Genomic DNA, 60,948 nt, shown 5'->3' with positions numbered 1-60,948 from the left:
TGTACACATTCGACATTCACCAGGTCTCACGGGTTTCACCTTTTAGAGCGGTAGCAGTAGATCTAGAATAGATAGGTTTTTTGTTTCGGAGAATCTCATCACTTCGGCCCCCAAGCTGTTGGCGGTGGAATTCTCTGATCACCTTATTCTATCGGTGTGTTTGAATGCTCTAGACGCTCCTCCCAGAGGTAGGGGTATCTGGAGAATGAATTCGGCCCTGCTGCTGGAAAGTGACGTGAGACGATCCTTTGAGGAGTTTTTTCAGGCACAGGTCACCATCCTGGACTGTTTCAACAATAGGTCTGAGTGGTGGGAGGAAGTCAAAAAACGTGCTGCCAGATTCTTCAAGGGTCTAGCTGTCCGTAAAAATATTGATAGAGATTTTGCTTACCAACAACTGAGGGAGAGATTAAACATTCTGGTCTCTGAGGGCGGAGATCCGGGGGAGATCTCTGAGGTCAAACTCCGCCTCAAGCAGTTGCAGTACGACCGGTTGGCTTCTTTGACTCTGGAGAGGGATCATGGTAAGTACCACTCGCCTGACCCTTACCAGAGTTTCAAACAAAGTTCAGCGCTTAGGACGGTCCATGGTCTCAGGGATGGTTCGGGATCTCTGGCAAAGTCCAGGTCGGAGATCTTGTCCATCGCTAGAGAGTTTTATGCTAAACTGCTTGGGGAGAAGCCCCTTGACCAGACAAGAATGGATGATTTCTTGGCTTCCATACCAGGTCTGAAAGAATTTGATGTTTCTGGTATTGATTTGACCACTGAGATCACCGTGGATGAAGTAGCGAGGGCCATTGATGGTCTCGCGCCTAAAAAGACCCCGGGTCCGGATGGACTGACGGCTGAGTTTTACAAGGCCTTCAAATCCATCCTGGCCCCTAAATTGGCCGGTGCTTTTAACGACTGCCTTGCCGAGGGTCAATTACCACCCTCCATGAGGCAATCTGCGGTTATCTTGTTGTCAAAAGGTCGTAATCCTGAGATGATTGAGAATTGGCGTCCCATCAGCCTTCTCAATGTCGACAGGAAGATCTTGGCAAAAATTTTATTCTGGCGCTTGTCCCAGGTAACGGATGTGCTTTCCCGCCACCAGCACTGCTCGGTTTCAGGTAGGAGTACTTTCTCAGCACTGTTAGCTGTCCGGGAAGTTCTGGAACGGTGCAGGGCTGAGGGCTGGGGAAAGTTTTTGCTAACATTGGACCAGTCGAAGGCCTTTGATCGAGTCAACCATAAGTACCTATGGCGGCTACTTAGTGTGTACGGCTTGCAGGGGAGGTTTATCAATTGGCTACAGACTTTGTATAAAGAGGCTGAGAGTTTCATGCTCATCAACGGATGGATCGGCCAGCCTTTTGAGGTGAGCTCGGGGGTCCGCCAGGGGTGTCCGCTGAGTTCTCTACTGTACGTATTTGCCATCGACCCCTTCGTGAGAAGGTTAGAGGGCAGTGCGCTCAGTGGGGTTCCTGTGGGCATCTCTGGTGTCTCGCCTCTGAAGGTGGTGGCTTATGCCGATGATGTAACAGTTGTGATCTCGAAGGCGGAAGAGGCGTTGGTGGTGGCCGAAGAGATCGCTCTGTACTCGTCGGCATCTGGTTCAAAAGTGAATCCGGATAAGTGCGAAACTTTCTGGTTGGGCAAAGAAGGAGAATCCTTTGCACTTCCTGGCTCCTTTACCGTGCCTCAGGACGAAATCAAGATCTTAGGCATCAAATTTGGCCCAGGCGATTACGGCCTGCGAAATTGGGAGAGCAAGCTGAAAGATGTCGACACTAAAGTGGCTCGTTGGAAGGGTTGGCGTTTAACCCTCAGGGAAAGGGTTGACTTGATTAAAACCTATCTGGTGCCGATAATGTTATACGTTAGCTACGTTGCAATTTTGCCAGCATCCCTGTACACCAGGATTAACGCTCTGTTTTTCCTGATGTTATGGGGAAACAGAACGAACCCTGTACGTAGGAACATCACTTACAGAACCAGGCGGGAGGGTGGCTTAGGAATGGTCAACCCGATCGTCTTTTTCTCCCTGATGTTCATTAAGTTCAATCTTGGTAGTTTGTTTGCAGGGAGCCCGCCTACTTGGGTAAGCTTCTTTCAGATCTGGTGTGAGCCTTTCCTCAGGGATTGGATGAGCGGTGGCTCAGTGAAGAAACTGAATGCACGTCATGGCTACCTTCCGGCCTATGTTTTGCCTTGCATGAAGAAACTGCGGCAGTGGGGATTGGGAGTGGAGGACATCAGGTCGGTCGACAGGAAAGTCCTGTTGGCTAGAGTGGTGGACTCTCATTTCCATGACCCATTGGCCTTGAAGGATTGCCCAGGCCCGATTTTGAAGGAGGGTTTGCGGTTACTTAATTCACCGCGCGTTCCGAACAAATTCTGGGACATCGCCTGGCTAACTTTCCAGGGCAAACTGTATGTTGGAGGGCACATGTGGGGTCGGAGACCAGAAGTTCGTGTCTGTCCTCGACAGGAGTGTTCCGTTGAGGAGGACATGGAACACTTTCTGATCACATGCCCCTTCAATGTAGAGGTGTATAAACAGGTGGGTGGGGTCCTAGGCATCCCATTTCTGGAGCATCTGAGTTATGCTGAGTGGGCATATGGAGCTTTTAACCAACGCCAGGGCTTTGATTTGTGCACTTTATACATAGTTAGCCTAGTGGTTAGGAGACACGTTTGGTTGGCACGGTGTGACGTAGCGATTAGGCAGAAAATCTCGCCGGTCCAGGTGGTGGTGAACGGTATTCTCGGTGAGGTTGGGAAGATCCGGTTCTTGGAGAAGAAGAAGCTGGGGAGAGGAGCTTGGATTCTGGCTTGGCAGAATATCAAGCCTCCTTGACCTGGTGGACTCTTCTCCAGGGTGTTGCTTTACTATTCTCCCTCTTGCACCCTAGATTTTTTGAGTTTTGTGATTCTTTTTTGAAGTCTGGCCGCAGACACAAAGGAGATATCCCTTTGTGCTTCTTCTATATATTGTTGGTAGCGGTGATGTTTTGTCTCGTTAATTAATTTTATTTCTTGTCTTGACTCAACGTTGTCTATAGTCTTCTGTTTTTCCTTTGGGCGTAAAAGACCCATTGTATGACTGTGTGGTATGAGTAGTGTATTGTAGGTGATGTCATCTTTTTTTTTTTTTTTTTTTTTTTTTTGGTGGTAGTGTATGTTATGTGTTTTTTCTTTTCTTTATTTATTTTTAGTACGTTGAATAAATGATGTAATGTAGGTGTTGTTTCCGTTTTTGTATGGAAGTGGCTGATTGATACTCCTTCAACAGTAATATCTCATATGAGAATGATTTATGAGTTATGTGTTTATATCTTGTTTTGGGTATTTCCCTTGCATTATATGTTTTTCTGATGTAAATACTGTAAATAGAGTTATTGCTTGATGAAATCAAGTATAAAACAGGATGTTTAATGTTGTATATAGGATCTTTTGGAGGAAAAATCTCTTGTATAATTTTGCTTTCAGATATGCATATTTTTTAATTTATTTATTGCCTATAATGTATGCTATATGATCCTGTCTTTTATAATAAAATATCTTGAGGAGCTTATCTTGGTCAGAAAAGGTTACATTTGAGAAGACTAATCCATTGATTCTGCTGTGGCATAGAGTGCTTTACCTGCACTTTCCTAGGTGCTGTCATCAGAGGCATAGAACCAAAGCCAGTACTGTCAAGTGTTTTCTCTTTCTGCGGTATTGAGAATAGGTGCATACATGCAGCATGTCCCCAGTTGATTACTTGTTGATGGCACAGTAATGAACCACTCAACATTCCACTCATACACACCTCATTTTAAAAGCACACATTGGCTATCATTCATAAAGCATTTCCGCATGCGGAAATGCTAAAAACAGCTGATTTTACCGACCACTCGGCAAAGTCAGCATTCATAAAGGCTCTTTCCGCATGAAAAAATGACACTAACGAGCAGAGTGATAAATCACCGCCTTGTGCGGTGATTATCGGAACAAATGTAGCAAAATGTTCATTCATGAAGAACACCGCAAGCGGTGTCAGGTCGGGAAGTCCCGCTCCCTCTGATGTGGCGATACCAATGCAAGTGAATGGAGACACACAGACCTCCCAGGCAGCTGCAGCAGAGCGGAACACGGAGAAATGTATCAACTCTGCAGCTTCCGTGTCTCCACCTGCCTACCGCCTGCCTATCGCCAGCCTAGTTCGGGGAATCTCCGCAGTGCTACCGCACATGGATACTTTTCTGTGAATGCCCACCCAGAAGTCTAAAATACCGCCAGCGGTGTTTTCCCGCACTGATTCCCCTTACCGACAGCCTCTTTATGAATGATAGCCAAAAGATCAATATCGGCAAGGTAGTGTGGCCGAGCGGTCTAAGGCGCTGGATTAAGGCTCCAGTCTCCTCGGAGGTGTGGGTTCAAATCCCACCACTGCCAGTCTACAACTTCTATCTTGCCTCGCAGGCCTCTTGTGGATCTACTACGTCCCTTCATCAACAACAAGAAAGCTCAAATACTTCTCTTTTCCTCCATCAGCTTGCACAACAACATGAATGAGGCTTTCCCAGCACCACACTTTCTTTCACCGCTACAAAGGAATACAGTTTAGAAAAAAAAGTGCTTACAATGGCTTAAGACCTTTACATGCACTTTTCCACTGGATTCTGACAATGTGCCACAGCTCATAACTCCTGGCTGTGGAGGACCTTTTGACAGCAACAGTGGCAACAGATAGGACTTTCTACAAAGTAAACAGGGCAAAGATCTCATTTAGATGACTGAGGTGAGATCTGCCCCTATTACCCAATAGTAGGCAAATGTTTCCTCTCAATTGTAGATGAATGGCATTTTAGGTATACGTGCAATAGCATCTATTCCAGTGCTACGGGCTACATTGTACATTGTACGTAAGTGGACAATTGTGATTTTTTTTAGACAGGTGACATTACTTTTGCATAAAAGCTGATACATTAACTACGTGGGCAGTTAGGGGTTCGAGAGGATGTCTTTTATTGTACGCTAGGCCAAAGCAGGTTTTCTCAACCAGGGTTCCCTGGAAGCCCAAGCTTCCTTCAGGACTTTTCAGGGGTTCCCTGGCATTTTCCCCACTTGCCCCAGTAAGGTCGGTTTCCTTGAGATGCAAAAATTATTTGAAGGCTTCCTCCAGGGTCTCATGATGGGAATACACCATGAGATTTTTTGGCAGATAGTTGGTTCGATAGATAATTTAATGCATATCCGATCTGATTTTCGATCGGAAAAGCGATCGGAAAAGCGATCGGACAGTAGGTGCTGCACTCAGTGGTATCAGAGCAATGGAACACAAGTCAGTACTGTTATGCGTTCTTCCTTATGGAACTGAGAATGGCTGCCAACATGCAGCATATCCCCAGATGATAACCTGTAGATGGCACAGTAATTAACCGCTTAACCTTTGACTCTTGAAAAACGTGTCTTAAAGCACGCAAGAGTAGACATCCGCAGGGTAGTGTGGCCGAGCGGTCTAAGGCGCTGGATTAAGGCTCCAGTCTCCTCGGGGGTGTGGGTTCAAATCCCACCACTGCCAGCCTTTAACTTCTCGCTTGCTTGACAAGGATATACTATGTAGGAAAGATAAGGCCTCAGCTCCTCTGGCTTTAACACTTGCTCAAATACTTGTCCAAGCTTATACATCAGGGCCACTTGAGGAGCTTATCTTGGTCAGAAAAGGTTACATTTGAGAAGACTAATCCATTGATTCTGCTGTGGCATAGAGTGCTTTACCTGCACTTTCCTAGGTGCTGTCATCAGAGGCATAGAACCAAAGCCAGTACTGTCAAGTGTTTTCTCTTTCTGCGGTATTGAGAATAGGTGCATACATGCAGCATGTCCCCAGTTGATTACTTGTTGATGGCACAATAATGAACCACTTAACATTCCACTCATACACACCTCATTTTAAAAGCACACAAAAGATCGATATCGGCAAGGTAGTGTGGCCGAGCGGTCTAAGGCGCTGGATTAAGGCTCCAGACTCCTCGGAGGCGTGGGTTCAAATCCCACCACTGCCAGTCTACAACTTCTATCTTGCCTCGCAGGCCTCTTGTGGATCTACTACGTCCCTTCATCAACAACAAGAAAGCTCAAATACTTCTCTTTTCCTCCATCAGCTTGCACAACAACATGAATGAGGCTTTCCCAGCACCACACTTTCTTTCACCGCTACAAAGGAATACAGTTTAGAAAAAAAAGTGCTTACAATGGCTTAAGACCTTTACATGCACTTTTCCACTGGATTCTGACAATGTGCCACAGCTCATAACTCCTGGCTGTGGAGGACCTTTTGACAGCAACAGTGGCAACAGATAGGACTTTCTACAAAGTAAACAGGGCAAAGATCTCATTTAGATGACTGAGGTGAGATCTGCCCCTATTACCCAATAGTAGGCAAATGTTTCCTCTCAATTGTAGATGAATGGCATTTTAGGTATACGTGCAATAGCATCTATTCCAGTGCTACGGGCTACATTGTACATTGTACGTAAGTGGACAATTGTGCTTTTTTTAGACATGTGACATTACTTTTGCATAAAAGCTGATACATTAACTACGTGGGCAGTTAGGGGTTCGAGAGGATGTATTTTATTGTACGCTAGGCCAAAGCAGGTTTTCTCAACCAGGGTTCCCTGGAAGCCCAAGCTTCCTTCAGGACTTTTCAGGGGTTCCCTGGCATTTTCCCCACTTGCCCCAGTAAGGTCGGTTTCCTTGAGATGCAAAAATTATTTGAAGGCTTCCTCCAGGGTCTCATGATGGGAATACACCATGAGATTTTTTGGCAGATAGTTGGTTCAATAGATAATTTAATGCATATCCGATCTGATTTTCGATCGGAAAATTGATCGGAAAAGCGATCGGACAGTAGGTGCTGCACTCAGTGGTATCAGAGAAATGGAACACAAGTCAGTACTGTTATGCGTTCTTCCTTATGGAACTGAGAATGGCTGCCAACATGCAGCATATCCCCAGATGATAAACATGTTGATGGCACAGTAATTAACCGTGTTAAAATGGTGAAAAAAACGAAAGAAGGTGAAAAAAGTGAAAAATGGTGAAAAAGTGAAAAATGGTGAAAAAGTGAAAAATGGTGAAAAAGTGGAAAAATGGTGAAAAACGTGAAAAATGGTGAAAAAGTGGAAAATGGTGAAAAAAGTGAAAAAGTGAAAAAAGGTGAAAAAAGGTGGAAAAGGTGAAAAAAGGTGAAAACGTGAAAAAAGTGAAAAACAGTGAAAAAAGTGAAAAATGGTGAAAAACGTGAAAAGGTGAAAAAGTGAAAAATGGTGAAAAAAGTGAAAAATGGTGAAAAAAGTGAAAAAAGGTGAAAACGTGAAAAAAGTGAAAAACAGTGAAAAAAGTGAAAAATGGTGAAAAACGTGAAAAGGTGAAAAAGTGAAAAATGGTGAAAAAAGTGAAAAATGGTGAAAAAAGTGAAAAAAGGTGAAAAAACGTGAAAAATGGTGAAAAAGTGAAAAATGGTTAAAAAAGTGAAAAATGGTGAAAACCGTGAAAAATGGTGAAAAAGTGAAAAACGGTTAAAAAGGTGAAAAAAGGTGAAAAACGTGAAAAAAGGTGAAAAACGTGAAAAATGGTGAAAAACTGAAAATGGTGAAAAAAGTGAAAAAAGGTGAAAAACGTGAAAAATGGTGAAAAAGTGAAAATGGTGAAAAAAGGTGAAAAAGGTGAAAAAAGTGAAAAAGGTGAAAAAAGGTGAAAAAGGTGAAAAAGGTGAAAAAAGTGAAAAACGGTGAAAAAAAATGAAAAATGGTGAAAAAGTGAAAAAAGGTGAAAAAGGTGAAAAAAGGTGAAAAACATGAATAAAGTGAAAAATGGTGAAAACCGTGAAAAATGGTGAAAAAAGTGAAAAATGGTGAAAAAAGTGAAAAAGGTGAAAAACGTGAAAAATGGTGATAAAGTGAAAAATGGTGAAAAAAGTGAAAAAAGGTGAAAAACGTGAAACATGGTGAAAAAGTGAAAAATGGTTTAAAAAGTGAAAAAAGGTGAAAACGTGATTAATGGTGAAAAAGTGAAAAAAGGTGAAAAAAGTGAAAAGTGAAAAAGTGGAAAAATGGTGAAAAACGTGAAAAATGGTGAAAAAGTAAAAAATGGTGAAAAAAGTGAAAAAAGGTGAAAAATGGTGAAAAAGTGAAAAATGGTGAAAAAAGTGAAAAACGGTGAAAAAAGTGAAAAAAGGTGAAAAACGGTGAAAAAAGTGAAAAATGGTGAAAAAGTGAAAAATGGTGAAAAATGGTGAAAACGTGAAAAATGGTGAAAAAAGTGAAAAAGGTGAAAAAAGTGAAAAAAGGTGAAAAACGTGAAAAATGGTGAAAAAGTGAAAAATGGTGAAAAAAGTGAAAAAAGGTGAAAAACGTGAAATATGGTGAAAAAGTGAAAAATGGTGAAAAAAGGTGAAAAAAGTGAAAAAGTGAAAAAAGGTGAAAAAAGGTGAAAAAAGGTGAAAAAAGGTGAAAAAGGTGAAAAAGTGAAAAACGGTGAAAAAAATGAAAAATGGTGAAAAAGTGAAAAAAGGTGAAAAAGGTGAAAAAAGGTGAATAACGTGAAAAAAGTGAAAAATGGTGAAAAAGGTGAAAAAAGTGAAAAAGTGGAATAATGGTGAAAAACGTGAAAAATGGTGAAAAAGTAAAAAATGGTGAAAAATGTGAAAAAAGGTGAAAACGTGAAAAATGGTGAAAAAGTGAAAAATGGTGAAAAAGTGGAAAAAAGGTGAAAAAAGTGAAAAACGGTGAAAAAAGTGAAAAATGGTGAAAAAAGTGAAAAAGGTGAAATAGTGGAAAAAAGGTGAAAAAATGTGAAAACGTTAAAAATTGGTGAAAAAGTGAAAAATGGTGAAAAAAGTGAAAAAAGGTGAAAAACGTGAAAAATGGTGAAAAAAGTGAAAAACAGTGAAAAAAGTGAAAAATGGTGAAAAAAGTGAAAAACGGTGAAAAAGTGGAAAAAAAGGTGAAAAAAAATTTGAAAAATGGTGAAAAACGTGAAAAATAATGAAAAAGTGAAAAACGGTGAAAAAAAGTGAAAAATGGTGAAAACCGTGAAAAATGGTGAAAAACTGAAAAATGGTAAAAAAAAGTGAAAAAAGTTGAAAAAAGTGAAAAATGGTGAAAACGTGAAAAAAAGGTGAAAAAAGTGAAGAAGGTGAACAAAGTGAAAAATGGTGAAAAAGTGGAAAGCCAGTACTGTCAAGTGTTTTCTCTTTCCGCGGTAATGAGAATAGGTGCATACATGCAGCATGTCCCCAGTTGATTACTTGTTGATGGCACAATAATCAACCACTCAACATTCCACTCATACACACCTCATTTTAAAAGCACACAAAAAATTGATATCAACAAGTTAGTGTGGCTGAGCGGTCTAAGGCGCTGGATTTAGGCTCCAGTCTCTTTGGAGGTGTGGGTTCAAATCCCACCACTGCCAGTCTACAACTTCTATCTTGCCTCGCAGGCCTCTTGTGGATCTCCTACGTCCCTTCATCAACAACAAGAAAGCTCAAATACTTCTCTTTTCCTCCATCAGCTTGCACAACAACATGAATGAGGCTTTCCCAGCACCACACTTTCTTTCACCGCTACAAAGGAATACAGTTTAGAAAAAAAGTGCTTACAATGGCTTAAGACCTTTACATGCACTTTTCCACTGGATTCTGACAATGTGCCACAGCTCATAACTCCTGGCTGTGGAGGACCTTTTGACAGCAACAGTGGCAACAGATAGGACTCTCTACAAAGTAAACAGGGCAAAGATCTCATTTAGATGACTGAGGTGAGATCTGCCCCTATTACCCAATAGTAGGCAAATGTTTCCTCTCAATTGTAGGTGAATGGGATTTTAGGTATACGTGCAATAGCATCTATTCCAGTGCTACGGGCTACATTGTACATTGTACGTAAGTGGACAATTGTGATTTTTTTTAGACAGGTGACATTACTTTTGCATAAAAGCTGATACATTAACTACGTGGGCAGTTAGGGGTTCGAGAGGATGTCTTTTATTGTACGCTAGGCCAAAGCAGGTTTTCTCAACCAGGGTTCCCTGGAAGCCCAAGCTTCCTTCAGGACTTTTCAGGGGTTCCCTGGCATTTTCCCCACTTGCCCCAGTAAGGTCGGTTTCCTTGAGATGCAAAAATTATTTGAAGGCTTCCTCCAGGGTCTCATGATGGGAATACACCATGAGATTTTTTGGCAGATAGTTGGTTCGATAGATAATTTAATGCATATCCGATCTGATTTTCGATCGGAAAAGCGATCGGAAAAGCGATCGGACAGTAGGTGCTGCACTCAGTGGTATCAGAGCAATGGAACACAAGTCAGTACTGTTATGCGTTCTTCCTTATGGAACTGAGAATGGCTGCCAACATGCAGCATATCCCCAGATGATAACCTGTAGATGGCACAGTAATTAACCGCTTAACCTTTGACTCTTGAAAAACGTGTCTTAAAGCACGCAAGAGTAGACATCCGCAGGGTAGTGTGGCCGAGCGGTCTAAGGTGCTGGATTAAGGCTCCAGTCTCCTTGGGGGTGTGGGTTCAAATCCCACCACTGCCAGCCTTTAATTTCTCGCTTGCTTGACAAGGATATACTATGTAGGAAAGATAAGGCCTCAGCTCCTCTGGCTTTAACACTTGCTCAAATACTTGTCCAAGCTTATACATCAGGGCCACTTGAGGAGCTTATCTTGGTCAGAAAAGGTTGCTTTTGACCTAGCTCCCGGACTTCCAGTAGAGGGTGTACTTGCTGTTTCCTTGAAGCCGACTTTGAAGCACTTTTTTGGGCACCATTTGAACTTGAGGTCCCTGCTTGGCTTGGGCCTAGCAGGGGCCTTGCCTGTGCTAACCGGCCGCTCCAGCCATGGAGCGGCCGGCTCATACCCCCCATACTGCTTCAACTTACCTGGGGGATGCCCCTGGCCAAGTGGATCCGGTGACTTGGTTCAGGGAGGTAAAATTGAGGATGGAGCTGGTGGAAGACCTAGGAAAAAAGTACAATACCATAAAGTACAGGTTTGGGGCATCCTGGAGGAAAGAAATGTCCCACACGAATGAGGACCTAGTCCAGCTAAAGAAAGAGATAAGGATGCAAAAAGACATCTTACACAGCCTGGAGTACATTGGAGGGCCCCTAGCGGAAAACTACCAACACAGGCGGCGTTTCCGCAAAATGCTGGGCCCGGATCCTGAAATCGATACAAGCAGTGAGGATAATGAGGAAGATGAGGAGTGCATGGTTGTGGAATCTAGTAGCACACCAGTGGAGGTGCCTGACTGGAGAAAGAAGGAAAAAGGTGAGGGGGATAAAGTACCTAGCTCTGCGGTGGGTGCCCGGGAGGGTGTGGGTAGTGCCTGCCTTGCTTCCCCTGCTGCCGGAGGTCCGGGCGGTATAGCTGCCGCTGGGTCCCCTGGAGTGGTAGTGGGTGGTGGGGTGAGTGCTGCCAGCACCAAGGCTGCAAAAGCTGTGCCCCCTGCTATGTTATCTAGCGGTGGGGTTGATGGGGCTGTGATGGCCTCCCCGGGTGCCCGCACAGAATCTCCCCCTGCTCCCCTGGATGCTGCTAGTAGGGCTTTACCCGGTCCTCTGGTGGTGTCTGGGGATGCTGCGGGGGGTGAGAAGTGCGCCCAGAGTTTTAGGGAAAGTCCCCCAGAGCCTACCTGTGTTTCCAGTGCGGAGGTCCGTAATGGCGCCGACAGCGCTATCCCTATGAGCCAAGATGGCGCCGAGACGCCAAACACTGTTGATGAGACGCCGGAGGAACTTCCGGCCCGCCTACCGGAAGTGATGTGCGGAGCTGAGGCGGCCAATCAGCCGCATGGGAAAGCGGCAAGCGTTCCCCACGCGGCCATCCATACGCATGACGCCATTGAAACAGGCGTTCATGACGCGGCCAGGGGGACGCATGGAAAAAGTCCTGATGCGGCCAGTAAGCCGCATCAACATGCGGAGGATGCGGAAGATGTGACCAAGCGTATGGAAGGAGGTGGGTGCAATGCGGCCGGAGATCCGCATCACCACACACAGTCTGCAGCCAATCCAGACGGAATTTCGTATTACAACACGGAAACTGGAGCCAATGGAGTGCAAGTGGGAGTATCTCATGCAGCCAGTGCAGCGCACCTGAGTGCAGGAGTGGGAGCCTGTGGATTACAAAAAGATGCGGACAATGCATCAGAAAATGTGTCTTTAAGCCCTGCCAAACAAGGGGTGACCCTGGAGGAGAAGGGGGGGATCCCTGAAAAGTCTGGCTCTAGCACTGGTGAATCTGGGGAGGATTTTCAAGCCCCAATTGATGGACAGGACTCTCCTGTGGGCGGTGCCAGGCGTAAGAAGACGGGTGAGAAACCAGCTATTTCTAAAGTTTCTTCTAAAAAAGTAAAAAAAGGAAAAAATAAGTTAAAGAGACCCTGTATTGTTGTGACGGGTGGGGGAAGGGTGAAGAAAAAGTCTGAGGGTAACATAGTGGAAAAAGTTGAATTGCCCTCAATGGAGGTAGAAAACACAAATGTGGAAAAAGATGCAAATATAAATGTGATTGTGGGCGGTGCCCAAAAAGTTCATCAAACTGATGTTGTTGATGGAGAACCTGTGTTGCTTGTTGGTGGCTCGAACGGGAGTGCCGGGGTGGAGTTAAGTCTGCAGGGGGGAGGGGACAAAGATGCAGATGAGACTCTTCCTGACACTTCCGTCACAGATCTCACTTCAAGCTCAATAGTAACAACAAAGGTTTCGTCTCCTTTCCCTAACGATAGTGATACAGAAAGGGTTTCTGTCCTTTATATGGAAATTAATGGTGAAATAATAATGATCAAAGATGGTCAAGTGAGTCATGGGTTGGATCCTTTGTTTGGCGATAGCTTTCACTCCCTTTCTGGAGGTGACAACTCAGACTCAGATGAAGGTTGGAGAAAGAAAAAAGTTAAAAAAAAGCATGTAGAGCCTCCACCCATTGTAGTGGAAGACTTAATAACAGAATTCCATACAATGGACTGTATCTACAGGCTAGTGAAAGAGCGCCTGGTGGTGATAGAAGGCCATTCAGGCGAAACTAAGATTTTTTTGTGTGGAACCTGGGGGGGACTTCAAAGGTCTCTATCTAGTGGGCAAAGGTGACCCAAATTGTGGACGCCAGAGCTTGCTGGCACGGGGACTTCGGTTCCCACCCGGCTCCCTCTCGGGGGAGCCACCCAGACCATGTGGACACGGTTGCCACATGGCCAGGCCCTTTGGGTAACCACTGGGCGCAGTAGGGGTCCTCCTCGGAGGACCCCAGGATCCTTCAACCCCTCGGGTGTTGGAGGATGCCACCCCCTGAGCCGAAGGCAAAGGGGGAAGGTTCCCTTCGGGGAACAACCGGAAGGGCCCTGCAGCATTGTGGGGCCCGTGGCTACTCGTGCACGTTTTGTGGGGGTGCTTTAGGGCACTCACGCTTTTTCCGTGCACGGGGCTAATAGCCTTGCTTACCCGGGACCTCTGTTGCATGCAACAGGGGCCAAGAAAGCTTAAAAAAAAAAAAAAAAAAATAATGATCAAAGATGGTCAAGTGAGTCATGGGTTGGATCCTTTGTTTGGCAATAGCTTTCACTCCCTTTCTGGAGATGACAGCTCAGACTCAGATGAAGGTTGGATAAAGAAAATAGTTAAAAAAAAACATGTAGAGCCTCCGCCCATTGTAGTGGAAGACTTAATAACAGAATTCCGTACAATGGACTGTATCTACAGGCTAGAGAAAGAGCGCCTGGTGGTGATAGAAGGCCATTCAGGCAAAACTAAGATTTTTTTCTGTGGAACCTGGGGGGGACTTCAAAGGTCTCTATCTAGTGGGCAAAGGTGACCCAAATTGTGGACGCCAGATTGAATTTTGGGCCAATGGCAAGAAATTTTTGGTAGAAAACGAGATCATCAAGAGATTTGATTATACTGGCAAAGTAGAGTTCAGCGAAACCATTTTCGGTCTGGGTCCCAATGCCCCTAGGTATGAGGCCCCCCCTCCCCCGTGTCCCCTGTGGTTGCCTCGGTGCCTGATGAGGAGCCTGGTGACAGTTCGGCTGGAGCTGAGGTTGGTGGAGTGTCTGCTGGGTCTGGGTTGCCTGGATTGGAGAGCGTGACCAGGGTAGGTTTTGATTTTCCTGCCCTGGGCCCTGCCTCCAACCCGGGAGCCCTTGCCTCCATGGCGGCCTCGGCTCAGGGGACGTCCGCTGCCCGGCCCCGGTCATATTCTTGTGCAGTGCGAAGTGCCGCTTCTGGGAGGAGAGTTCTAGCTCCCCTGGAGCTGGAGTCTGAGACATTTGTCCCTGGCAGGAGGAACGTGGTCAGACTTAAATGGGAACATGATTCTGCCATTCCTAACAAAAAAGAGTTTGTCCGGTTCCTCCTGGATCTGGGGACAAAGCCATGTGACTTAAACGCGATTCTAGCTCCAGGGGATCCCCCCCAGTATTATGATGTGAGCTTTTTGTCGCTGCACGGGATGGAGGCCTTCCTGGAGGAGAGACTGAAGGTGTCAGTTAACAACCAGTGGCACGGTTTCTCAGTCTTTCCTCTATCCCGGCAGTCATTGGAAAAAAAATCTCACATCGTAGTGCAAAATGAGAGCATCCCTGTGAGAGACTTGATGTCCTGGGTTCAGCATTACGCTGACGTGATGGCCCCTCCGCAGCGAGTCCTGGATGACCTGGGGATTTGGTGGGGGGAATATGAGGTGGCGATAAAGCTCCATACTAAGGAGGGAATCGTCACCCATATTCCCCGATCCGCCCTTATAGGGCGTGACAAAATTATTACTTATTATCCCGGTCAGCCCAGGACCTGCAATAGATGCGGAAAGCGGGGCCATCTCGCCAGTAACTGCCCCGATCCCAGGTGTAGCAGGTGCCAGGAGTTCGGGCATTCCTCAGGTAGTTGCCGCCAAATCAAGTGCAATTTTTGTTTTGAATACGGTCACCCGTATACGGAATGCCCGATCTCCTGGGCAACTATGCCTGAGGATCTCAGGAGAGCCATGTTGGTCCGTATGGACGAGGAAAATCAGCTCGTCCCCCTGCCAACTCCCGGTGTGTCTGTCCAGCCTGTATCAGCTCCTATTGTTTCCGAGTCTGTTACTGTTCCTTTTTCTGTTGTCTCTCCCGCCGCTTCTCCTCATCCAGTTAGGACTAAGGTGGCCCCTGAGGGGCAGTCTGAGCTCAGGAGGTCTGGTCGTCTCAGGGATGCTGCTCATGGGGGGGAAGGCTCTTCTCTTAAGGCACAACGCATAAGGCCCCCAAGGTCAGTTAAAGTCAAGAGGGCTCTTAAACCCTCTGGCCCTGGTTACCCCTTTGCCCCTCCATCCTCAGCCCCTCCCTCCCTTGCTCCTCAGGAGCCTGTTCCCCTTTTGTCCTCCGATCCCCCTTCCTCGTCCCCTCCTCCCTCTGCTCCCCCCCCTCCCCCTCCTGATGACACAGTCATCCCCCCCCCTCCTCCCCCTCCTGATGATTCAATCATCACTTTCCCACCCCCTCCTCCTCCCCCCCCTCCTGATGACATTGTCATCACCTCTCCTCCCCCTCCTCCTGATGACACTGCTTCCCCATCCCCTACTGATGGCAGTGTTGCTGTTGCTCCTAGTCCAGTCTCGCTCTCCCTGTTTTCAGGTAGTCGTCTCCAGCCAAAGGGCAAGGAGGACCTAAACGAGGAGGAGAAAGCGTTCTTGGAAGAACGATTAAAAACCAGGAGAACAAGTAAGGGACCCAAATCTGGGCCCCTACAAAGAAGGGCCACTCAGAAAAATTGGGCAGTCCTGGTTCAAAGGCGTAATGAAGTCAAACTTGCCAACAGATTTGACTTGTTGGCTGGTAAGCCTTTGTCCTCGGAAGAGGAAGATATGGTGATTGACAATCCTGCCACTGTCTGAAGGGGTATTGTCTTTTGTGTTCTCGTTTTTTTTGTTCCTTGTAATGTTGTGTTTTTTGCTTTCATTTTTATTGTCTTTGTTCAAAGGAGTATGAAGGGAAACCTCAATCACTCTAATGGCTGCTCCCTCACCACTAATGTTGGCAACGATCAACGTTGCTAGCATCAAAACCCCCAGAGCTCGAAAATTGGCGTTCACAATTCTGGCCAGCCTGGAGGCTGACATCATTTTCCTACAGGAGACCAGGCTCACCTCTACGGCTGACCTCTGGTTAGCCGAGAGGGACTGGGTGTCCGGTCAGAGTTTCTGGTCTCTTGCGGGAGAGCCTGGAAGTGGTGTAGCGGTCCTTTTTAGGACCGACATGGTAACATGCCGGCGAGTTATTGAAGTGGAGATGGGAAGGTGTCTGGTTTTGGACGTCTGTGTGAAAGGGCAGGACCTCAGGCTTATCAACGCCTATGCTCACCCCTCAATTAAGGGGGAGAGGAAGCGCCTTTTCACACAGATCAGGCCATTCCTTTTTTCAGCTTGTCCTGTGATCCTGGGTGGTGATTTTAACACCGTCACTAGGGCCAAGGACAGGGCGAGTGCCCGGGTCCGGATAAGCAGTGATGGTACGTTTTTAGATAGGATAGTTAAAGATGCTGATCTGGTGGATGTACACATTCGACATTCACCAGGTCTCACAGGTTTCACTTTTTATAGCGGTAGCAGTAGGTCTAGGATAGATAGGTTTTTTGTTTCAGAGAATCTCATCACTTCGGCCCCCAAGCTGTTGGCGGTGGAATTCTCTGATCACCTTATTCTGTCGGTGTGTTTGAATGCTCTAGACGCTCCTCTTAGAGGTAGGGGTATCTGGAGAATGAATTCGGCCCTGCTGCTGGAAAGTGACGTGAGACGATCCTTTGAGGAGTTTTTTCAGGCACAGGTCACCATCCTGGACTGTTTTAACAATAGGTCTGAGTGGTGGGAGGAAGTCAAAAAACGTGCTGCCAGATTCTTCAAGGGTCTAGCTGTTCGTAAGAGCATTGATAGAGATTTTGCTTACCAGCAACTGAGGGAGAGATTAAACATTCTTGTCTCTGAGGGCGGAGATCCGGGGGAGATCTCTGAGGTCATACTCCGCCTCAGGCAGTTGCAGTACGACCGGTTGGCTTCTTTGACTCTGGAGAGGGATCATGGTAAGTACCACTCGCCTGACCCTTACCAGAGTTTCAAACGAAGTTCAGCGCTTAGGACGGTCCATAGTCTCAGGGATGGTTCGGGATCTCTGGCAAAGTCCAGGTCGGAGATCTTGTCCATCGCTAGAGAGTTTTACGCCAAACTGCTTGGGGAGAAGCCCCTTGACCAGGCAAGGATGGATGATTTCTTGGCTTCCATACCAGGTCTGAATGAATTTGATGTTTCTAGTATTGATTTGACCACTGAGATCACCGTGGATGAAGTAGCGAGGGCCATTGATGGTCTCGCGCCTAAAAAGACTCCGGGTCCGGATGGACTGACGGCTGAGTTTTACAAGGCTTTCAAGTCCATCCTGACCCCTCAATTGGCCGGTGCTTTTAACGACTGCCTTGCCGAGGGTCAATTACCACCCTCCATGAGGCAATCTGCGGTAATCTTGTTGTCAAAAGGTCGTAATCCTGAGATGATTAAGAATTGGCGTCCCATCAGCCTTCTCAATGTCGACAGGAAGATCTTGGCAAAAATTTTATTCTGGCGTTTGTCCCAGGTAACGGATGTGCTTTCCCGCCACCAGCACTGCTCGGTTTCAGGTAGGAGTACTTTCTCAGCACTGTTAGCTGTCCGGGAAGTTCTGGAACGGTGCAGGGCTGAGGGCTGGGGAAAGTTCTTGCTGACATTGGACCAGTCGAAGGCCTTTGATCAAGTCAACCATAAGTACCTATGGCGGCTACTTAGTGTGTACGGCTTGCAGGGGAGTTTTATCAATTGGCTACAGACTTTGTATAAAGAGGCTGAGAGTTTCATGCTCATTAACGGATGGATCGGCCAGCCTTTTGAGGTGAGCTTGGGGGTCCGCCAGGGGTGTCCGCTGAGTTCTCTACTGTACGTATTTGCCATCGACCCCTTCGTGAGAAGGTTAGAGGGCAGTGCGCTCGGTGGGGTTCCTGTGGGCATCTCTGGTGTCTCGCCTCTGAAGGTGGTGGCTTATGCCGATGATGTAACAGTTGTGATCTCGAAGGCAGAAGAGGCGTTGGTGGTGGCTGAAGAGATCACTCTGTACTCGTCGGCATCTGGTTCAAAAGTGAATCCGAATAAGTGCGAAACTTTCTGGTTGGGCAAAAAAGGAGAATCCTTTGCACTTCCTGGCTCCTTCCCCGTGCCTCAAAATGAAATAAAAATCCTAGGCATCAAATTTGGCCCAGGCGATTACGGCCTGCGAAATTGGGAGAGCAAGCTGAAAGATGTCGACACTAAAGTGGCTCGTTGGAAGGGTTGGCGTTTAACCCTCAGGGAAAGGGTTGACTTGATTAAAACCTATCTGGTGCCGATAATGGTATACGTTAGCTACGTTGCAATTTTGCCAGCATCCCTGTACACCAGGATTAACGCTCTGTTTTTCCTGATGTTATGGGGAAACAGAACAAACCCTGTACGTAGGAACATCACTTACAGAACCTGGCGGGAGGGTGGCTTAGGAAAGGTCAACCCGATCGTCTTTTTCTCCCTGATGTTCATTAAGTTCAATCTTGGTAGTTTGTTTGCAGGGAGCCCGCCTACTTAGGTAAGCTTCTTTCAGATCTGGTGTGAGCCTTTCCTCAGGCATTGGATGAGCGGTGGCTCAGTGAAGAAACTGAATGCACGTCATGGCTACCTTCCGGCCTATGTTTTGCCTTGCATGAAGAAACTGCGGCAGTGGGGATTGGGAGTGGAGGACATCAGGTCGGTCGACAGGAAAGTCCTGTTGGCTAGAGTGGTGGACTCTCATTTCCATGACCCATTGGCCTTGAAGGATTGCCCAGGCCCGATTTTGAAGGAGGGTTTGCGGTTACTTAATTCACCGCGCGTTCCAAACAAATTCTGGGACATCGTCTGGCTAACTTTCCAGGGCAAACTGTATGTTGGAGGGAACATGTGGGGTCGGAGACCGGAAGTTCGTGTCTGTCCTCGACAGGAGTGTTCCGTTGAGGAAGACATGGAACACTTTCTGATCACATGCCCCTTCAATGTAGAGGTGTATAAACAGGTGGGTGGGGTCCTAGGTATCCCATTTCTGGAGCATCTGAGTTATGCTGAGTGGGCATATGGAGCTTTTAACCAACGCCGGGGCTTTGATTTGTGCACTTTATACATAGTTAGCCTAGTGGTTAGGAGACACGTTTGGTTGGCACGGTGTGACGTAGCGATTAGGCAGAAAATCTCGCCGGTCCAGGTGGTGGTGAACGGTATTCTCGGTGAGGTTGGGAAGATCCGGTTCTTGGAGAGGAAGAAGCTGGGGAGAGGAGCTTGGATTCTGGCTTGGCAGAATATCAAGCCTCCTTGACCTGGTGGACTCTTCTCCAGGGTGTTGCTTTACTATTCTCCCTCTTGCACCCTAGATTTTTTGAGTTTTGTGATTCTTTTTTGAAGTCTGGCCGCAGACACAAAGGAGATATCCCTTTGTGCTTCTTCTATATATTGTTGGTAGCGGTGATGTTTTGTCTCGTTAATTAATTTTATTTCTTGTCTTGACTCAACGTTGTCTATAGTCTTCTGTTTTTCCTTTGGGCGTAAAAGACCCATTGTATGACTGTGTGGTATGAGTGGTGTATTGTAGGTGATGTCATCCTTTTTTTTTTGGGTGGTGGTGTATGTTATGTGTTTTTTCTTTTCTTTATTTATTTTTAGTACGTTGAATAAATGATGTAATGTAGGTGTTGTTTCCGTTTTTGTATGGAAGTGGCTGATTGATACTCCTTCAACAGTAATATCTCATATGAGAATGATTTATGAGTTATGTGTTTATATCTTGTTTTGGGTATTTCCCTTGCATTATATGTTTTTCTGATGTAAATACTGTAAATAGAGTTATTGCTTGATGAAATCAAGTATAAAACAGGATGTTTAATGTTGTATATAAGATCTTTTGGAGGAAAAATCTCTTGTATAATTTTGCTTTCAGATATGCATATTTTTTAATTTATTTATTGCCTATAATGTATGCTATATGATCCTGTCTTTTATAATAAAATATCTTGAGGAGCTTATCTTGGTCAGAAAAGGTTACATTTGAGAAGACTAATCCATTGATTCTGCTGTGGCATAGAGTGCTTTACCTGCACTTTCCTAGGTGCTGTCATCAGAGGCATAGAACCAAAGCCAGTACTGTCAAGTGTTTTCTCTTTCCGCGGTATTGAGAATAGGTGCATACATGCAGCATGTCCCCAGTTGATTACTTGTTGATGGCACAATAATGAACCACTCAACATTCCACTCATACACACCTCATTTTAAAAGCACACAAAAGATCGATATCGGCAAGGTAGTGTGGCCGAGCGGTCTAAGGGGCTGGATCTAGGCTCCAGTCTCTTTTGAGGTGTGGGTTCAAATCCCACCACTGCCAGTCTACAACTTTTATCTTGCCTCGCAGGCCTCTTGTAGATCTACTACATCCCTTCATCAACAACAAGAAAGCTCAAATACTTCTCTTTTCCACCATCAGCTTGCACAACAACATGAATGAGGCTTTCCCAGCACCACACTTTCTTTCACCGCTACAAAGGAATACAGTTTAGAAAAAAAAGTGCTTACAATGGCTTAAGACCTTTACATGTACTTTTCCACTGGATTCTGACAATGTGCCACAGCTCATAACTCCTGGCTGTGGAGGAGCTTTTGACAGCAACAGTGGCAACAGATAGGAATTTCAACAAAGTAAACAGGGCAAAGATCTCATTTAGATTACTGAGGTGAGATCTGCCCCTATTACCCAATAGTAGGCAACTGTTTCCTCTCAATTTTAGGTGAATGGGATTTTAGGTATACGTGCAATAGCATCTATTCCAGTGCTACGGGCTACATTGTACATTGTACGTAAGTGGACAATTGTGATTTTTTTAGACAGGTGACATTACTTTTGCATAAAAGCTGATACATTAACTACGTGGGCAGTTAGGGGTTCGAGAGGATGGCTTTTATTGTACGCTAGGCCAAAGCAGGTTTTCTAAACCAGGGTTCCCTGGAAGCCCAAGCTTCCTTCAGGACTTTTTAGGGGTTCCCTGGCATTTTTCCCACTTGCCCCAGTAAGGTCGGTTTCCTTGAGATGCAAAAATTATTTGAAGGCTTTCTCCAGGGTCTCATGATGGGAATACACCATGAGATTTTTTGGCAGATAGTTGGTTCGATAGATAATTTAATGCATATCCGATCTGATTTTTGATCGAAAAATCGATCGGAAAAGCGATCGGACAGTAGGTGCTGCACTCAGTGGTATCAGAGCAATGGAACAAAAGTCAGTACTGTTATGCGTTCTTCCTTATGGAACTGAGAATGGCTGCCAACATGCAGCAAATCCCCAGATGATAACCTGTTGATGGCACAGTAATTAACCGCTTAACCTTTGACTCTTGAAAAACGTGTCTTAAAGCAAGCAAGAGTAGACATCCGCAGGGTAGTGTGGCTGAGCGGTGTAAGGCGCTGGATTAAGGCTCCAGCTCTCCTTAGAGGCGTGGGGTCAAATCCCACCTCTACCAGCCTTTAACTTCTCGCTTGCTTGACAAGGATATACTATGTAGGAAAGATAAGGCCTCAGCTCCTCTGGCTTTAACACTTGCTCAAATACTTGTCCAAGCTTATACATCAGGGCCACTTGAGGAGCTTATCTTGGTCAGAAAAGGTTACTTTTGACCTAGCTCCCGGACTTCCAGTAGAGGGTGTACTTGCTGTTTCCGTGAAGCCGACTTTGAAGCACTTTTTTTGGGCACCATTTGAACTTGAGGTCCCTGCTTGGCTTGGGCCTAGCAGGGGCCTTGCCTGTGCTAACCGGCCGCTCCAGCCATGGAGCGGCCGGCTCATACCCCCCTACCAGGGGCGTAGCAATAGGGGTTGCAGAGGTAGCGACCGCATCAGGGCCCTTGGGCCAGAGGGGCCCCGAAGGGCCCTCCCTCAACTACAGTTTTATCTCTCTATTGGTCCTGTGCTCATAATAATCACTTCTATAGATACTTTGAATAGTGGTAATCATTAACAAACTGTTCCCCATCCCCTTCTTGCACCTCAGACACTGTAATTACCATTGACAGGTTTTGGTGCACCATATCAATTGTTATGTATAGAGTGCTTGGGGGGCCCCATTGTAAAACTTGCATCGGGGCCCACAGCTCCTTAGCTACGCCACTGCCCCCTACTGCTTCAACTTACCTGGGGGATGCCCCTGGCCAAGTGGATCCGGTGACTTGGTTCAGGGAGGTAAAATTGAGGATGGAGCTTGTGGAAGACCTAGGAAAAAAGTACAAGACCATAAAGTACAGGTTTGGGGCATCCTGGAGGAAAGAAATGTCCCACACGAATGAGGACCTAGTCCAGCTAAAGAAAGAGATAAGGATGCAAAAAGACATCTTACACAGCCTGGAGTACATTGGAGGGCCCCTAGCGGAAAACTACCAACACAGGCGGCGTTTCCGCAAAATGCTGGGCCCGGATCCTGAAATCGATACAAGCAGTGAGGATAATGAGGAAGATGAGGAGTGCATGGTTGTGGAATCTAGTAGCACACCAGTGGAGGTGCCTGACTGGATCAAGAAGAAAAAAGGTGAGGGGGATAAAGTACCTAGCTCTGCGGTGGGTGCCCGGGAGGGTGTGGGTAGTGCCTGCCTTGCTTCCCCTGCCGCCGGAGGTCCGGGTGGTATAGCTGCCGCTGGGTCCCCTGGAGTGGTAGTGGGTGGTGGGGTGAGTGCTGCCAGCACCAAGGCTTCAAAAGCTGTGCCCCCTGCTATGTTATCTAGCGGTGGGGTTGATGGGGCTGTGATGGCCTCCCCGGGTGCCCGCACAGAATCTCCTCCTGCTCCCCTGGATGCTGCTAGTAGGGCTTTACCCGGTCCTCTGGTGGTGTCTGGGCATGCTGCGGGGGGTGAGAAGTGCGCCCAGAGTTTTAGGGAAAGTCCCCCAGAGCCTACCTGTGTTTCCAGTGCGGAGGTCCGTAATGGCGCCAAGATGGCGCCGAGACGCCAAACACTGTTGATGAGACGCCGGAGGAACTTCCGGCCCGCTTACCGGAAGTGATGTGCGGAGCTGAGGTGGGCAATCAGCCGCATGGGAAAGCGGCAAGCGTTCCCCACGCGGCCATCCATACGCATGACGCCATTGAAACAGGCGTTCATGACGCGGCCAGGGGGACGCATGGAAAAAGTCCTGATGCGGCCAGTAAGCCGCATCAACATGCGGAGGATGCGGAAGATGTGACCAAGCGTATGGAAGGAGGTGGGTGCAATGCGGCCGGAGATCCGCATCACCATACACAGTCTGCAGCCAATCCAGACGGAATTTCGTATTACAACACGGAAACTGGAGCCAATGGAGTGCAAGTGGGAGTATCTCATGCAGCCAATGCAGCGCACCTGAGTGCAGGAGTGGGAGCCTGTGGATTACAAAAAGATGCGGACAATGCATCAGAAAATGTGTCTTTAAGCCCTGCCAAACAAGGGGTGACCCTGGAGGTGAAGGGGGGGATCCCTGAAAAGTCTGGCTCTAGCACTGGCGAATCTGGGGAGGATTTTCAAGCCCCAATTGGTGGACAGGACTTTCCTGTGGGCGGTGCCAGGCGTAAGAAGATGGGTGAGAAACCAGCTATTTCTAAAGTTTCTTCTAAAAAAGGAAAAAAAGGAAAAAATAAGTTAAAGAGACCCTGTATTGTTGTGACGGGTGGGGGAAGGGTGAAGAAAAAGTCTGAGGGTAACATAGTGGAAAAAGTTGAATTGCCCTCAATGGAGGTAGAAAACACAAATGTGGAAAAAGATGCAAATATAAATGTGATTGTGGGCGGTGCCCAAAAAGTTCATCAAACTGATGTTGTTGATGGAGAACCTGTGTTGCTTGTTGGTGGCTCGAACGGGAGTGCCGGGGTGGAGTTAAGTCTGCAGGGGGGAGGGGACAAAGATGCAGATGAGACTCTTCCTGACACTTCCGTCACAGATCTCACTTCAAGCTCAATAGTAACAACAAAGGTTTCGTCTCCTTTCCCTAACGATAGTGATACAGAAAGGGCTTCTGTCCTTTATAGGGAAATTAATGGTGAAATAACAATGGTCAACAATGGTCAACAATGGTCAAGTGAGTCATAGGTTGGATTCTTTGTTTGGCGATAGCTCTCACTCCCTTTCTGGAGGTGACAACTCAGACTCAGATGAAGGTTGGAGAAAGAAAAAAGTAAAAAAAAAGCATGTAGAGCCTCCGCCCATTGTAGTGGAAGACTTAATAACAGAATTCCGTACAATGGACTGTATCTACAGGCTAGAGAAAGAGCGCCTGGTGGTGATAAAAGGCCATTCAGGCGAAACTAAGATTTTTTCTGTGGAACCTGGGGGGGACTTCAAAGGTCTCTATCTAGTGGGCAAAGGTGACCCAAATTGTGGACGCCAGATTGAATTTCGGGCCAATGGCAAGAAATTTTTGGTAGAAAACGAGATCATCAAGAGATTTGATTATACTGGCAAAGTAGAATTCAGCGAAACCATTTTCGGTCTGGGTCCCAATGCCCCTAGGTATGAGGGCCCCCCCGTGTCCCCTGTGGTTGCCTCGGTGCCTGATGAGGCGCCTGGTGACAGTTCGGCTGGAGCTGAGGTTGGTGGAGTGTCTGCTGGGTCTGGGTTGCCTGGGTTGGAGAGCGTGACCAGGGTAGGTTTTGATTTTCCTGCCCTGGGCCCTGCCTCCAACCCGGGAGCCCTTGCCTCCATGGCGGCCTCGGCTCAGGGGACATCCGCTGCCCGGCCCCGGTCATATTCTCGTGCAGTGCGAAGTGCCGCTTCTGGGAGGAGAGTTCTAGCTCCCCTGGAGCTGGAGTCTGAGACATTTGTCCCTGGCAGGAGGAACGTGGTCAGACTTAAATGGGAACATGATTCTGCCATTCCTAACAAAAAAGAGTTTGTCCGGTTCCTCCTGGATCTGGGGACAAAGCCATGTGACTTAAACGCGATTCTAGCTCCAGGGGATCCCCCCCAGTATTATGATGTGAGCTTTTTGTCACTGCACGGGATGGAGGCCTTCCTGGAGGAGAGACTGAAGGTGTAAGTTAACAACCAGTGGCACGGTTTTTCAGTCTTTCCTCTATCCCGGCAGTCATTGGAAAAAAAAGCTCACATCGTAGTGCAAAATGAGAGCATCCCTGTGAGAGACTTGATGTCCTGGGTTCAGCATTACGCTGACGTGATGGCCCCTCCGCAGCGAGTCCTGGATGACCTGGGGATTTGGTGGGGGGAATATGAGGTGGCGATAAAGCTCCATACTAAGGAGGGAATCGTCACCCATATTCCCCGATCCGCCCTTATAGGGCGTGACAAAATTATTACTTATTATCCCGGTCAGCCCAGGACCTGCAATAGATGCGGAAAGCGGGGCCATCTCGCCAGTAACTGCCCCGATCCCAGGTGTAGCAGGTGCCAGGAGTTCGGGCATTCCTCAGGTAGTTGCCGCCGAATCAAGTGCAATTTTTGTTTTGAATACGGTCACCCGTATACGGAATGCCCGATCTCCTGGGCAACTATGCCTGAGGATCTCAGGAGAGCCATGTTGGTCCGTATGGACGAGGAGAATCAGCTCGTCCCCCTGCCAATTCCCAGTGTGTCTGTCCAGCCTGTATCAGCTCCTATTGTTTCCGAGTCTGTTACTGTTCCTTTTTCTGTTGTCTCTCCCGCCGCTTCTCCTCGTCCAGTTAGGACTAAGGTGGCCCCTGAGGGGCAGTCTGAGCTCAGGAGGTCTGGTTGTCTCAGGGATGCTGCTCATGGGGGGGGAAGGCTCTTCTCCCAAGGCACAACGCATAAGGCCCCCAAGGTCAGTTAAAGTCAAGAGGGCTCTTAAACCCTCTGGCCCTGGTTACCCCTTTGCCCCTCCATCCTCAGCCCCTCCCTCCCTTGCTCCTCAGGAGCCTGTTCCCCTTTTGTCCTCCGATCCCCCTTCCTCGTCCCCTCCTCCCTCTGCTCCTCCCCCTCCCCATCCTGATGACACAGTCATCCCCCCCCCCTCCTCCCCCTCCTGATGATTCAATCATCACTTCCCCACCCCCTCCTCCTCCCCCCCCTCCTGATGACATTGTCATCACCTCTCCTCCCCCTCCTCCTGATGACACTGCTTCCCCATCCCCTACTGATGGCAGTGTTGCTGTTGCTCCTAGTCCAGTCTCGCTCTCCCTGTTTTCAGGTAGTTGTCTCCAGCCAAAGGGCAAGGAGGACTTAAACGAGGAGGAGAAAGCGTTCTTGGAAGAACGATTAAAAACCAGGAGAACAAGTAAGGGACCCAAATCTGGGCCCCTACAAAGAAGGGCCACTCAGAAAAATTGGGCAGTCCTGGTTCAAAGGCGTAATGAAGTCAAACTTGCCAACAGATTTGACTTGTTGGCTGGTAAGCCTTTGTCCTCGGAAGAGGAAGATATGGTGATTGGCAATCCTGCCACTGTCTGAAGGGGTATTGTCTTTTGTGTTCTCGTTTTTTTGTTTCTTGTAATGTTGTGTTTTTGCTTTCATTTTTATTGTCTTTGTTCAAAGGAGTATGAAGGGAAACCTCAATCACTCTAATGGCTGCTCCCTCACCACTAATGTTGGCAACGATCAACGTTGCTAGCATCAAAACCCCCAGAGCTCGAAAATTGGCATTCACAATTCTGGCCAGCCTGGAGGCTGACATCATTATCCTACAGGAGACCAGGCTCACCTCTACGGCTGACCTCTGGTTAGCCGAGAGGGACTGGGTGTCCGGTCAGAGTTTCTGGTCTCTTGCGGGAGAGCCTGGAAGTGGTGTAGCGGTCCTTTTTAGGACCGACATGGTAACATGCCGGTGAGTTATTGAAGTGGAGATGGGAAGGTGTCTGGTTTTGGGCGTCTGTGTGAAAGGGCAGGACCTCAGGCTTATCAACGCCTATGCTCACCCCTCAATTAAGGGGGAGAGGAAGCGCCTTTTCACACAGATCAGGCCATTCCTTTTTTCAGCTTGTCCTGTGATCCTGGGTGGTGATTTTAACACCGTCACTAGGGCCAAGGACAGGGCGAGTGCCCGGGTCCGGATAAGCGGTGATGGTAAGTTTTTAGATAGAATAGTTAAAGATGCTGATCTGGTGGATGTACACATTCGACATTCACCAGGTCTCACGGGTTTCACCTTTTATAGCGGTAGCAGTAGATCTAGAATAGATAGGTTTTTTGTTTCGGAGAATCTCATCACTTCGGCCCCCAAGCTGTTGGCGGTGGAATTCTCTGATCCCCTTATTCTATCGGTGTGTTTGAATGCTCTAGACGCTCCTCCCAGAGGTAGGGGTATCTGGAGAATGAATTCGGCCCTGCTGCTGGAAAGTGACGTGAGACGATCCTTTGAGGAGTTTTTTCAGGCACAGGTCACCATCCTGGACTGTTTCAACAATAGGTCTGAGTGGTGGGAGGAAGTCAAAAAACGTGCTGCCAGATTCTTCAAGGGTCTAGCTGTCCGTAAAAATATTGATAGAGATTTTGCTTACCAACAACTGAGGGAGAGATTAAACATTCTTGTCTCTGAGGGCGGAGATCCGGGGGAGATCTCTGAGGTCAAACTCCGCCTCAAGCAGTTGCAGTACGACCGGTTGGCTTCTTTGACTCTGGAGAGGGATCATGGTAAGTACCACTCGCCTGACCCTTACCAGAGTTTCAAACAAAGTTCAGCGCTTAGGACGGTCCATGGTCTCAGGGATGGTTCGGGATCTCTGGCAAAGTCCAGGTCGGAGATCTTGTCCATCGCTAGAGAGTTTTATGCTAAACTGCTTGGGGAGAAGCCCCTTGACCAGACAAGAATGGATGATTTCTTGGCTTCCATACCAGGTCTGAAAGAATTTGATGTTTCTGGTATTGATTTGACCACTGAGATCACCGTGGATGAAGTAGCGAGGGCCATTGATGGTCTCGCGCCTAAAAAGACCCCGGGTCCAGATGGACTGACGGCTGAGTTTTACAAGGCCTTCAAATCTATCCTGGCCCCTCAATTGGCCGGTGCTTTTAACGACTGCCTTGCCGAGGGTCAATTACCACCCTCCATGAGGCAATCTGCGGTGATCTTGTTGTCAAAAGGTCGTAATCCTGAGATGATTGAGAATTGGCGTCCCATCAGCCTTCTCAATGTCGACAGGAAGATCTTGGCAAAAATTTTATTCTGGCGCTTGTCCCAGGTAACGGATGTGCTTTCCCGCCACCAGCACTGCTCGGTTTCAGGTAGAAGTACTTTCTCAGCACTGTTAGCTGTCCGGGAAGTTCTGGAACGGTGCAGGGCTGAGGGCTGGGGAAAGTTCTTGCTAACATTGGACCAGTCAAAGGCCTTTGATCGAGTCAACCATAAGTACCTATGGCGGCTACTTAGTGTGTACGGCTTGCAGGGGAGGTTTATCAATTGGCTACAGACTTTGTATAAAGAGGCTGAGAGTTTCATGCTCATCAACGGATGGATCGGCCAGCCTTTTGAGGTGAGCTCGGGGGTCCGCCAGGGGTGTCCGCTGAGTTCTCTACTGTACGTATTTGCCATCGACCCCTTCGTGAGAAGGTTAGAGGGCAGTGCGCTCAGTGGGGTTCCTGTGGGCATCTCTGGTGTCTCGCCTCTGAAGGTGGTGGCTCTGGCCGCAGACACAAAGGAGATATCCCTTTGTGCTTCTTCTATATATTGTTGGTAGCGGTGATGTTTTGTCTCGTTAATTAATTTTATTTCTTGTCTTGACTCAACGTTGTCTATAGTCTTCTGTTTTTCCTTTGGGCGTAAAAGACCCATTGTATGACTGTGTGGTATGAGTGGTGTATTGTAGGTGATGTCATCCTTTTTTTTTTTTTTTTTGGTGGTGGTGTATGTTATGTGTTTTTTCTTTTCTTTATTTATTTTTAGTACGTTGAATAAATGGCATACAGTCAAAAGCGGCGCCTGGAAAAAATGGCGCATGCCCTTAAAACGCTATTTAGCGTTTTAGAGTTTAAAACGTAATATTCCGTTGTAATAAGACTCGGGCTGCCTGTGGTGTTTGCAGTGAAATGTATAACCAGTAGATGGTGCTGGTCAGCATAGTGTTATAAAAGAATGTGTAAGCATTACTAAGCTAGGTTTCTAAAAAGAAATGATAGCCTAGTGGTATAGCACTGGACTTTGAAGAAAATTTTGCAGGTTCGAATCTGTGCACGTTAAATTTTTTTTTTCTTTCATTGATAGAGATACCGCTGCTGTTTGTGCATTGGTAAAAGATTGGTTGAAATATACTTTTTTGTGAACTAGACGTTTTGTGTTTTTGATATCCCAGCCGAATATCTTATGCAAGGTTAAGAAGGAGACACGGGAGTTACTGGTTGCAAACTCTCATCTTTATTCTGCCTTCCCACGTCCTTTGCATGTGTTGTGCGGCTGGGATATTAAAGACACAGGGCTTTGACTTCATAAAAGGTATTTTTTAAAGTAATCTTTTATTAATCCTCAGATAGCAGTGCATGTATCAATAAATGAGAATAGTTAAAAAAAAGATCATTGACTAGATTCGAACCTGCACTTTATGCACAAAATAGAACCATAGTTCAGTACTAGACCACTGTGCTACAACAATGTTACAATTTCAAAATGCTAATTAGCGTTTTACATTAAATAGACGGCGCCATAATGTTCTGGTGGAGCTGTGCGCCATTTTTTCCTGCTCCCGAATAAATGATGTAATGTAGGTGTTGTTTCCGTTTTTGTATGGAAGTGGCTGATTGATACTCCTTCAACAGTAATATCTCATATGAGAATGATTTATGAGTTATGTGTTTATATCTTGTTTTGGGTATTTCCCTTGCATTATATGTTTTTCTGATGTAAATACTGTAAATAGAGTTATTGCTTGATGAAATCAAGTATAAAACAGGATGTTTAATGTTGTATATAAGATCTTTTGGAGGAAAAATCTCTTGTATAATTTTGCTTTCAGATATGCATATTTTTTAATTTATTTATTGCCTATAATGTATGCCAGTGGTTCCCAACCTTTTCCGGCCCGGGGAACACTTTCTGACCATATTTTTCTCCGGGGAACGGCGGGGGGCGTGCGGGTGTTTGCGCGACCTAGTGGACAGTGCCGTGTGTAGCAGGCTATGGGGGGGGCTGGGGTGCGGCTGCATAGCTAGCATAGTTGCCCCAGTATAGGGAGTTTAGTTGCCCCAGTATGGTTAGTATAGTTACCCCAGTATAGCTAGTATAGTCCCAGTATGGATAGGTAGTGCCCCAGTATAGGTAGGTAGTGCCCGGTATAGCTACTATAGTGCCCAGATAGCTAGTATAGTGCCCAGATAGCTAGTATGGTGCCCAGTATAGCTAGTATAGTGCCCAGCATAGCTAGCATAGTGCCCAGTATAGGTAGGTAGTGCCCCAGTATAGCTAGTATAGTTGCCCCCAGTATAGCTAGTTTAATTGCCCCCAGTATAGCTAGTTTAGTTGCCCCCAGTGTAGCTAGTTTAGTTGCCCCCAGTGTAGCTAGTTTAGTTGCCCCCAGTATAGCTAGTTTAATTGCCCCCAGTATAGCTAGTTTAATTGCCCCCAGTATAGCTAGTTTAGTTGCCCCCAGTATAACTAGTTTAGTTGCCCCCAGTATAGCTAGTACAGTTGCCCCCAGTATAGATGCCCAGGAGGGGGGAAGCAGCGCTAGAAGGAGGGGCAGTGGAGGCAGCGGTGGGGAGGGGGGAAATATCCCCCCCCTCCCTCACCTGGGACCCCTCCTTCTGCCTCTCTCCCCCTCCATTTATCGGTGGCAAGTGCGGGGCGGCTCGGCGGCGGGGAGACATGCGCAGACTTACCACTTCTGCGTTCCAAGCGCCGGCAGCGTCATGTCGTCAGATCTCCGCCTTCAATGCCGCCCACTGTGCTTCCTGATTAGCGGAAGCACAGTGGGCGGCATTGAAGGCGGAGATCTGACGACATGACGCTGCCGGCGCTTGGAACGCGGAAGTGGTGAGTAATTCTCCGCGTGCCTCCCCGCCGCCGACCCCGCACTTGCCACCCATAAATGGAGGGGGAGAGAGGCAGAAGGAGGGGTCTTAGGTGAGGGAGGGGGGGGGATATTTCCCCCCTCCCCACCGCTGCCTCCACTGCCCCTCCTTCTAGCGCTGCTTTCCCCCTCCTGCGTTCTACATACAGTAGGAACGCACGGCACACCAGGCAACATGCCGCGGCACACCAGCGGTTGGGAAACGCTGATGTATGCTATATGATCCTGTCTTTTATAATAAAATATCTTGAGGAGCTTATCTTGGTCAGAAAAGGTTACATTTGAGAACACTAATCCATTGATTCTGCTGTGGCATAGAGTGCTTTACCTGCACTTTCCTAGGTGCTGTCATCAGAGGCATAGAACCAAAGCCAGTACTGTCAAGTGTTTTCTCTTTCTGCGGTATTGAGAATAGGTGCATACATGCAGCATGTCCCCAGTTGATTACTTGTTGATGGCACAATAATGAACCACTCAACATTCCACTCATACACACCTCCTTTTAAAAGCACACAAAAGATCGATATTGGCAAGGTAGTGTGGCCGAGCGGTCTAAGGGGCTAGATCTAGGTTCCAGTCTCTTTGGCTGTGTGAGTTTAAATCCCACCACTGCCAGTCTACAACTTCTATCTTGCCTCGCAGGCCTCTTGTGGATCTACTACGTCCCTTCATCACCAACAAGAAAGCTCAAATACTTCTCTTTTCCTCCATCAGCTTGCACAACAACATGAATGAGGCTTTCCCAGCACCACACTTTCTTTCACCGCTACAAAGTAATACAGAAAAAAAAGTGCTTACAATGGCTTAAGACCTTTACATGCACTTTTCCACTGGATTCTGACAATGTGCCACAGCTCATAACTCCTGGCTGTGGGGGACTTTTTGACAGTAACAGTGGCAACAGATAGGACTTTCTACAAAGTAAACAGGGCAAAGATCTCATTTAGAGACTGAGGTGGAAAAAGGTGAAAAAGGTGAAAAAAGTGAAAAATGGTGAAAAAATGGAAAAAAAAGGTGAAAAAGTGAAAAAAGTGAAAAATGCTGAAAAAGTGGAAAAAAAGGTGAAAAAAGTGAAAAAATTGTGAAAAAGTAAAAAAGGTGAAAAAAGTGAAAAATAGTGAAAAAAGTGAAAAATGGTGAAAAAGTGGAAAAAAGGTTAAAAATAGTGAAAAAGGGGGGAAAATGGTGAAAAAGTGAAAAAAGGTGAAAAAAGTGAAAAATGGTGAAAAAGTTGAAAAAAGGTTAAAAATAGTGAAAAAAGGGGGAAAATGGTGAAAAAGTGGAAAAAGGTGAAAAAAGTGAAAAATGGTGAAACCGTGGAAAAAGGTGAAAAATAGTGAAAAAATGGAAGAAATGTGAAAAAGTGAAAACAGTGAAAAAAGGTGAAAAAAGGTGAAAAAAGTGAAAAATAGTGAAAACGTGGAAAAAGGTGAAAAATAGTGAAAAAATGGAAGAAAAGTGAAAAAGTGAAAACAGTGAAAAAAGGTGAAAAAAGTGAAAAATGGTGGAAAAAGTGGAAAAAAGGTGAAAAAAGTGAAAAATGGAGAAAAAGTGGAAAAAATTTAAAAAGTGAAAAAAGGTGAATAATGGTGAAAAAGTGGAAAAAAGGTGAAAAAAGTTAAAAAAAAGTGAAAAAATGTGAAAATGGTGAAAAAGTGGAAAAAGGGTAAAAAAGTGGAAAAGGGTGAAAAAAGTGAAAAAAGGTGAAAAAAGTGAAAAAAGGTGAAAAAAGTGAAAAAGGTGAAAAAAGTGAAAAAAGGTGAAAAAAGTAAAAAAAAGGTGAAAAAAATGAAAAATGGTGAAAAAGTGGAAAAAAGGAGAAAAAAGTGGAAAAAGTGAAAAATGTGAAAAAAAAGGTGAAAAAAGGTGAAAAACGGAAAAAAGTGAAAAAGGTGAAAAAAGTGAAAAAAGGTGAAAAAAGGTCGGAAAATCGATCGGAAAAGCGATCAGACAGTAGGTGCTGCACTCAGTGGTATCAGAGCAATGGAACAAAAGTCAGTACTGTTATGCGTTCTTCCTTATTGAACTGAGAATGGCTGCCAACATGCAGCATATCCCCAGATGATAACCTGTTGATGGCGCAGTAATTAACCACTTAACCTTTGACTCTTGAAAAACGTGTCTTAAAGCACGCAAGAGTAGACATCCGCAGGGACCAGGGTAGTGTGGCCGAGCGGTCTAAGGCGCTGGATTAAGGCTCTAGTCTCCTCAGAGGCGTGGGTTCAAATCCCACCACTGCCAGCCTTTAACTTCTCACTTGCTTGACAAGGATATACTATGTAGGAAAGGTAAGGCCTCAGCTCCTCTGGCTTTAACACTTGCTCAAATACTTGTCCAACCTGCACTTTCCTAGGTGCTGTCATCAGAGGCATAGAACCAAAGCCAGTACTGTCAAGTGTTTTCTCTTTCCACTGTATTGAGAATAGGTGCATACATGCAGCATGTCCCCAGTTGATTACTTGTTGATGGCACAATAATAAACCACTCAACATTCCACTCATACACACCTCATTTTAAAAGCACACAAATGATCAATATCGGCAAGGTAGTGTGGCCGAGCGGTCTAAGGGGCTGGATCTAGGCTCCAGTCTCCTCGGAGGCGTGGGTTCAAATCCCACCACTGCCAGTCTACAACTTCTATCTTGCCTCGCAGGCCTCTTGTGGATCTACTACGTCCCTTCATCAACAACAAGAAAGCTCAAATACTTCTCTTTTCCTCCATCAGCTTGCACAACAACATGAATGAGGCTTCCCCAGCACCATACTTTCTTTCACCGCTACAAAGGAATACAGTTTAGAAAAAAAAAGTGCTTACAATGGCTTAAGACCTTTACATGCACTTTTCCACTGGATTCTGACAATGTGCCACAGCTCATAACTCCTGGCTGTGGAGGACCTTTTGACAGCAACAGTGGCAACAGATAGGACTTTCTACAAAGTAAACAGGGCAAAGATCTCATTTAGATGACTGAGGTGAGAGCTGCCCCTATTACCCAATAGTAGGCAACTGTTTCCTCTCAGTTGTAGGTGAATGGGATTTTAGTTATACGTGCAATAGCATCTATTCCAGTGCTACGGGCTACATTGTACATTGTACTTAAGTGGACAATTGTGATTTTTTTAGACAGGTGACATTACTTTTGCATAAAAGCTGATACATTAACTACGTCAGGCATATGCAGAGGAGGGTGCTCTGGGTGCTCAAGCACCCCCCCTTTGTGTGACCCACAGTGGCAGGGCTCACTGACTTCTAGAGCCCATGTGGCTGCGCGCACCCCAGCATTTCTCTACATCTCTTCTCCCTCTGGAGCTTTTCTCCAGCGCAGTGTGCAGGAGAAGCCGACAGCTAGAAGGGGGAGCGGAGATTAGCCAGCAGCAGCACTCGCAGTGTGCTCTGTAGCTGCGATGAAACAGCGTGTCAGCTGGTGAGAAAACCAGAGCCTGGCAGGAGAAGAGGAGGAGCAGCCGAGAAACACGCTGGCTGGACGGAGTGTGAGGTGAGGAAAGCAGAGACCCTGGAGGGGGAAGCCTGCTCTCTCAAGATGCCCCGAGTCCTTTAGGAGCACGTGACATCACTAATCACAGCTGCTGATTACAGTGTGACTGTCACCTAGCCCCCCCCCCCCAGTTCAGTTCAGTCTCCTCACACTATATAGCCCCCTTGGAAGCCAGCCCAGCACATGTGCTCACACAGCCTCTTTCTCCAGCATTGTCCTGCACAGCCCACCCCCTCTTCACACTTCTACTGCCAGTTCAGTGAGAAGAGACATCCAGAACCTGAAGGCAGTCTGTAGGTGATAATGGTTTAAATTTGCACACATAGTAATTATTTCCCTCTTTGCATTGTATTTTCTGTGCTTTAGAAGTTCTGCCTTTTTTTATTTACTACAGCCTAAACTCACCATTTTAAAGTGAGCTTGAAGCAAAGTAAAAAACAAAACAAAACCAAAACCAGATACTCACCTATGGAGAGGGAAGGCTCTGGGTCCTATAGAGCATTCCTGTTCCTCCTATGGTCCTTGCTTTCCAGCGCTGGGTTACCCATAAGTAGTCTCCCATCAATGGGTCAGAGACTGCTCCTTCCACCACTACGGGAAGCTTCAGAAGTTTTTGGGAGTCCAAATGCGTCCGAAGACCAGCCATCCTGTCAGAGCCGGATTAAGGCTAAATGGGGCCCTAAGCAAAGTAAGGGCCCTTTTCCACCTGCAGTCGCTAGCGTTCACGCTGAACGCTAGCGATTGCTGAATCGCAAAACCGGCGATTCCCCGACGTTCGCGGGCGCGATTTTGCTATGCTATGCACTGCATAGCAAAATCGCGGCAAATAGCGGTTTGCGTTTTTGCGATTCAGCCAGCGCAAACGCGCTGGTGGAAAAGGGCCCTAACTGATTTGGGCCCCCTCATCATGTTGTAATAGAATCAGAAGATGCAGCTGCACAGCAACATGCCGCACACACCGGGGCAGCCGAGCTACTGGTTGCTATGGGCAACAGCCCGCTTTCCTCTGTGGGTGCACAATGCAGGGAATAGCAGCAGCAAAATGCAGAGTGAGAGATGAATGGCTGGGACATCTGCACTCAGGGGCTGGGGCACCCCTGTGAAGAGGGCGCCAGATATCACAGCAGCAGCATTCTCCCCCTGCATCTCCAGCCTGGCAATAGCAGACAGCTCTGGACACCGCCAAACCGGAAGCCGTTCCCCAGACAGAATTACATAACCACTCCCACCACCGAACAACCGATTTCCTCCCAAACTAGTCAGCCACCATGCAGCCTCCATCCCAGTGAATACGATAGTCCAGCAGAGAAGTTATGCATGTAGAAAAAAGAAAGCCCATATGTACAGCACCACTCTATATATATATTGAATTGTTATAAATTTTATTCACAAGAATTAACATCTGATAATTGACACATTGGAAAGTTCAATATATAAAAACACTTAAAAAGACCACATTGTCCTAGAATTCCAGCTGCAATGATTGATGTCCATCATACAAATAAATAATTACTTGCAAATATAGAAAAATGAAAATCAATTAAATGTAAATTGAATATATACCAACTTGGTGGGCTACAATGTAGAGCCCACCAGTGGTAGAACCCGGGTTCAGTATTACCTAAAGTGCATATAACATGTGAGTACAAATATACATATATTGAAAGTGCTAAGTGCAAAAAATAAACATTGATGTGCAAATAATGAACTGCAAAAACTGTCGATCACTGATAATAGGAGCAGCCCAAGGATAAAGTGCATAGAGCGTGAGAAATGACAGTGAGGATGAAAATACTTAGCCCAGGTAATAGAATGTAGGCAGCTGGAGCAAGACTGGGGACCCCTCAGACATTCCACCAGGTTCGCGAGCGTCACCTTGCTTTGAGAGGAGGAGAGGACACCTGATGATGAATGGCTGGGACATCTGCACTCAGGGGCTGGGGCACCCCTGTGAAGAGGGCGCCATATATCACAGCAGCAGCATTCTCCCCCTGCATCTCCAGCCTGGCAATAGCAGACAGCTCTGGACACCGCCAAACCGGAAGCCGTTCCCCAGACAGAATTACATAACCACCCCCACCACCGAACAACCGATTTCCTCCCAAACTAGTCAGCCACCATGCAGCCTCCATCCCAGTGAATACGATAGTCCAGCAGAGAAGGCAGCCGCAGTGGGGGAGAATGACAGCACCAGATGACTCACATTCACCTATTGCGATCCAAGCAATAGAGGTCCCGTCATCCGGAGCCCATCTGTCTCCTCTAGAGTGCTGCCGCTCTGTTACTACTACTATTACTACTTCCTACTTCCTGTCTGATCTGAGAATCAGGAAGTTCAGAGCGAGTGGCTGCACTGTAGAAGAGACAGATGGGTTTCAGATGACGGGATCTCTATCGCTTGGATCATAGATAGGTGAGTGAGCGTTTGCCAACTGCTGCTATTATTCTTGCTGCAGCTGTGGTACTCTGTGGGAAGGGAGGGAGGAGTGGGCAGCGTCAGAGTGCACAGTAGAAGGAGGGGGACCTAGGAGGAGAGCCTTGCTCTGAAGACAATCAGCAGTGCATGGCATCATTTGACAAGACAAGACAAATAACATTTATATTGCGCTTTTCTCCTGGCGGACTCAAATCGCCAGAGCTGCAGCCACTTGGACGCGCCCTATAGGCAGTAGCAGTGTTAGAGAGACTTGCCTAAGGTCTCCTACTGAATAGGTGCTGGCTTACTGAACAGGCAGAGACGAGATTCGAACCCTGGTCTCCTGTGTCTGTGACTCTGAGCAGTGCCTGTGGTATGCCTTTAAGCATACCTACAACTAATTAATTACATCTTCACACCTACCAGCATGATGTTTGTAATTATATCCCACTGGGTTCCTTATATTTCATTGCATTGTGCTAAATCGAGCTGTCGACTTTGGAGAAAAGTCGTCCTGTGTAATACAATGTAACTATGGAAAGATGCATATCATTTTGAAGCTCTCTTTCTCCTCTTTCCAATGATAGATGAACTGCCACCCTAGTTTTCGCAATTTTTGCGATCGAAATTGCTGTGGCCGCGATTTCGATCACGAAAATAGCAAAAACTAAAAGGCATAGGGAGGCGGTTTATATATCATTGGAAAGAGGGAAACGAGAGCTTTAAAATGATATGCATCTTTCCATAGTTACTGCACTGCTCAGAGTCCCTTTAACCATTATAACCATCCAGCCACTGTTGACAGGATGGCGAGGGCTGGTTTATGTGCTGATGGGGCCCCTTTGACTCTGAATGGGGCCCCAAGCGACTGCTTTTGTTGCCTGGTCAGTAATCCGGCCCTGCTAGGACTGGAGCAATACAGGGAACAGGACTCAGAAGGATTCGCTATCTCTTCGCAGAGATGAACGCAATCCACAAACGGTAACAGAACAAGATTCAGAAGGATTCGTTATCTCTTCGCAGAGATGAACGCAATCCACAAACAGAACCAGGAGCAGGATAACTAACTCAGCACGGGTGATCACGATACGCGCAAACTACCAAAACGTGCTGGAAGCTGACTAACTGAACACAGGATATAAACAGTTCGTGTACGTATACATCAGCGACACTGATGTATCAACGTAACACGAATACAAGGAAAATAACAAACGTGCTGGTATGCATATACATTGGCAATGAACCAATATATGATGCAAGACCAGCAAAGTATCTTTAGAACAAGAAACACAATCTGGGGCTGAAGCAACAGCAAGACAGGCTTAAACTGAAGCTATGATAACCCGAGGAGTCCTGCAGGAAGCAGATCTTTATACTGAGGTCATCCAATGGGAGCAGACATGCAGATTCCCATACAGGTGAATGATAATCAGTCACAAGCTGACAGCAGGGAAAGGCAGACAAAGCTATGCAGCTTGCATGGAAAGAGATCAGAACTGCCTGAGCTGCAGCACTACTACTGCCAGCAGTACCTGCTGCAGCAGCGATCATGACAGATATTTTGTGTATGACTCTGGCTCTCCTCTGACCTTTGCTCTTGCTTATCGATTCTGTACTTCTGCCCATCTGATTCTGTTGCTGACGCTGCCTGAATATCACTACCCTCTTGCCTGCCGATTTTGTACGGTCTATGCCTGTCTGTTGCCGATCCTAGCCTGTCTGACCACTCTACTCACCAGTGAGCCATTGTCACTGGTGAGGTGCTTCTGATAGTACAAAGTAAAGCAGATTACCTTAATACTACAACCCAGGTATTTGCTTCAGACCAGGGAGTCGACCAGTCACACCCGTATCCACCTAAGGTGCTGCAACAGTCCAAATAAAAATTCACGACTGGGTCTCGACCTGGATTTTAGGCCTGATTGGCCAATTTTATTATATGTACCACAGTGCAAAACAGCACAACGTTTCGACCAACAGGTCTTTATCAAGTGCTTACAGACTGTTTGTGCAGCATCCATATATATAGAAGCAGATTCAAAGTTAAAACACACCCCCATAGGGGCGGGCACAATACTTAAAGAGACAGGCTATATTATACAAAATCATAGAAAACACTTCAAGTTGTAGGCCTCATTCATGCCATTAGGCGCCAGAGTCCCTAAGTCATATATCCATTTGCTTTCTCTGCGTAACAAGGAGGCTTGGGGGTCCACTCCCTCCTGCAAGAACACCTTCTCCAGTATACACCACCTCAATTCGCCCACTGCATGACCACACTCCTGGAAGTGGCGACCTACGGGGGATTCAAATTTATCCTTACATTTTTCTTTATTCTCCTTCTCTTTTTTATAGTTCCTAATGTCACTTCTATGTTCATTAATCCTCCTCCTGCCATCCCTGGTTGTCTGTCCTACGTAACCCATTCCGCAAGGACACTTTAGCAAATAGATTACATTTGTTGTGGTGCAAGAATAATTACCTTTAATCATAATTCGTGTCCCTTGTGGTGTGAGTGACATAATCACCCCGGATTATGGATGAACAATTCTGACAGTTCATACAAGGGAACGTGCCTTTACAGCGTGGGATAAATGTCGTAGTGGTCTCAGTGGGTCCCCTTAGATCCGCCCTCACTAACTGATCTCTGACACTTTTACCTTTCCTAAAAATCATCCTAGGGGGAGAGTGGAAGACATTGGACAGCAGCGGATCAGCCTCCACCACTGACCAAGCCGTGCGCAGACATTTTCTAATGTCTGATGCATGGTTATCATACGTAAGGATAAATTGTACACCCTCCTGGGGATCCTTCTTGCTAACCTCCCTCCTCCCTCTCAACTCCCTTCTGTCCATTGTAGCTACCTGAGCTGCCATTTCCTCCACCATCTCTCTGTGGTATCCTCTCTTTTCATAGTCCACCACTAGAGTTGGGCCGAACCTCCGATTTTAGGTTCGCGAACCGGGTTCGCGAACTTTCGCGGAAGGTTCGGTTCGCGTTAAAGTTCGCGAACCGCAATAGACTTCAATGGGGATGCGAACTTTGAAAAAAAAAAAAATTATGCTGGCCACAAAAGTGATGGAAAAGATGTTTCAAGGGGTCTAACACCTGGAGGGGGGCATGGCGGAGTGGGATACACGCCAAAAGTCACCGGGAAAAATCTGGATTTGACGCAAAGCAGCGTTTTAAGGGCAGAAATCACATTGAATGCTAAATGACAGGCCTAAAGTGCTTTAAAACATCTTGCATGTGTATACATCAATCAGGGAGTGTAATTAAGGTACTGCTTCACACTGACACACCAAACTCCACTGAACAGAACAGGTATGCAGTGGCGGGTTCACTGAACAGAACAGGTATGCAGTGGCGGGTCCACTGAACAGGTATACAGTGGCGGGTCCACTGAACAGAACAGGTATGCAGTGGCGGGTTCACTAAACAGGTATACAGTGGCGGGTCCACTGAACAGAACAGGTATGCAGTGGCGGGTTCACTGAACAGAACAGGTATGCAGTGGCGGGTCCACTGAACAGGTATACAGTGGCGGGTCCACTGAACAGAACAGGTATGCAGTGGCGGGTTCACTAAACAGGTATACAGTGGCGGGTCCACTGAACAGAACAGGTATGCAGTGGTGGGTTCACAGAACAGGTATGCAGTGGCAGGATCAATGAACAGGTATGCAGTGGCAGGATCACTGAACAGGTATGCAGTGGCAGGATCAATGAACAGGTATGCAGTGGCAGGATCAATGAACAGGTATGCAGTGGCAGGATCAATGAACAGGTATGCAGTGGCAGGATCACTGAACAGGTATGCAGTGGCAGGATCAATGAACAGGTATGCAGTGGCAGGATCAATGAACAGGTATGCAGTGGCAGGATCAATGAACAGGTATGCAGTGGCAGGATCACTGAACAGGTATGCAGTGGCAGGATCAATGAACAGGTATGCAGTGGCAGGATCAATGAACAGGTATGCAGTGGCAGGATCAATGAACAGGTATGCAGTGGCAGGATCACTGAACAGGTATGCAGTGGCAGGATCAATGAACAGGTATGCAGTGGCAGGATCAATGAACAGGTATGCAGTGGCAGGATCAATGAACAGGTATGCAGTGGCAGGATCACTGAACAGGTATGCAGTGGCAGGATCAATGAACAGGTATGCAGTGGCAGGATCAATGAACAGGTATGCAGTGGCAGGATCAATGAACAGGTATGCAGTGGCAGGATCAATGAACAGGTATGCAGTGGCAGGATCAATGAACAGGTATGCAGTGGCAGGATCAATGAACAGGTATGCAGTGGCAGGATCACTGAACAGGTATGCAGTGGCAGGATCAATGAACAGGTATGCAGTGGCAGGATCAATGAACAGGTATGCAGTGGCAGGATCAATGAACAGGTATGCAGCCAGGGACAAGCTAAGGCTAACTAATCTTTCCCTATGAGAGACTGCAGTAGCTCGCCCTACTCTAACTAATGCAGGCACACGAGTGGCCACGGCCGCCGCTGCCTGCCTATATAAGGGGGGGTGGGGCTCCAGGGGCTAGTGTAGCCTAATTGGCTACACTGGGCCTGCTGACTGTGATGTAGAGGGTCAAAGTTGACCCTCAGTGCATTATGGGGCGAACCGCAATGGGGCGAACTTTTCCGCAATAAAGTTCGCGTGCGGTACCCGCACGCGAACCACCTAGGTTCGCGCGAACCAGGTTCGCCGGCGAACCGTTCGGCCCAACTCTATCCACCACCATTCTTTTGGACTGTTCCTGATACTTCCCATCACTGGAGGTAATTCTACGGGCTCTGATAAGTTGACTCTTAGGGAGTCCTTTAACCAAAGGGGGGGGATGGCAACTGCTCGCCAGTAACGCATTATTTCTATCAGTGTCCTTGCGAAACAGGTCTGTCTCAAAGATATCTCCCTTAATCTCTATACTCACATCCAAAAAGTGCAGTTTGGTGGCATCATAATCAATGGTAAATTTTATTGTATCATGGCGGAGGTTGAGGTCATTAAAAAAATTCAACAAAAGTTGCTCGGGCCCTGTCCAACAAAAAAACAGGTCGTCAATGTACCTGCAAAAGCCCTTACTGTACTTTACAAAAATATCCTCCTCCAGCATGAACTTGGCCTCAAACTCCGCCATATACACATTAGCCAAACTTGGCGCATAAGGGGCCCCCATAGGAACTCCCTGAACCTGTAAGAAAAAATCTTGGCCGCATCTAAAATAATTAGATCTCAGACAGAATTCCAATAACATTGTCATAAACACTGATCGATCCATATCTGCATTTTCCCTTCCTTCAAACACATTTCTCACTGCCGCTACTCCCTCAACATGAGGGATGTTAGTATATAAACTTATTACATCCAGACTCACTAGAAATGTAACGTCATCCGCAGTTAATTGTTCCAAACATGACAGGAAATGCGTAGTGTCCCTCAAGCATCTAGGATTAGACCATACCTCTGGCTGCAAAATCGAATCTATATACACTCCCAAAGGTTCCAACAGTGAATTCACTGCCGACAAGATTGGTCTACCAGGCGGGTGCATTAAATTTTTATGGACCTTAGGGAGTGTATACAGTACAGGCAGGGCCGGGACAAGGTCCACCAGCAACAGAGGCTGAGCTGCCCAAGTGCGCCCCCCCCCCCCCCCATTGCGCCCCCCCCCAATTAAGATATCCAAAAATAAGGCAGTATTTTTCCACAGGAGAACAGCCGCTGTCAATCATGGCCACAATGTCCGCTGTGCACTGCGCAGAACTACTGTGCCTGCGCAGCGGACACTGTGGCCATGATTGACAGCGGCACTTCACGCAGGCGCAGTAAGGACAACCTCGAGGTCGTCCTCTGCACCGTGCGGCGAACCCAGGACAGCGGCGGAGAGCGGAGTGGAGAAAGCCCCAGGTGAGTAAAGCTAATTTTTTACCTAATGATTCCTTTAACACCAAAATAAGGTGCATTGTTCAATCCCATGGATAGCAGGCAGTCACCTGAGTGACACGATTGATGACAGACCTCTGTCCTGCATTATTGATAATATATTACATATATTATAATGTGACAGCACTGGCTGTGGCTGCACATGACATCTATATCAGCTGCTGATAATACAGTATCCATTTATGGTGCATTATATGATGGATAATATTAGTGTGTCTGTGCACTGTCATTGACAGTGCAGAGACACACTAATATTATCCATCAAATAAATTAATGCACCATAAATGGATACCATATTATCAGCAGCAGCTGATATAGATGTCATGTGCAGCCACAGCCAGTGCTGTCACATTATAATATATGTAATATATTATCAATAATGCAGAACAGACAGCCAGGAGCTCAGAGTCAGCCTGTGCTTGTCACATTATTAATATCTAAAATATAAATGTTTGATGGATGGGAGGCATTGGGGGCTTCTATAATATTATCCAATCCAAGACAAGTCCGACCATAATGATGCTGCCTGTCACTGTCAGACTCACACTTACTTTTTACTTGTTGGGACACACAGGGACAGACAGCCAGCCGCGGGCCACACAGGGCAGGCGAGTCCCCCGTCAACACAGCCACACTGTCTCCTGCCTGACTCCTCCCTAGGTGCTGAGTCACAGGCAAGGAGACAGCGCGACGTTAGAGGGGGCGGGACCCACAGGCTGCAAAGTCGACGTCACACAGAGGCGCACGCTGGTTGGCTGCTCTGTGTGTGTGTGAGAGAGGGGCGGGCGGCGGCGCACTTTGGAGTCACCGGGACGGTGACCATGACAACAAGGTAGTGGAGAGCGGAGTATGTATACACTCCGCTCCCGCTTTAGAAAGATACAGCCAGCATTTTGCGAATAGCGGCGGCGGGCGCTGGGCGGCACAGCAGGTAGCACGAATACAGCGGGGGGGAGGCGGCCAGCAGAGGTAACACAAACAGAGAGTCACAGACTGCAAACTTCCGCCCCCCAGAGTGCTAATGACCTGCGCCCTGAGGCTCCAGCCTCCCTGGCCTCTGTGTCGGCACGGCCCTGAGTACAGGGACCCTATATGTGTCTTTTTTCAACGCAATAGCCAATTCGCTGGAAATTAGCCCATCATCATATGCTTGAGACAACAAAGTTTCTATCTCTTCCTTAATGTTCAATGAGGGATCACCACGCAATTTTCTATAGGTTGACTCATCATTCACCTGTCTCATCAGTTCTGACAAGTAATCAGCTCTGGATTGTGCCACCACAGCACCCCCTTTATCGGCTTTTTTAAACACCACTTCACGATTTTTCCGTAAATCCTGTAAAGCCTGTCTTTCAATCAAGGGAGTATTATGCTTATTATGATACTTGTCATTTCCCCATACTTTTTCCAACTTATTCAGCAATAAAGTTTCAAAGACATCAAGTGCTGGGCAGCTTAACGGTGCCTCAGATTTATTCCTGGCTCTAAGCTTCTCTGGAACATCCTCTCCAATTAGCCTCTGCGTCACAGCGGACAAACTGTTTGCTGGTTTCTTTAAATAATGCCATACCTTCCATTTAAGTTTCCTCACTAATTTATATATGTCCACTTTCAAGTCAAACAACGGCTGACAAAAGGAGGGCACAAAGCTCAAGCCCTTATTCAAAATAGAGACCTCTGCCTCAGTAAAAACGTGACCACTGATATTGATCAGTAGATCATTGGACTGCAGTCCCGCTCCGCTCAGACTCACAGATGCCCCCAAACTACTTACATCCTGTGCCGGGGCTAGAGCTGCTGGGTCTGGCTCCTGGTGACCGGTCCCGCTGGTCCCGCTGGTGCCGCCGGGTAGTTTCGCCCGTAGCGCGGTCTCGGTGGCCGCCTCAGGCCTCTCCCTCCTTGCTTCAGCGGCAGTCCGCCTCCGCCTGCACCTCCGCCTCCTCCTCTCACTACGGAGGCCTGTGCAGGAAAAAAAGCACTCCCGTCTGGCCTTCGCTCAGCGTCAGACCCTGAGCTGTCCTGGCCTATGCGTGGCTCTCTAGCGCCACCTCTCTCCTCACGGCGCTGTCTCCTCTGCACTCTCCTAATGGAGGACCAGGTGTACACCTGATTAGAGCTGTAGTCCCTTGCGTCGCGCTGGAATTTCTGTGTTTTAATTTGTAGTATATAATCCTTCAATTCCTTCATCGATGCCTCCAGCTCATTTTTAAAGGCCTCTATGACCGACAGCTCTGCCTTTGTCAATAATTCCGCATTCATGCGCTCAATCTCCTTCCTTAACTCATCGACTTTCGGGTGCAGATATTGTATAGTGAGATACATCAAATCCTTTGAACACTGATTTAAAATGCCATACCACTTCTTCATAAATTCAGGATCATCTTTACAGAATATTGGCGTAATGGTTACTCTCAGCCCTCTGGGAATGCGATCAACTTTTATATACTCCACAAGTGTAGATATATGCATAGAGAGGTTTAACTCCTTTCTTGCCAACTCATCAATCTGTTTCTTTAGTGCGTCAACTGGATTGGAATCCTCAGAGGTGAAAGTGTATCTCACCGAGCCTCCAAGTTGCAATATAGCCTGTCTCTCGTCATCAGAAAAACTGTGGTACTCCACTTGAGAAACCGACTCCAATGTCACATTTTCCTCCTGTGACATGATCAGTCACCACAACACGTGTCCGGGGAGTATAAGGTGGTGGATGCAACAGTCCAAAGTAAAGCAGATTACCTTAATACTACAACCCAGGTATTTGCTTCAGACCAGGGAGTCGACCAGTCACACCCGTATCCACCTAAGGTGCTGCAACAGTCCAAATAAAAATTCACGACTGGGTCTCGACCTGGATTTTAGGCCTGATTGGCCAATTTTATTATATGTACCACAGTGCAAAACAGCACAACGTTTCGACCAACAGGTCTTTATCAAGTGCTTACAGACTGTTTGTGCAGCATCCATATATATGTATATACTTCCAGGAGTGTGGTCATGCAGTGGGCGAATTGAGGTGGTGTATACTGGAGAAGGTGTTCTTGCAGGAGGGAGTGGACCCCCAAGCCTCCTTGTTACGCAGAGAAAGCAAATGGATATATGACTTAGGGACTCTGGCGCCTAATGGCATGAATGAGGCCTACAACTTGAAGTGTTTTCTATGATTTTGTATAATATAGCCTGTCTCTTTAAGTATTGTGCCCGCCCCTATGGGGGTGTGTTTTAACTTTGAATCTGCTTCTATATATATGGATGCTGCACAAACAGTTTGTAAGCACTTGATAAAGACCTGTTGGTCGAAACGTTGTGCTGTTTTGCACTGTGGTACATATAATAAAATTGGCCAATCAGGCCTAAAATCCAGGTCGAGACCCAGTCGTGAATTTTTATTTGTGCTTCTGATAGTACCCACCAGCTCCTCTGGTGAGGTCTTGTTAAACTATTCAGTAATGTTGCACCAAGCACTATACACTCAGTATATCTCTCAGCTATACTAGTATTATTGGTGATTCTGCAGATCATCACATAATCAGGTATAGTGTCTGCATTATTGGTGATACTGCAGATCACACAATAATCAGACGTCTGTGTTGCTACACCAATCGTTACAGATGACAAACAAAGAAGTATTGGAACATATAAGACCAGACATATCACTGGAAGGCAAGATCATCAGACTCACATATTTCGGCCACGTGATGCGATCAAATTCCTTAGAGAAAGACCTAATGCTAGGACTGATCAGTGGCAAAAGGCGACAAGGCCGCCAGAGAACGCGTTGGCTTGACACCATCAAAGCTGACACAGGATTGAGCTTAAAGAGACACTGAAGCGAAAAAAAAAATATGATATAATGAATTAGTTTTGTACTATGAATAATTACTAGAAGATTAGCAGCAAAGAAAATATTCTCATATTTTTATTTTCAGGTATATAGTGTTTTTTCTAACATTGCATCATTCTCTAATATGTGCAGATTACACAACACTCAGCATTCAAAATGATTCTGTAACGAAAAATCTGCAACGCCGTATGGATTGCGGAAATATGGTCGCATCCAGTCCGGCAAGCGGACCTTCCAATGCGGGATGCGGAAATTCGTCCGCATCCGCTGCGCACACCCGTCCGAGCACTCTGCTCCAAACTCACCAACATGCTGTTCACCAGGGTTCTACCATCTTGCCTCTAGGGGGTGCGGCCGCACGCCAGACACGCCTTTATACTCTTAGAAAGCGTGTCAGCTGACCTGGAGGTCAGCTGACATTTTAGCCTGCTCTGATTGGTTGCTGCCTGGGGTGGAGACTTCTCTCCCAGGCAGTATATAAGGAAGTGCTTTTCAGTCACACTTCGTCTGTGTTTGCGATACCCTGTGTCAGCACTCAGACCTTAGACTAGATCCCAGGTGTTGAAACCAAGGACTTCACACCTAGACTAGGAGATTATTATTGTTATTGATTCTCTGTGTATGATTCTGTGCCTGTCTTGACTTCTCTTCTGCCTCCTGATTCTGTACTCTGCCAGCCCGTACCGTTAACGACTATTGGCTTGGTTCCTGACTATTCTCTCGTCTCACGTCTCTGTACTGTTGCCGCCTGTACTGTTGCCGAACCTCTTTCTGTCTGACCTTGCTCCCTTCAGTGGAACGTCTCCCACTGTTGGGTTATTATCTGAGGCTTGCCTCCCTGAGACGCCGGCCCTAGCAGACCGTTACTGCCAGAGGCCGAGATTCCTCCACTGCCACTTTGGGGGATCTCACACACGGGGTTCCCATTCAGAGGTAACCACACCTCTGAAGAATTGCCGTGTGGTGGATATTTCCACAACCTTGTGAATATTTACTGCTTTGTTTATTTCCATGTTGTTCGTGTGTCCACTGCTTTACTTCTACCCGCATTATTAGCAATTCCGCAGATTGCTATATAATCGGGTCTATCCTTGTATTATTGGCGATACTGCGGATCCCCAATAATCAAGGTTCGGGGTGTGACACTGGTCTGAGTAGATCATTTCAGGCACTTACCGTGTTAGTGAGCCTTCCGCTGATTTACCATCAGGAAGATACTGACTATTTCACTCTAACATATCTGCATTGGTGGTGATTCTGTATATCACCACTTAATCAGATATTTGTGCCTCTTGCTGACAATCGTTACAGAAACACAGACCATAAAGAAGTAAGATGGAGGGGGTGATAAACCAGCTTCAGACTGTAAGGGCAGAGTTAGAACAGCTGAAGATTACTGTAACTGCACAGCAGGCTCAGATTACTCAGTTAAATGAGACTGTCCAAAGGTTGCAATCACCACTTAACGTTCTACCTCCCCTGGCTCTTAACGAGCCTAAAATAAACATTCCTGAGAAATTTTCAGGCACAAGGTCAGATTTCCAGAATTTCCGTCACAGAGTGCTGTCTTACTTTGAGATGAAACCTGTGTCCTCGGGAACCGAGGCTCAGAAGGTCACTCTTATCAAGACTCTATTGCATGCAGATTCCCAGACGTGGGCTTATGGCTTACCTGATGAGCATCCTGCTCTGTCTTCTCCAGGAGTTTTTTAAGGCCATGGCGGTCATCTACGATGATCCAGATAGTGCCGCCACGGCCGAACGTAAGCTCAAAAACCTTAGACAAGGACGCAGTACTGCTGAGGAGTATGCGTCAGAGTTTAGGAAGTGGGCTGTGTCCTCTAGATGGGAGCGATATGCACTCTTGGATAGATACCTAGATGGGTTGTTGGAAGCAGTAACTGACGTGATGGTTAGTCATCCAGAACCCAAAGATCTAGATGAGGCTATTACGCTGTCTATTAAAATAGATAGGCGTCTGAGGTACAACAAGAAGGGCAGGTACCCCATGTACTCTAGGACTTCTGGGGCCAGTAGCTCGGCAGCAGTTGAGACTGAGGAGCCGATGCAGTTAGGCCACGGGCGCCTCACGGAGGCGGAAAGGTCAAGAAGACGCAGAGAGGGTCTTTGCATGTACTGCGGGGAAAAGGGCCACATTGCACAAAACTGTGGTAGGAAGTCGGGAAACTCCTCGGCTTAGGTGTGGTAGGGGGTACCACCCTAAGCGGAATTGTTTTACCTCCAAAACAAGAAAATTTTTTATTGCCCTGTTCCCTAAATTGGGAAGGGCAGAACTTTCCTACCACAGCATTTGTAGATTCCGGGTCAACAGCTAACTTTTTAGATTTAAGCTTTGCTTTAAGTTTAAATATCCCTGTACTTCCGGTAGGAAGACACTTATATGTTACAGCGATTGATGACACTCCTTTGCAAGGAAAGGCCCCACTGTGTCAGACACCTCCCCTCTCGCTGCAAGTGGGAGCTCTGCACAGGGAGGTCATACAGTTTTTCGTTTTAAAGATGTCTACCTCTACGGTGATACTAGGGTTGCCCTGGTTACGATTACATTCTCCTCAGTTTGATTGGGGGAATGGGCAGTTGACTACTTGGTCGCCTTATTGTACACAACATTGTTTACAGAATGTAGTTTTGTGTTCTACTAAGATTCAAGTGGAAGGAGTACCTTCACAATATCAGGAATATGCTGATGTCTTTTGTCCTAGGGCAGCAGATTAATTACCCCCCCATAGACCTTTTGATTGCCCAATAGATTTGAAACCAGGAACCATGCCACCCAGGGGCCACCTATACAACCTCTCGTCCCCGGAAAAATTGGCCATGGACGAGTACATTCAGGAAAATTTGCAGAAGGGTTTCATCCGCCCTTCAAGATCTCCTGCAGGAGCGGGATTCTTTTTCGTTCAGAAAAAAGATGGTGGTTTGCGCCTCTGTATTGACTACAGGGGTCTAAATAAGATCACGATTAAGAATCGGTATCCACTACCGCTAATCGACGATTTATTTACACAGGTTCCCGGGGCTTCTGTTTTCACTAAGTTGGATCTAAGGGGGGCCTACAATTTGATCCGTATCAGGGAGGAAGATGAATGGAAGACGGCATTCAACACTCCCAAGGGGCATTACGAATACTTGGTGATGCCCTTTGGGTTGTGTAACGCTCCTGCAGTTTTTCAGGAGTTCGTCAACGAGATTTTTAGGGAGGTACTGGGTTGCTTTGTAATCGTCTACTTAGATGATATCTTGATATTTTCTAAAAATATCACGGAACACCGCCAACATGTGAAGTATGTGTTACAAAGACTCAGGGAGAATCAATTGTTTGCGAAATTAGAGAAATGTGTTTTCGAGGTAAAGGAGATTGCCTTTCTTGGTTACATTATCTCTACATCAGGGTTGTCCATGGATCCCAAGAAGGTCTCTGCTGTCAGGGATTGGCCACAACCATCTGGGCTTAAAGCACTACAGAGATTCTTGGGATTCGCAAATTATTATAGAAAATTTATCAAGGGGTTCTCTTCGGTGGTGTCTCCGCTTACTAATTTGACAAAAAAAGGGGCTGATGCCACTCATTGGTCAGAAGAAGCAGTTGTGGCATTTTCCTCTCTGAAAGAGGCATTCTGTTCTGCTCCCATATTACGTCATGTAGATGTTGCTTACCCATTTATAGTGGAGGTGGATGCCTCAGAGGTTGGAGTAGGAGCAGTATTGTCTCAACGTTCAGGACTTCAGGGCAAGCTTTATCCCTGTGCTTTTTTTTCCAGAAAATTCTCCCCTGCCCAGAGAAATTATGATGTTGGAAACAGGGAATTATTAGCCATCAAGCTTGCTTTTGAGGAGTGGCGCCACTGGTTAGAGGGGGCGGAGCATGTAATTACTGTGTACACGGATCATAAAAATTTACAGTACATTAAAAAAGCTAAAAGACTCACCCCCAGACAGGCTAGATGGGCTCTCTGTTTCTGCCATTTTAATTTTATAATTACATTCACACCAGGGAGTAAGAACGTTAAAGCGGACGCCCTTTCTCGTTGTTTTGAACCTGAAACTGCTCCATCTCCTTCCTCAGAAAGTATTCTGTCGAAAGAGATCATCCTGGCAGCCACTGAGATAGTTGAAGACCTTCCTAGCCTCTTAAGTCCTTTTCAATTAGAAGTCCCAGAAGGGAAACCAAGCGGGGTTCTTTATGTCCCTTGTACTTTATGTCCCAAAGTGCTGCAGTTGTTTCATGGACACAAGAATGCTGGACATCCTGGCATTACCCGAACCCAAGAATTGTTGTGTAGATCTGTCTGGTGGCCATCTCTACAACAAGATTGCAAGGAATTTGTTAAGACCTGTACCGTCTGTGCCAGGAGCAAACCCTCCCGACTGGCTCCAGTTGGAACTTTGCAGTCTCTGCCCTCCCCTCAGGAGCCATGGACACATATTTCCATGGACTTCGTGGGAGAACTTCCAGATTCCAATGGAAAGACTGTCATATGGGTGGTCACAGACAGATTCAGTAAGATGGCCCACTTTGTGCCTTTGAGTGGTTTCCCTACTGCTCAAAAACTAGCAGATCTTTTCATTCAAAATATCTTTAAATTACACGGCATTCCAGAGAATGTTGTCTCAGACAGAGGGGTCCAGTTTGTCTCTAGGTTCTGGCGGGCCTTCTGTAAGGGGATGGGTATGTCGTTGTCCTTTTCATCAGGTTACCATCCACAGACCAACGGCCAGACAGAGAGCACCAATCAATCTTTGGAACAGTTCCTGAGATGTTATGTGGCGGACGCCCAACACCAGTGGGCGGAGTTTCTCCCATTTGCTGAGTTCGCACATAACAATCTCAGGAATGAGTCCTCTGGTTATGCGCCTTTTCAAATTGTCAATTTCTCCTTTGCCAGTGTCGACCTCTCCATTCCCTGTCCTGGAGGAGTGGCAGGAATCTTTCAAGAGGATTTGGGCTAATGTCGGAGAAAATTTAAAAAAGGCTTTCATCATACAGAAGAGGCAGGCAGATAAGAGACGGTCTGCAGAGTGGGAGTTAAACCAGGAGACAAGGTTTGGGTATCAACTCGTCATATAGCTCTGAGGCAGCCATCCGCGAAACTGGGGCCCAGGTATATTGGACCATATCCAATTTCCGAAAGGGTTAATCGTGTTACTTACAGAGTCAGGTTACCGCATTCTCTAAAGGTGGGGAAAGCCTTTCATGTGTCACTCCTGAAACCAGCTGTTCAGGTGGACTCCCTCCCGCTTCACCCTGTCATGGTTGATGGTGAGCCTGAGTGGGAGGTTGAGGAGATCTTGGACTCCAGACGAGTTCAGGGTTCAGTGCAGTATTTGGTGCATTGGAGAGGGTACGGTCTAGAGGAAAGATCCTGGGTCAAAGCAGGTGATTTACATGCTGATAATCTTAGGAGACGGTTCCATGAGCTCCATCCTGACAGGCCAGGTAGGACGTGTCCGGAGTCCACGCCTAGAGGGAGGGGTACTGTAACGAAAAATCTGCAACGCCGGATGAATTGCGGAAATATGGTCGCATCCAGTCCGGCAAGCGGACCTTCCAACGCGGGATGCGGAAATTCGTCCGCATCCACTGCACACACCCGTCCGAGCACTCTGCTCCAAACTCACCAACATGCTGTTCACCAGGGTTCTGCCATCTTGCCTCTAGGGGGTGCGGCCGCACGCCAGACACGCCTTTATACTCTTAGAAAGCGTGTCAGCTGACCTGGAGGTCAGCTGACATTTTAGCCTGCTCTGATTGGTTGCTGCCTGGGGTGGAGACTTCTCTCCCAGGCAGTATATAAGGAAGTGCTTTTCAGTCACACTTCGTCTGTGTTTGCGATACCCTGTGTCAGCACTCAGACCTTAGACTAGATCCCAGGTGTTGAAACCAAGGACTTCACACCTAGACTAGGAGATTATTATTGTTATTGATTCTCTGTGTATGATTCTGTGCCTGTCTTGACTTCTCTTCTGCTTCCTGATTCTGTACTCTGCTAGCCCGTACCGTTAACGACTATTGGCTTGGTTCCTGACTATTCTCTCGTCTCACGTCTCTGTACTGTTGCCGCCTGTACTGTTGCCGAACCTCTTTCTGTCTGACCTTGCTCCCTTCAGTGGAACGTCTCCCACTGTTGGGTTATTATCTGAGGCTTGCCTCCCTGAAACGCCGGCCCTAGCAGACCGTTACTGCCAGAGGCCGAGATTCCTCCACTGCCACTTTGGGGGATCTCACACACACGGGGTTCCCATTCAGAGGTAACCACACCTCTGAGGAATTGCCGTGTGGTGGATATTTCCACAACCTTGTGAATATTTACTGCTTTGTTTATTTCCATGTTGTTCGTGTGTCCACTGCTTTACTTCTACCCGCATTATTAGCAATTCCGCAGATTGCTATATAATCGGGTCTATCCTTGTATTATTGGCGATACTGCGGATCCCCAATAATCAAGGTTCGGGGTGTGACACTGGTCTGAGTAGATCATTTCAGGCACTTACCGTGTTAGTGAGCCTTCCGCTGATTTACCATCAGGAAGATACTGACTATTTCACTCTAACATATCTGCATTGGTGGTGATTCTGTATATCACCACTTAATCAGATATTTGTGCCTCTTGCTGACACCAATCGTTACAGATTCTTTCAGAGCAGTCTGTGAACTAATGACCTCTCCTCTGGCAGAGAAAAAGAAAACAGTTGAGATAATAAAAGTCAGATAACAGCCCTCTCCACGACTTTGAAAGTCATAGAGCTTAATGGCTTTTTTGCATAGAGATAACAACTGGAGTTTCTTAACTCTTCCTGTACTGGAAACAATTAGACTGATGTATCTGATCTTAATGTTTTATTTCTTAGCTGTACTACACATACAAATCATAATATCATAATTTTTTTTTCGCTTCAGTGTCTCTGGCAACTGGCAGTAATGGTACAAGATCGGACAGCATGGAGAGAGCTAACCCATAGAATCACCAAGAGTCGGATACGACTGAATGGATAACATCATCATCATCATAAGCCAGTGTAACGATTATGGAACTTTCTCCATGATCAGCGCACAACGCGTGTGCTGATACGGCGGAAATCCTCCACAAGCGTATAATTGCAGGAACCCAGCAAAAGGTGCTACGCACCCAGAGAGGGAAATTCCTGTCGGCAGATGGCGCTGAGGAGTGCAGAGGAACCAATCCTCTGTACCTCCACAAATGCCAGACAGGAATTGTTTGAAGCGCAGAACGCAATCGCAAAAGAAGCGATTGCGAATGAGAACGAGCAAAGGGACAGGTAGTATGTGTGTGCGCCAATCTAGTCGCCACCCCGCAACAGCGCACACACAACAGCAGATACAAAATAGGAACGCGATCGCGAGAGGTGCAATCGCCAGACGTGACACAAGGTTACAGCAAGGCAGAGCACGAGAGTAGCAAAGGCACAGCAAATCATACAATGAGGAGATACGGAAAATAACAAACGCTAGCTAAACGCAAACACCGCACTCATTCGCAACACTGCACGCGTTTATGCGCGGCCTCCACATGATAAGCACAATAGAGACAAACACGCCTAACTAACCACCGTCAGACAAACATGAAACAGAGGACGCGAGCACTTGCTTAACGGTTACCTCACCGATCCTCCAGCAAGCGTTCGTAGCAGACAAGACAGAAACACGAAAACAGGGACAAGCGAGAGATAGGATCCACAGCACTAGCGAAAGTGGCTAGCGCGATCCAGGAAGACAGAACAGAAGGATCCACAGTACTAGCACAGGATGCTAGTGTGATCCAGGTACAGAGTAGGAGAACAGAAGGATCCACAGCACTAGCGCTAGGCGAGTGTGATCCAGGCATACAGAGTAGCAGAACAGAAGGATCCACAGCACTAGTGAAAGTGGCTAGCGCAATTCAGGTACAGAGTAGCAGAACAGAAGGATCCACAGCACTAGCGGAAAGTGGCTAGCGCGATCCAAGGAGACAGAACAGAAGGATCCACAGCGCTAGCGCAAGATGCTAGTGCGATCCAAGTGAGACAGATCAGAAGAGATAGCTGGTAGCAACCGCTGCACCAGCTATACTCCAAGAACAGAGATCAGAACGATTTCCTGTCGGCCACCGCTGGGACAGGACAATCGCAACAGAACAAACAAAACAGATAGCAATCCTAACTGCTCTAGGGGAACCTGCCTAGCGCAGTTTCAGAAATTACTCTAAGCTGAACTTCAAACAAAGAGTAAGGCTGACACTCCTCCAGGAGTGTTTCACAGGAAGGAATCCTTATGACCAGCCAAGCATTGTGGGAAACACATAGTACTTATAGTACACGCCTCCAATGAATGTGGCCAGGCAATTTGCATGACAACGTATGCAAATTCCTCAGCAAGCACAAGCTGCAAAACTGACAGAAGCTCTTCTTTCCAGAGTCCTGCAGCATGCAAACCTAAACAATGGTCAAAAAGCTGCCTGCCTGCACAGGCAGCTGAACAGATCGTTACAGTACCCCCCCCCCCCCTCCAGGGTCGAATTCCAGATGACCCTCAAAACTGATATCTCCAAACCACTTTAACAGAAGACTCATGAAGGTCGGGACAGCCCGACAAGGTTCAATTCCAGAGTCAGTCCACCTGAAACCGACCTCATCGGAAACAGAAGCCACCGAAACATGCCCATCAGCACTACAAGTCTCAGCGTAACACCCATCAGGACTGTGGATACCAGAGAAGAAGCCACCGACACCCTCCAGACAATACCCACCACCTTCCAAGGAGCGTCCGAAAATACCAAATCTGCCTCAAAACCTGTTCGAAGTGTCTCTTTCAAAACAAAAGCCGCTGTTGATCGTATTCAGGGTACCAAGCCTCTCGGAATCTCCCAGAACGCCTTGAAGCTCCGCAGAGGTTCTAAGAAGCCAGAACGCTCACCAGGCTCACACGGAGAGCTACCAAGCACCCCCATGGAACCTATAACAGTTCCAGATTCAGAATTAGCAGGACACCCATCAAGATCAGGACTTTCAGGGACCACTTCTGGGCATGCAAGCAGGCAGGCTAAATCAGAACATGTCTCCACCGAGGAAGCATCTGAGTACGCTGGTAACCGAGGCACACTTGGGCTTTCTGGGTCACAGAGCACACTGGGGTACACCAGCACAGGAGAAACCTCAGGACACGTCGGGGAACTGCCAACCTCAGAGTCCGGCACGACCAGACCAAAACCAGGACCGGGCAGAAAATCATCACGAGTAGAGGTCACAGGTACTGGTATTTCAAAAGAAGACTCTGTCTCAGGCTTAGAGATCCCAATGACTGTAATGGTATCTGACAGAAATTCATCATTGACTACCCATGACTGAAGCTCCACCAGAGCTGAAAAGGTAGCCAGCAATGCAGCAATGCCTACGGAAGAGGGCAACACCTCAGAAGGACTTGGGGGGCAGGAGACATCTCCTACAAGTTCTGCACCCTTTGGGAGGGACTCGGAGACCTCCAGAACATCAAACAAGACCTCAGGAACATCATTTTCCAGGTTTTCTAAGAAGGATTCTGAACTATCCATGTTACAGTGCTGAACATTAAATACCTCCTCCAGGCAGGGCAGATGTCCCAGGAATGGTTCCACCATAACCTGAGACTGAACTTCATCATAATTAGCGGGATGTACAGGAATATTTACTGGAACACACACTGACTCCCTAACTTCATTCTCACTGTACCCAGAATTCTGTGTGGCAGTCAAACTAGCTTGTAACTCCAAAACTGCAGAAAAACAGGTGAGTATAGTAGCAATACCTAGACGAGCCTCTAGGGACACTGCAGGGGACTCTAAACAAGGCCATATTAACTAATCCAGAGTACAGGGTGCAGAATCAGCACTTCCCTCAGAGCAAGAAAGGGGCTCACAAACGTCAGTGTGAAAGGAAAACATGTTTTCATTCATGGTACAGGGCAGGTTCAGAGAAAGCGTCTCTGAACAAGGCAAAGAAGGTTCAGCATCAGATTCGCAAAACCGAAGCGCTGTCTCACTCTTAGATTCGGCTAACAATGTTGAATCCGAGGAATCAGAACGCAAAACCTGCGAATCAAAAATCACTTTAGGTTGTGAAACTGACGCTTCCCTAGCACAAACCTCCGCGATCTGTGGGGCAGACTGTAAGGTGTTCAGGACAGAAAGACTGGGGCAACTGTCACCAGGCAACGGGCCCTTACAGGTGTGAACAGGGTGAGACAAAGACTCCTTTGCAGAAGAAATAGCGACAACATCAGGAAAAACTTTATTAGACATATTAATTTTACTTTTGATGCTGCAAAATTTAGGAATTTTCCCCATGGCAGGATCACAGATGGAAGATCTTAAAGATCTGTCTCTAAATGACAAGGGGTCCCACATATCCTTGAGAAAACTGGCACATTCATGCTGATCACAATCTGCAGGAACATCAGAGAAACAGGCATCAGATCGCACAGATTTAAACTGCACGCAGTCAGGAGAGAATCCTCCAGGATTCGCACAGGAATCAACCACAGTGGCGCACCCACTCACTTCAGATCGCACAATGTCATGACTCACATGCTTTACCCCAGAAAGGCAGGAACAATCATCCGACAACGATGTCTCTTTATTGGAATCAATTGGTTGGTGTGTGTGCAACTCATCCAAAATCGTCTGCCACACACACATCCCTGGATCCACAAAACACCTGTCACACTCATCGGAATCAATCAAAAGGTACACAGAATCAAGACATTCATTCAAGACATCTTCGCTTTTTGCGATGTAAAAATCGCAAAAGGCTTTCCAATCAAAATCAAATTCCTCCATCAAGGCCCCGATTTCCTATGAGGCAAATGGAGGTTTAAACAAGCCAGTATCTAAGTAGCTTTCATATGGGTTGGGGTCAGGTACATGCATAGACTTTCTTACTCCTTTAATATAAAAAATGATTCTGCCTATTAAAGGATCCACAAAAGCTTTGGATTGGGGCAAAAAAGCCGGAGACGGAACAACATCATTGTAAACATCAATAGGGAGTGTTTTATTCTGATGCTTGCGTTTTTTAGTTTTTCTCTTTTTAGCCACTTTGCATGTCTGTTTAAATGCAAGAAACGTTTCCAGACAGTTCTCTTGCATCTGCTTAGAGGCTGAAGTGGCATGAGAAACATTAAACTGATTATCATACTGAATGGTTTTGCACGTTTCAGACTTGACAGAAATAACCTCCCTATTTGTGGTTTCTATGGGCAACAAATCTTTTGGCTGACAAGCCGAATCAGCAGATTGGCCTGCAAGCACCAATTCATTAACATATGGTAATGACACAGAAATGTTGCATGAACTGATCTGATCAGCATCATGCTCTGCAGGAAAAAACTCATAGAATTTACCTGGCAGGGGAATTCTAAGCTTACGAGAAAATACATGACTCAGAAATCTGCGAGGGTTATGTCTCAGATTCACGTGTTTGGCACACTCATCCGCCCACACAAACAGATCACCTTGGAAAAGATTGTAAGCAATCTGAGCACTCCAAGTGGAAATATTGGTGGACTGAAATTCAGGATTTGCCAAGAATCTGGAACATTCTGATATAAACTGATCTCTGGTTTCAGAGTCCAGTATCTTAAACCTCTTAAAGATACAGGACCCATCTTTGACCAAATCGTACAAATCGGAAATTCCCTCTACACTGGGAATTTCGGTTGGGCTGGTCATACTGTAACGATTGTGGAACTTTCTCCGTGATCAGCGCACAACGCGTGCGCTGATACGGCGGAAATCCTCCACAAGCGTATAATTGCAGGAACCCAGCAAAAGGTGCTACGCACCCGGAGAGGGAAATTCCTGTCGGCAGATGGTGCTGAGGAGTGCAGAGGAACCAATCCTCTGTACCTCCACAAATGCCAGACAGGAATTGTACGAAGCGCAGAACGCAATCGGAAGAGAAGCGATTGCGAATGAGAACGAGCAAAGGGACAGGTAGTATGTGTGTGCGCCAATCTAGACAGCGCACACACAACAGCAGATACGAAATAGGAACGCGATCGCGAGAGGTGCGATCGCCAGACGTGACACAAGGTTACAGCAAGGCAGAGCACGAGAGTAGCAAAGGCACAGCAAATCATACAATGAGGAGATACGGAAAATAACAAACGCTAGCTAAACGCGAACACCGCACTCATTCGCAACAGTGCACGCGTTTATGCGTGGTCTCCACGTGATAAGCACAATAGAGACAAACACGCCTAACTAACCACTGTCAGACAAACATGAAACAGGGGACGCGAGCGCTTGCTTAACGGTTACCTCACCGAGCCTCCAGCAAGCGTTCGTAGCAGACAAGACAGAAACACGAAAACAGGGGCAAGCGAGAGATAGGATCCACAGCACTAGCAAAAGTGGCTAGCGCGATCCAGGAAGACAGAACAGAAGGATCCACAGTACTAGCACAGGATGCTAGTGTGATCCAGGTACAGAGTAGCAGAACAGAAGGATCCACAGCACTAGCGCTAGGCGAGTGCGATCCAGGCATACAGAGTAGCAGAACAGAAGGATCCACAGCACTAGTGAAAGTGGCTAGCGCGATCCAGGTACAGAGTAGCAGAACAGAAGGATCCACAGCACTAGTAGAAAGTGGCTAGCGCGATCCAAGGAGACAGAACAGAAGGACCCACAGCGCTAGCGCAAGATGCTAGTGCGATCCAAGTGAGACAGATCAGAAGAGATAGCTGGTAGCAACCGCTGCACCAGCTATACTCCAAGAACAGAGATCAGAACGATTTCCTGTCGACCACCGCTGGGACAGGACAATCGATACAGAACAAACAAAACAGATAGCAATCCTAACTGCTCTAGGGGAACCTGCCTAGCGCAGTTTCAGAAATTACTCTACTTCAAACAAAGAGTAAGGCTGACACTCCTCCAGGAGTGTTTCACAGGAAGGAATCCTTATGACCAACCAAGCATTGTGGGAAACACATAGTACTTATAGTACACGCCTCCAATGAATGTGGCCAGGCAATTTGCATGACAACGTATGCAAATTCCTCAGCAAGCACAAGCTGCAAAACTGACAGAAGCTCTTCTTTCCAGAGTCCTGCAGCATGCAAACCTAAACAATGGTCAAAAAGCTGCCTGCCTGCACAGGCAGCTGAGCAGATCATTACAGCCAGGTGCCAAAAATGTGAAAGCTGATGCTTTGTCCTGATGTTTTGAACCTGCCACATTTCAAGCAATTCCTCCAGAATCTATTGTACCTAAACATTGTGTGGTTGCTGTGACTGGCATCCATCTTTCTCCAGACCTCTCTCAATCTTTATTGCCATTTCAGGAGGATTGTCCTCCAAAAACCACCTGCTCTGTGTAATGATCAGTGATGTATCTGATGATCAGTACAAGCTCTTTCAACACAATAGTCAGTATTTTATTCAAAGTGTGATCACACGTGATTGGGTGCACAGTGATATTCAGGAACATAAGAGAGTGATAGCCCTTAAAGTGGACCCAAATTAAAAATACAAGATTTCAGAAATAAAATTTATTTTCTAAACTATAACAATAAATGGCAGCCTTTTTTCAGCTTCATGATGACAAATATAAAATATTTTATATTTATTGGAGGAACCCCTCCCTTCCTTTCAAATTGCCGGAACAAAATCCGGCAAACTGGTGGAGTAGGTGGTGTCCGGCAATGGAGGAATTCCTAATGGCTGCCCCCAGTATAACCCTAGTTATGAAAAGAGAAGGGTGAAAAGTATCCACTGAAATGCTCATAGGTTTGAAGGAGTGTTTATTTATCTTTGTATGTGTCAGAGTGGTGCAACTAAATATTTTTAATAAAAAAAAATGTTTGTTTGGATCCGCTTTAAGCTAGGTAAACATGGAGCGATGTTACTTATCAATCGAGGCGCATCAGCAGCTCGATTGATAAGATACAACAGGTCCGATCTCGCCGCCGCTTGATTCCTCGTGAGTGGACAATAGCGGGGAATCGAGCGGAAGATAAGCGGCGCTGGCGGGGACGAGCCGGTATCGAATCCGATGCACGCGCGGACGAGCGGGAACGCGACAGGTACGCGCGGGGATGCGTAAGAGGCGATCCGGGGGCTAATCGAGTTGCCGGATCGCTCCGTCTAGATTAGGCTTTAGTGACAGGGGCTATCACTA

The 60,948-nt window shown here is 46.8% G+C and overlaps 9 non-coding genes across 9 annotated transcripts; all 9 read left to right on the top strand.

The window, feature by feature from the left end:
* The first annotated feature begins 4,343 nt into the window (after positions 1–4,343).
* On the top strand, positions 4,344–4,425 carry TRNAL-AAG (transfer RNA leucine (anticodon AAG)). The gene has a single exon. It is a non-coding gene; the product is annotated as a tRNA-Leu (tRNA).
* A 1,047-nt stretch (positions 4,426–5,472) lies between these two features.
* On the top strand, positions 5,473–5,554 carry TRNAL-AAG (transfer RNA leucine (anticodon AAG)). Its single transcript has one exon. It is a non-coding gene; the product is annotated as a tRNA-Leu (tRNA).
* Positions 5,555–5,956: 402 nt separating this feature from the next.
* On the top strand, positions 5,957–6,038 carry TRNAL-AAG (transfer RNA leucine (anticodon AAG)). Its single transcript has one exon. It is a non-coding gene; the product is annotated as a tRNA-Leu (tRNA).
* Positions 6,039–9,371: 3,333 nt separating this feature from the next.
* TRNAL-UAG (transfer RNA leucine (anticodon UAG)) lies at positions 9,372–9,453 on the top strand. The gene has a single exon. It is a non-coding gene; the product is annotated as a tRNA-Leu (tRNA).
* A 1,046-nt stretch (positions 9,454–10,499) lies between these two features.
* TRNAL-AAG (transfer RNA leucine (anticodon AAG)) lies at positions 10,500–10,581 on the top strand. Its single transcript has one exon. It is a non-coding gene; the product is annotated as a tRNA-Leu (tRNA).
* A 9,811-nt stretch (positions 10,582–20,392) lies between these two features.
* On the top strand, positions 20,393–20,474 carry TRNAL-UAG (transfer RNA leucine (anticodon UAG)). The gene has a single exon. It is a non-coding gene; the product is annotated as a tRNA-Leu (tRNA).
* A 1,046-nt stretch (positions 20,475–21,520) lies between these two features.
* On the top strand, positions 21,521–21,603 carry TRNAL-AAG (transfer RNA leucine (anticodon AAG)). The gene has a single exon. It is a non-coding gene; the product is annotated as a tRNA-Leu (tRNA).
* Positions 21,604–33,223: 11,620 nt separating this feature from the next.
* On the top strand, positions 33,224–33,305 carry TRNAL-AAG (transfer RNA leucine (anticodon AAG)). The gene has a single exon. It is a non-coding gene; the product is annotated as a tRNA-Leu (tRNA).
* A 303-nt stretch (positions 33,306–33,608) lies between these two features.
* On the top strand, positions 33,609–33,690 carry TRNAL-UAG (transfer RNA leucine (anticodon UAG)). Its single transcript has one exon. It is a non-coding gene; the product is annotated as a tRNA-Leu (tRNA).
* Positions 33,691–60,948: the final 27,258 nt, after the last annotated feature.

This window comes from Hyperolius riggenbachi, chromosome 12 (genome assembly GCF_040937935.1).
Source record: "Hyperolius riggenbachi isolate aHypRig1 chromosome 12, aHypRig1.pri, whole genome shotgun sequence".
Classification (NCBI taxonomy): domain Eukaryota; kingdom Metazoa; phylum Chordata; class Amphibia; order Anura; family Hyperoliidae; genus Hyperolius; species Hyperolius riggenbachi.
This window is presented reverse-complemented; position numbering and strand designations above follow the sequence as displayed.